The 72089-nt window shown below is 44.6% G+C and overlaps 1 protein-coding gene across 1 annotated transcript; it reads left to right on the forward strand.

Annotated features, from left to right (window-relative positions):
• Nucleotides 1–20127: 20127 nt before the first annotated feature.
• On the forward strand, nucleotides 20128–60264 carry LOC143923722 (uncharacterized). The gene is made up of 8 exons (XM_077447534.1): nucleotides 20128–20406; nucleotides 26626–26961; nucleotides 33142–33441; nucleotides 35690–35791; nucleotides 38689–38760; nucleotides 51945–52214; nucleotides 55561–55830; nucleotides 58402–60264. Exons 1-8 carry the CDS (start codon nucleotides 20331–20333, stop codon nucleotides 58638–58640), a joined length of 1665 nt encoding a protein of 554 aa, XP_077303660.1. The 5' UTR covers nucleotides 20128–20330; the 3' UTR covers nucleotides 58641–60264.
• Nucleotides 60265–72089: the final 11825 nt, after the last annotated feature.

The raw sequence follows: 72089 nt of genomic DNA on the forward strand, positions 1-72089 counted from the left end.
ATCCTTAGGCTTTTCACTGGGCTGCCACTCTCCCAACAGTCCAGAAAAGGTCTAAACCAGATCTGTAAAATACCTACCCATCCAGGCGGTCTCTCTGCTAGCATGTTACCAAAATTGTGCTTCAAAAACATCAGAGAGAAGAACACAACTGGGTTGACCATCCCTAGGCCACCCTTCCGCTTAGATAGGTAAGTCACATTCCGCTTCACAAGATTCAGCCTGTTCCCCCATAATAACTGGAAGAAAAAACTATAAATCCTGGTATAGCAGGACTCTGGCAAGATGCAAACAAAGCTGACATACAGAAAGGTAGGAATCAGGTAGGTCTTAATCAAGTCCACCTTTTCCCTCAAGGAGAGCCGCCACCCCTTCCAGCATTTCACCTTGACATCAGCATCATTCAGCCTGGCTTCCCAATTTGACTTACTGTAATCATCAGGGCCAAACTCGATGCCTAATACTTTGACTTTCTGCTGAGGCCTGGGGAAGTTGTCCGGAAGTGCAAAGCTCTCACCTCCCTCGCTCATCCAAAATACTTCACTCTTATCATGGTTGACCTTGGAGCCTGATGCCTCAGAATACTGCTCTATAACTGAGACAACCTCTTGCGCCTCCTCTGTCCCAGGGATAAAAACAGAAACGTCATCAGCATAGGCTACAACCCTCAAGGGCGGCTCACCAGTAATGCCCACCGTCACCCCGCACAACGGTCCGATATCTATCCTTCTGATGAAGGGGTCGATTGTGAAAACGTATAGCAAAGGGCTCAGTGGACACCCCTGGCGCACCCCCGATCCAACCCTGAAGGGCCGTCCAACCCAACCGTTAACAAGCATGAAGCTCTCTGCCTCTCTGTTTAAAGTCTTAAGCATTCCAATAAACCCACCCTCCAGGCCATACTTGTCAAGGAGAAGCCAGAGGTACTCATGATTGACACGATCAAAAGCCTTTGCCTGATCCAATGCCAGCAAATACTTTCTCCATCCTTCAGCCCTGCAATGTTCCAGAGCCTCCCGGACAGCTAACACCGCTGAAAAAGTGCTTCTGCCCTGGACCGAACAGTGCTGTTGACGAGAAAGAAGTCTGTCTGCTACTGACGACAATGCGCCAGAAAATTATCTTTGCCAGAATCTTTCTATCGACATTGAGAAGGCTAATGGGGCGCCAATTCTCAATCATCGAGGGATCCTTGCCTTTTGACAACAGAATCACAGCAGATTGTCTCATGGAGGGAGGGAGTGAACCCTCCTGCAGACAGCCATTAAATACCTCCACAAGATAAGGTACCAAGCTGGATTTGAAAGTCTTATAAAATTCAGCCGTCAATCCATCTGGCCCCAGGGTTTTCTTAATAGCCAGACCATCTATAGCTTTGACTACCTCTTCTGCTGTGATTTCCCCTGTCAAACTTGCCAGCGGAATATTATTTCTCAGACCTGGTTTAGAATCCAGAAAACTCGACATCCTTGCCCGATCGAGGTACTTCTCTCCCAGAAGATCTACATAAAAAGACCTTGAGACCTCCAGGATCCCTGACCTGGATTTTGTCAAATCTCCACCACTTGAGAAAAGGCGATCAAGTTTTCTCCGCAGCTGCTGGTAGGCAATGTACTTACCAAGCTTAACATTTAGTGGAAAATGCGATGAGCAGAAGATAGAATTTCTGGATTTAGAAATCTTTAAGAAAAATGATGGTCTTCATACGAAAACTTTCTTTAAAGAAACGGATAGAAATAGTTATATCCCCACTTTAAGTTGTCATCATCCTAAATGGAAAGCTAATATCCCAAAGGGACAACTCCTAAGAATAAGGAGGAATTGCAATTCAGTGGAGGATTTTTCTTCCCAAGCTGATAAGCTAGTTGCACAATTTGTAGAAAAGGGATATAAATATGAATCATTGGTTAAGATAAAAAATGAAGTTGGTAACACAGATAGGAATACCCTGATAAAGAAATCAGAGAAAGAGAAGCAAAAATTCGATCTGGCATTCATTACTGGATATAATACACAATACCACGTAGTAGAAAAAATAGAATAGAATACATACGAATAAGGGAGCATATTAACAACATCAGGAAGGGGTTCCCTAACCATAATATTTCCAGACATTTTGATCTATTTCACCAACGAGACCCCTCAAAACTGTTTTTTTATGGAATTGATTGTATAAAACAAAATTGGAGAGGAGGCAATATGACCACCCTTATATCACAGAACGAAACCAGCTGGATATATAGATTAAACACCTTAGCCCCAAAAGGGTTAAATATTGATATAGACCTTAATTGTTTTATAGCAAATCCATAAAAGGTAAAGATAATAAGGTATGGTCTTTTGAATTGGGGGTGATGTAAAAGGTTTCCTTGGGGATGGGCTCTTTGATGAGTCAAGACTTTGGAGGAGCTCTTTGATGAGTCAAGACTTCAGAAGAGCTGTTTTACAAGATAATATCTGGATGCGTGGGGAATAGTGCCCGTTTATCTCTGCTCTTTACCCTTATAAGTTGGATAAAACTAAAGCAATTGAAAAATATTGGTATTAAGGGAAACTGGTCAAAAAAGAAGTTCCTCTTTAGACGTTTTACATGTTAATATCTGAGGTTGACAGGGATTAGTTAATGAAGCCTAACGATGGTAGAAAGTAAGAAGGATACTGATAAAATTATGCTGCAAAAATAATGAGACATTATTAAGGTAAACTGGTCAAAAAAAGTTCCTCTTTAGAAGGTTTACATGGTAATATCTGAGGTTGATAGGGTTTAGTTAATGAAGCCTAATGATGGTAGAAAGCAAGAAGAATACTGATGAAATTATGCTGCAAAAATAACGAGACAATATACTTGTCTCGGATATGTATATAACCCACTCCTCATTTAGATTTATAAGGCAATATCTGATATGGAAAAATTCCTCATTGAGGTTTACAAAATAATAGCTGATATGGATAAATAGGAAAAAATACCCTTAATATTGTTAAAGGATCCAAAATAAGTCAGTGAGCTGTATATAAATAAATAATAAAAAAATGATTAAAATAGGCATGTTCTTGTTTTGCCCACTGGAAGTTTTACAGGATAATATCTGGCATGGACAACTGGAGTTCGTGGGAAGAGAAACTTGATGTGGGCAAAGAAGAATAATGCTTCTTAAACTTGGTAATGAGGTCAAATAACTCTATGAGTGTAACAAGATAGCTTGTAAAATAACTTGATTTCTAGTAAAATATGATGGAAATATGGGAATATCATAAAGTCAATAATAGTATGACAGAAGTGGCAATTAGCTTGACCTCGCTGAGCGTCCCCTTTCTCCTTACTAGGATAGGGATATAAATACTGTATCAATAGGGTACTGTATGTTTTTACAAACATATGGTTTTCTTCCTTAAAATCAGGTGTTTTTGTCTCTAGGAGGCAGGTAAATAAAGATTGGTCCGGCCGCTGTAATTTAATTACTAGAGAAGGAGGCGATAATAAAATCGTAACTCCACCCTGGCTGCCTATTGGTTAAAACCCAGGAGTGGGAGGAACGATTACCTTCAAAGATGACAGTGTGTGTATGCGTGGTATCGCTGCTGAGGACGTCTCTGACGAAACGCGTATAGCGCCATTACGCATACTACGTCACTTCCGGTGCGCCTGTTCCATTGGAGCGCAGCTGGAACGCACGCCGCTCGCTCAACGGATTGCTTTGTACTGGCGAACCGGTGGGGGTTTTTTATATTTGTCCTTTTTGCGTAAAGGATTTTAACCACTACAGATCCGCGCTATTGCCAAATGACGGCAACAGCGCGGACCTACATTTCCGGGACTACGTCTATTGACGTCGTCCCGGATACGAGCGGCCTGCGCGCCCCCTGAGGGGCGCGCGCGGCGCGCTCTGTGATCGGCGAGTCCGTGAGACTCGCCTGATCACCGATCCGTGCAAAGGGTCGATCCCGACCCCTTATCACGTGATCAGCTGTCAGCCAATGACAGCTGATCATGTGATAGAACGGAGCCGGTAATCGGCCATTATTCCTCCTCGCGCTGACAGCGCGAGGAGAAAAAAAAAAAGCCGATCACCGGCGGCCGTGATCGGGACATCAGTCCCGATCACGGCCATCAATACAAGGGACCACCTGCCACCTGCCAGTGCCCACCTGCCTCCCGCAGTGCCATCCTGTAAAATAAAACGCAAAAGTAAGTGCCCCCCGTCAGTGCCCCCCGTCAGTGCCCATAGTGCCCACAGTGCCACCCACAGTGCCACCCACAGTGCCACCCACAGTGCCACCCCACAGTGCCACCCCACAGTGCCACCCAATCTGCCTCAAAGGTGCTGCACCCCAGTGCCGCCCATCAGTGCCCAGCAGTGCCGCCCATCAGTGCCCAGCAGTGCCGCCCATCAGTGCCCAGCAGTGCCACCTATCAGAGCCACCTATCAGTGCCACCTATCAGTGCCCATCAGTCCCATCTATCTGTGGTACCTATCAGTGCCCATCCGTGCCACCCATCTGTGCCACCCATCCGTGCCATCTTATGTGCCCATCTTTGCCCATCAGTGCCGCCTTATCTGTGCCCATCGGTGCCGCCTTATCTGTGCCTATTAGTGCCGCCTTAACTATGCCTATCAGTGCCCACCAGTGCAGCCCATCAGTGCCCACCAATGCAGCCCATCAGTGCCCACCAATGCAGCCATCAGTGCCGCCTAATCAGCGCACTTCAATGAAGGAGAAAAATGACCCGTTTGCAAAATTTTATAACAAACTATTAAAACATGATTTTTTTTATTTTTTTTTTTTGCATCTTTTTTTGTTTGTTTAGCAAAAAATAAAACTCCGAGCTGTAACTAAATACCACCAAAAGAAAGCTCTATTTGTGGGAAAAAAATGATAAAAATTTCATTTGGGTACAGTGTTGTATGCCCGCGCAATTGTCATTCAAAGTGCATCAGCGCTGAAAGCTGAAAATTGGTCTGGGACTGAGGGGGGTTTAAGTGCCCAGTAAGCAAGTGGTTAAGGACACATTAAATCGAGTTGCAAATAGATTCAATCCATAGAGAGCCTATAGAGCCTGGGAAGTGGTTCCCTTAGGGACACAAAATATATGGAGGATATGACTATCTAGATCCCCACTTCTTAAGGAGGATAAATAGGCATTATAAGATTGACTATTTATAATTTAGTAGCTTTCAAAGTATTTTTTTCTATACATATTTGTTTTATTTAATTTTTGCATTTTTTTATATTTTTATATATTTTGCATTTTTATTTCTTTGTTTTTTGTTGTACATGTTTTTTGTACTTTGAAAAAATTCTTTGCAAAAGAAAAACTTTTTAACAAATGATATTTGCTGTAAAACTGCTGTGGTAAAATCTTTTCGCAGTTTGGAAGATTTTTTATATCTCTGCAATAAAGTATTGATTTTTAAATAGTGGTCACAAGCCTCCCACTATATATAAATACCAAAAATATTTTTTTCAGCTCTGGTAAGAGCATAACAGAATAACAGCTCTAACTTGTTCCCCTCCCCCTAATAACAAGTGTGCTGTACACCAGAAATACTACACCATGAGTGGATCTTTTTTCCTTTGAGGAACTACCACGGGACATAGGAGTCTTCTCTCTAACAACGAAAATATTTGTGGGGAGTCGTTTTGGAAGATACAGCGGACTGGTGGAATCCTCAACAAAGTGGGATACAGCTTACATGCGCATAACCCCTTAGGGGGTGAGTGGATTTGGTGAGTGGGGACCCTTGAGGGTGAATGAGCACGGAAGTCACGAATAAACAGTCATAATCACGAAAGTCACTCTTTTGTTTTCTGGAGCAGAAAAATTTGCACAGTTGTGGACATTTGATAAAAGAATCACTGTGGACTATATATATTTTCCTCTCAAAAAAACTTTTTTTACTTTTATGTTAATTTTTATTTTTATTTAGAATTTTATATATTTTTTTCTCTCAAAAAACTTTTTTCACTGTTATGTTTTTTTTTATTTAGAATTTTTTCACTGTTTAATCACTTTACATATATAATTTTTTTCTTCCACATATATAATCTCACATTACAACACTGCTAGTTTATGAGTCATTTAAGGAAGGTGTAGGATTGTGGTATATATATATATATATATATATATATATATATATATATATATATATATATATAATCTTTTCTGTATATTTATCACCTGGATATACTTTTTTCTGTATATATATTACTTGGAATATCTTATGTAGTTGGTTTTGTTTAATACTGGGAGTCTAGTTGGCATATTCCCTATACAAGGGGAAAAGTTTGTTTTATTTTTCCTTTAGCTTTTTTTCTTTTCTTTTTTTGCCACAGAGTTGTTTAGATTAAGAGTGAGGACGTTTTAGGTCACTCATGGAATTTAATATAGAACATTGAGAAAATTCAACCTCTGAATAAAACAGTGAGGAATTTCTCAGCCTATACACATTAGCTGAAAGCACTAAAACACTGGGTGTATCATAGGCCTTGGGGCCAGAGAGCGGTGATTAAAATAAGTTTAGCTTTAATTGTTTTATATTTTGAATGGAAATAATTTTGAGGTAGCGCCAGTAGCCCATATTAACTATTTACTTACCAAGCTGTTTCCTTTTTCCTATGGCCTTGAAAAACCCACTAATCCGGCTTTTGGCAAGCTCCCACCACTCCGACTTACTGCTGCAGAAATCCAGGACGGTTACCTGAGCCTGAAAAAAAGCCTCAAAGGATTGTCTTACCTCCTCATCATCCAGCAGAGCCGAATTCATCCTCCAAATACCCTTTCCTTTAGGTGGCATATCTGAAGCATTGAGAATAACAGACAGCAAAAGGTGATCAGAGAACTCCACCATACGACACTCAGGAGCCGAAAAAGGCAGAGTCCCCCTTAAAAAAAAAACACTATCTATCCTGCTCTTACAACTGCCTCGCTTAAACGTGTACCCCGTGCTGTCTGGGCAACCCTTAATATGCGCATCTTCCAGACCTGCTTCCCTGGCTATCGTATTGAGAAAGACGCTATCATATCTCAGACTGTCAGTGGAGCCTTTCCTGTCTTTGGGCCTAGTAACGGTGTTAAAATCACCTCCAAAGACAACTTGCCGAGATGTAAAAAGGAAAGGCTTAATCTTTGTAAAGAGGCATATCCTCTCCCAGTAGTGCAGCCACACCCTTTGCAGCTATAACAGCTTCATCTCTTCTGGGAAGGCCATCCACAAGGTTTAGGAGTGTGTCTATGGGAATGTTTGATCATTCTTCCCGAAGCGCATTTGTGAGGTCAGGTACTGATGTTGGAAGAGAAGGCCTGGCTCACGGTCTCTGCTCTAAATCACCCCAAAGGTGTTCTTTCGGGTTGAGGTCAGGACTCTGTGCAGGCCAGTCATGTTGGAACAGGAAGGGGCCATTCCCACAAAGTTGGGAGCATGAAATTGTCCAAACTGTCTTGGTGTGCTGATGCCTTAAGAGTTCCCTTCACTGGAACTAAGGGGCCAAGCCCAACCCCTGAAAAACAACCCCACACCATAATCTCCCCTCCACCAAAGGATTTGGACCAGTGCACAAAGCAAGGTCCATAAAGACATGGATGAACAGTTTTGGGGTGGAGGAAGTTAATTGGCCTGCACAGAGCCCTGACCTCAATCCGATAGAACACCTTTGGGATGAATCAGAGGAGAGACTGGCCTTTTCATCCAACATCAATGTCTGACCTCACAAATGGGCTTCTGGAAGACTGGTCAAACATTCCCATAGACACCCTCCTAAACCTTGTGGACAGCCTTCCCAGAAGAGTTGAAGCTGTTATAGCTGCAAAGGGTGGGCCAACTCAATATTGAACCCTACGGACTAAGACTGGGATGCCATCAACGTTCATGTGCGTGTAAATATAGTGTATATCCCTGTGCGTGTAAAAGGTAGGTGTTCCAATACTTTTGGTTATATAGTGTATATCAGTCTGTTACCACTCCTTGTAGCTTTTTCTTTCCTTCCTAATTTTTCTATGTTCAAACTATCTGAACCTGCTGTAACCCCTTTTCGGCAATTTGAATGCTTCTACAGATCACATTCCGTTGTATCGTACTTGTATGGTGCTGTATACGGTATACATATTTAATGACATTTTCATTTACACTACTGATGTTTCATTTATTATTTTAAATATGTGCTTTAGTTCCAGGAATTCCCATGAACCCTGTTCAAAGAAATGATGAATAAAATGACCCACCGCAAAATGATGAAGAGATGGAACACTTGAACCAAGAATAAATCAGTACACCCCAAAGGAGAGCCATAAGGCAACAAGACACAGCTCTATAAACATGGACAATGCAGACCAGATGATCAAAGTCCAGCAGCCAAGGAAGCCAAAACCACCACCACATCCTTATTGAGAGATAATCCATCCTCTAGATCCAGAGACAGACAAATGTCCAGACAGACAGGCAGACAATTGTTACCTTTTTTTCTTTATATATAGGATAACTGATCTTTCTATTGTATTTCTGGGTAATAAATGTGTTATTTGGCCACAAGATGGTGCTAGCTGGTATCATAAACTATAATTATTTGGTCACAAGATGGTGCTAGTCAGAGTAAAAAATTATAACTATGTGGAAACCCTATTTCAGCTAAGCATCGGGTGCAGGGGGATTTGCCTTCTGCGATCACTGTATAAATGCACCTTTGCGGGCTGTCGTTACATAGCCATGCCCCAGATGATGTCAGCATGTGACGAAACACGTAGGATGAAACCTGACGTGACTTCATCACGCATAGTAGCAGCCACTGGTTGGACCATCAGGATTTATTTATGCTGCAGCTTTATTTTAATGCATGGTACCAAGGATTTGCATTGTAAGTAAGATAATTCTTTTTAATAAAGATGTTTTCATTTATCTACTACACTATGAGGCTTGAGTTTCTTCTCTGTCTCCCTACTCTTTAACTGACATCTGTTTGCAGAGTGGAACTTTCTGTCTTTTGATCCCACAAGAACGTATGGTTACTCAATAAATAGAGTGCCATTCATCTCTAGTAAGGATCATGGGTTTTATACTCCCTGTCTCCACGGAATCCTTTTGCAAGCCGTGGAGTAGAATGTTGCGCTGCACACTGTTGTGAGTATCTTAAAGAACACATATCTGTGGACTTTGTATGCTCACTGAGATTGGTTACAGATTTCTTTCTGTATGACCTGCCTTTTTTTTTCTTATTTTTTTTTAATACAATGCTTTTTTTTTTCACCTTTTTCATACCCTGTGACCTATTTGCAATCACTCCAGCAATGACCCACCCAGGGTGGGTTTTTTGAAGGTGGAACAGTGGACCACGCCTGCATAAAGGGTGTTAAAACAACTACCGTATTTGCATTCTCGAATAAAAATCTATGTGACAGTTTGACAACACACAGTTGGGAGATATGGATTGAGCGTTGTCACCCTGTAACAGGACGTGCTTGAATAAGGACATTAATGGAAGGATCACCAGAGATTCAGAATTCTAAATATTAAAATTACTTTTAAAATATTTGGATTTGTTAATGATTATAACAAATAAATATAAACATTTAAAAAATCACAATCAGAACAATTGTCTTTCCTAGAGTTTTTTTTTTTTTTTAAACAAACAAATATTAAAAATGTATAAACAAAGCTAGGTTAAAGTTACATTTTGGTTTAGTTAATAATAAATAAATAATAAACAAACATAAATAAACATATACTGTACATATAAATAAAATAACGAAATAAAACACACACACACAAAAAAGTAAACAGCACTAACAAATTGTTATACAGTAGTTATATATGTTGCCAAAGTAAATAAAAACAAGAAACTCATACAATCACTATGTGATTATGCTAAAACCTATTATTTTTGTGTATTTTTTTGTTGAGTTTTTTTTGAAAAGGGAACGTGTACAAGCATGCAAAAGTGCAACAGCTACCATGTACAAAATACACTTGTAGGTAGGTGCAGTCTGTTTTCTGCACTGCACGAGGTGCTCAAACAAGTGGTACAGCAGCCTGTAGAGGAAGTCAAGGGAAACCTGGTTTCTTTGTGGTTTCCTGAGTCATGGAGCAGTGTTCCCGGTTGGCTACGCTGCATCCATGTTGCCCCTGGTAGCCATCTTGGGTCAGCAGAGTCATTATAATTCCCTGCCCCCAGGTTTTGGTGCACTTTTGCCAAGTGGGTAGAGTTGGGAAAGAGACCTGACAGGGAAAGTGATTAGTGGCAGGGAAAGGTTCCTGACAAGTAGGGACAGCAAGGGATTCTCTATCCTGGAGGAAGCCTCCCCTTTTTAGGACCGAACCGGCCAGGCTGAATTTTGCCCTCTGAACAGACCCTGATGGTGCATCTCTTTTTGCTGCATCTCTTCATTTAAACTGAACTGTGAGTGTTTCCCTAAAGCCCCGTACACACGAGCGGACTTTTCAACATCCAAAGTCCGACGGAATGATTCCGTCACACTATTCGATCGTGTGTGGGCTGCAACGGACTTTTGATTCGCAAAAGTCTGACAGACTTTAGAAAATGGAACATGCTTCAAATTTTTCCGACGGAACTCCGCCGGACCCAGTTCCTACCGAAAAATTCGCTCGTGTGTATGCTATTCCGACGGACTAAAACCGACGCTAGGGCAGCTATTGGCTACTGGCTATGAACTTCCTTATTCGAGTCCAGTCGTACGTCATCACGTTCGAATCCGTCGGAGTTTGGTGTGATTGTGTGTGGCCAAGTCCGCTCAGTCGAAAAGTCCGTCAGAACTCTGTCGGAACTCCGGCAGAACTCCTTCGGAAGTCTGTCGGACATAAGTCCTCTCGTGTGTACGGGGCTTAATCGGCACTCTGTAGTTTGGCATTCTCTTCATTACAAGCTCCAAGTTTTAGTGCAACCGTCTCTGTGTGTATACTGCCACTGCACCTTCCGACACACTAAAAAGGGGGGGGGGCGCCTCACGCCATTTTTTTTCATGTATTTTTCATTGCCCGCATGACATTTTTTACATTCAGCTATCAGTGGAGAAACCCGCTGACAGCTGACGAGTCATCGCTTTTTAAGGATGTGGCCACTGGCTTCCTGACCCGCTCCTTATCAACAAGCACTTCTTCACACAGAACTCGAATCGGTCAATCAATTTTCGGCTTCATGTACACTAGCCTACACTGGCAGCTCCTAAACTTGAGTTTAGGAGCTTTTCAGATTTTTTTTTTGCCAAAGCTCCTAAACTCAACTCCATAAAAGCCTATGTGTCCAAGTACACAAAGGCTTTTAGCAGAGTGTAAGCTGCCACGTTTTGGTGAGCTTCAACCACCCTCTCCTGAATGCGGAAGAATCACGTTCAGGATAGGAAACATTTGAACGCTGGCTGCGGTAAGACACAAAATGTGGTGGCGATTTTGCTGCGTTGTTCATTTTCCCACAGCCGCGGTAAATGTAGGCTAGTGTTCATGAAGCCTAAATCTGACCATTAGAGATGGGACGAACACCCCCCAATTTGGTTTGCGCCAGAACTCTTGAATATGACAAAAGTTCAGACCCAAACTGCAAACCCCATTAAAGTCTATGGAACCCAAACTTGCAAAAGTCCCCATTTTGAAGGCTTATATGCAAGTTATTGGCCATAAAAAGGGTATGGGGGCCCAGGTACTGCCCTGGGGGATATGTACCGATGCAAAATTTTTTTTTAGAATAGATTGTTTTTAAAGGAACAGTGACTTTAAAGATGCTTAAAGTTAAACATAAAAAATGAAAGAAAATCTTTAAATATAGTGCCTAGGGGTCCCCTTAGTCTGCCTGTAAAGTGGCACATCTATTTCTGTCATATCCCCAGCATCAGGCATGGAGGAGTCAGCGGAGTTATTTGAACACAGCATCAGCCACTTGCTCCTTGACGATTCACAGCCGTTACTCAATTAAGATGTTGGTTCTGACTCTGAGGTTGAGGAAAGCAGGAACATGAGCCTACAGAGAAGGGAGAACACTGGTACACAAATTGGCAGTCATGTTCCCCCAGCCACAGCATACTGCCAAGTTGTCTCCAATGGTAATGAGGATGGAGGAAATGATGATGATGAGGTCACTGACTTGACTTGGGTGCCGGATAGAGCAGAGGAGGAAAGTGAGGGTGAGGCACAACCCCAACGAGGCAGCCATCATGGAAGAGTAGAGAGCAGCCCCTCTATTCCATCACATTGTGGAGCTGTTGGGTGTTAATTGTGCCCATGAAACCTACACCAAAGACATTCTTCCAGATGAAATCAACACTCACAACACTAGGCACTTTTTAGAACTGTTTCTATTTGCAAACTTTGTCTCTAGCGCATCAAGCTTGACAAAAACACCAACCATTTGGGTACCACATACTTGACAAGGCTTTTAACCTCCCACCACTCAGCCAGTTGGCAAGAGCACCTAAAAGCCACACAAAAGGGGCATAAATCTGTTCCTCCTCCTTATCACCTCAGTCTGTCCCTGCTATACCACATGACCTCTCAGCAGCCTCCAATGACAGGGATGATGGTATAGCGCAGGGTGTCCCAGGTCCTTGCAGCACATCTGCCAGCAGCACACCACCAGCTGTAGACTATAGCTGGCAAATTTCTCTGCTCCATCTGCTGCAGAGACCACCCACATGCCCAGCGTCTAAATGCAAGCTTGTCAAAGCTGCTGGCTCTACAACTTCTGTCTTTCCGCCTGGTGGATTCTGCCCCCCTTCTGTGAATTTGCAAAATGTGCTGTACCACAATGACAGGCTCCCAGTCGCTATTTCTTTTCACGTAAGGCCATTCCATCTCTTTACCATCACGTGGAAGGCAATGTTGTGGCATCATTGGCCAAGGCAGTCAGCCGCAAAGTCCATGTTACTGCTGACACGTGGTCCAGCAAGCATGGGCAGTAACAATATATTTAGTTCACAGCACACTGGATAACTCTTCTTGCAACTTGGAAGGATGCAGGACAGGGCTCGGTGCTGCAGCTTGTTGTGCCCCCATGTCTCCATACAGTTGGTGAAGATGCCAGATTTGTCAGCTCTACCCTCCTCCATGCTCTCCTCTGCTGAATTGTCCTGTGAACCTCAAGCACCCCCTAAGTGTTCAAAGGGCTATTCAATGAGTCAGGCTAAAAGGTGCCATGCAGTGCTTCAGCTGGTGTGTCTAGGGCACAGGATCCACACCAGAGCAGGGATTCTTACAGCTCTGCAGGGACAAGCCCAGAGGTGGTTCATGCCACGCAATCTGGAGCCAGAATTTGTGGTGTGTGGTAATTGCACAAACCCCCTGTCTGCCCTTAGACAGGGAAAGTTGACACATGTGCCATGCATGGTACATGTCCTCAATTTGGTGGTGCAGTGTTTCCTAAATAGGTACCCAGGGTTGAAAGATCTACTAAAGCAGGCCAGGAGAGTGAGTAGCCATGTTAGGCAGTCATAACAGCCAGTGCTCAGCTGGCTGAAATTCAGCGGGAATTCCACCTGCCTGATTTGTGACATGCCCACCAGGTGGAAACCGACTTTGGCAATGCTGCAGTGACTATGCAACAACGACATGCTGAGGTCAGCTCAGCTTTTTTTCCCCATGTCAATTACTGCTCATAAAGGATGCATGCACTGTACTGTCACCATTTGAGAAGGCCACAAGGATAATGAGTTGTGACAATGCATGCATCAGTGACACAATCTTTGTTGTGTTCCTGCTGGAGCAGACTCTGCATGGCATTATCCACAGGGCACCCGAGGCAGAGCAGCGGGACGAAGAGGAGGACTTCCTTTCCTCTCAAGGCCCACTTTATGCAGACACCATTGTTCCTATGTCACAGAACACACAAGAGGAGAGAAAGGAGGAGGAGGAGGACGATTCTGGCAGTTTTGGAGGGATTGAAGCAGAGGAAGACATACATCAAACAGTAAGAGATGTTTTTCCATCCGCAGAACCCTTCGGAGTAGTAAGTGGCTGGAAGGAGGCAGTTCAAGATACTATAATCCTCAGTGACCCAGAGGAGTCTGCTTCTCATGCCCCCGCAAATTTACGGTACATGCTTCAAAGCCTGCAAAAGGACCCAATAATATGTGGCGTAAAGGAAAAGGATCACTATTGGTTGGCAACCCTCCTTGACCACCGTTATATTATTATTAGTGTTTTTGGGATGTGGAATCTCTGCAGGACTTCTAGGCTGCCTAGTGTTGTGGGTGTTGATTTCATCTGGAAGAATGTCTTTGGTGTAGGTTTCATGGGCACAATTAACACCCAAAGACCAATTTTTCTGCCCATGTTTGACAAGTGCATATCATTTCAAATTTTGACAGCAAGGCTAATTCTTACTTTCATCAAGAGTACCTCTATAGCAGGGCTCAAAATTTCAAATCCTGAGCTACTAGCCAGGCCTTAAGCCCTTGTACACACGGTCGGAGAATCCATCGGAATGTGTCCTATCGGACCGTGTTGTCGGATAATCTGACTGTATGTGGTATGCATTGGACTGATTCCGTCGGAATATCCGTCGGACCCAATTTTCCAACATGTTGGAAATATTTTCCGACCAACTGGTTTGATCGGACATACTCCGATCATGTGTAGAGAATTTTGATCGGACCAAGTGCCACGCATGCTCAGATAAAATTCCTACATCAAAGCTATTGGCTACTAGTCCCATCGTAATGAAATTACGTCATCACGTTCTGAATGATCGGATTTTTCGACAACTTAGTCCGACCGTGTGTATGCAACAGTTTCGGACAAGATCCGACAGGCAAAATCCGACGAACAAAATCCGACGGATTTGGTTGGCAGAATGTCCGACCGTGTGTACAGGGGCTAAGAGTTACTCGCCACCAGTTGCCCCACCCAACCCTTACCCTGCCCCGCTCCTAAACATGCCCTCATAAATTATCTCATGAAATTATGCTGTTAAATGATTTATATAGAGAATTAAGTTACAAAAATAAATTTTAACAACTTGATCAGTGCCCATTAATGCAGCCATCAGTGCAGCTTATCAGTGCCCATTAGTGTCGGCTCAATAGTGGCCATCAATACAGCCTCACCAGTGGCCATCAATGCAGCTGATCAGTGCCCAGCAATGCAGCCTATCAGTGCCCAGCAATGCAGCCTATCAGTGCCCAGCAATGCAGCCTATCAGTGCCCAGCAATGCAGCCTATCAGTGCCCAGCAATGCAGCCCTATCAGGGCCCAGGAATGCAGCCTATCAGTGCCCAGTGAAGGAAGCCCTATCAGTGCCCAGAAAGGCAGCCTATCAGTGCCCATCAATAGAGCCTATCAGTGCCCATCAATGCAGCCCTATCAGTGCCCAGTAAGCCAGCCCTATCAGTGCCCAGCAATGCAGCCTATCAGTGCCCAGCAATGCAGCCTATCAGTGCCCAGCAATGCAACCCTATCAGGGTCCAGCAATGCAGCCTATCAGTGCCCAGCAATGCAGCCCTATCAGGGCCCAGGAATGCAGCCTATCAGTGCCCAGCGAAGGAAGCCCTATCAGTGCCCAGAAAGGCAGCCTATCAGTGCCCATCAATAGAGCCTATCAGTGCCCATCAATGCAGCCCTATCAGTGCCCAGAAAGCCAGCCCTATCAGTGCCCAGCAATGCAGCCTATCAGTGCCCAGCAATGCAGCCTATCAGGGCCCAGCAATGCAGCCCTATCAGTGCCCAGCAATGCAGCCTATCAGTGCCCAGCGATGCAGCCCTATCAGTGCCCAGCAATGCAGCCCTATCAGTGCCCAGAAACCCAGCCCTATCAGTGGCCAGAAAGCCAGCCCTATCAGTGTCCAGCAAAGCCTATCAGTGCCCAGCAATACAGCCTATCAGTGCCCAGCAATGCAGCCTATCAGTGCCCAGAAAGGAAGCTCTATCAGTGCCCAGCAATGCAGCCTATAAGTGCCCAGCAATGCAGCCTATCAGTGCTCAGCAATGCAGCACTATCAGTGCCCAGCAATGCAGCACTATCAGTGCAGCACTATCAGTGCCCAGCAATGCAGCACTATCAGTGCCCAGAGCAATGCAGCCTATCAGTGCCCAGCACTGCAGCTTCAATGCATTGTATTTTGAGGCATTGGTATGATAGCTTGGGGGGGAGGGGGGTGGAACTGAACTCATAAGTATGATTCAGACCTATGCATCCAATTAACCCCCCCACCTTTACTCCCAGCACGCATCTTGTTCAATTCCAAATTCAACACCTCCATGTGCTGATTTCAATAACAGAACACTGACATACTGTACTGTTACCTTTCTCCTGCAGTCAGGGGGTCAGACATTGTCTAAACACAGTGGGCGGACCAAAAGGGTTTGAGCCTGCCCACTTGATGACATGCACCGCCCCACTCCTTAGATGTGCAGCAGGAGGAAGGTGGAGAGGGGTGGTCCCAGGCAGCGGACTGCTCTATCTGAAATGCTCATCTCTGCAAGCCTATGAGAGGGGCATGGATGAGCGGCACTGGCTAAGTGGATAAACATTCCCAGGACAGCACAGCCCTGACCATACTCGGACTCCTCATAATTTCACTCTCCAAATGCGAGCAGGCAAGTTGAAATTTTGAGGGCTGTCTATAGGGTTAGGATGTAAAAGCGCAACCGACACCCGAAGAACAATTTTTTCGCACCCGTTACCGAAGTCGAAATCCAAAGTCTGTGGTAGAGACACCAGAATTGATCCAAAAAATATCTACTCTTGTTCCCCGTGCACTACAATGTGGCCTCATCATACAGACTAGCTCATCACGCCGTTGCTTACAAAATAAAGAAAGCTTGCTGGAATTTTTTATTTTTTGGGCTTTATAAATAGTGATGGACGAACTTCCGACGGGACATTTTGCGAACGGACCCCATTGACTTTAATGCCAGGCGAACCTTAAAAACCTCCAGGTCATATTTTCAGCCACAAAATACTTACTAGCTGTGCACACATAGTCCCACAACATGGACACTGACATAACAAAAGTATTAAGTGAATCTGGGATAGACAACGACAAGCGTTATTTTTTTATCTGTGAAATTTTGACAATTCAGGAGCGCATGAAGCCTGTGGAGGAGAGGCAAGGTCAGGGCAGGCTATGAAGGGGGTGCAGGAGATGATCAGTGCCACAGTCAGGGCAGCACAGTCCTGTGCCAGTGTCCCAGTGTGCCAACCTGTGCTTGAGCCCCTCCGTCTGCCCGGCCCTTACCCCCACTTATGCAGGTCTCCAGGTGCCAATCCAGTGCTGATCCTCAGCCATGGTGCTGGCACTGCCTGCTGATTGGCTTCTCCGCTGCTATCTCCCTCACTGTCTGAAACCAGCACCGCGATAGAGACTGAGCACTGACACCAGCACCGTGATATAGAGCACTGACACCAGCACCAAGATAGAGAGCACTGACACCAGCACCGTGATAGAGACTGAGCACTGACACCAGCACTGAGATAGAGAGCACTGACACTAGCACCAAGATAGAGAGCACTGACACCAGCACCGAGACAGAGAGCACTGACACCAGCACCGAGATAGAGAACACTGACACCAGCACCGAGATAGAGAGCACTGACACCGGCATCGAGATAGAGAGCACTGACACCGGCATCGAGATAGAGAGCACTGACACCGGCATCGAGATAGAGAGCATTGACACTGGCACCGTGATAGAGAGCACTGACACCAGCACCGAGATAGAGAGCACTGACACCAGCACTGATACCAGCAACTCGCTGCAGGACCCAAAAATATGACCTCAACCTCTTCAAACAGGAGGGTTTAGGCATATAGTACGGTGTGCTTTTTTTGTGCAAGGGAGACAGCTGCAGAATCGGTCAGCAGTGCACTCAGCAGCAGTGCACCAGAATATACTTTGTATATTTGAAAGAAAGTATATTCTAAGATTATTACAACCCTATATACTATATGGGTTTACTTCCTCTTTCATTCCCTGCAAAGGCAAAGCATAATGAACTACTATGCATCCCATAGTAGCCCATTATGTGTCACTTAGCGAAATCACCGCTGTCCCCTGTAGTCTGGAGCATCCATCTTCTCGGTGGGGTCTCGCAGCTCCGCCGCTGTCATTCGGCGAAGCCGCGATAACATCACTCCCGCGCATGCGCACGGGAGCCGACACGCGCGGCATCTTCGTCATTGAGGAAGCCGTGCTCAGTGCGCCTGCACACCACTGTCTACGGAGCATGCGCCGTAGACAGTGGTGCATGTCTTCCGGCAAATATCTCCTAAACCGTATAGGTTTAGGAGATATTTCTTGGACTTACAGGTAAGCCTTAATCTAGGCTTACCTGTAGGTCAAAGTGGTTTGTAAGGGTTTACAACCACTTTAAAAGGACCTTTGTGGACCTAGTAGCTAGTGATTTGCAGACTGTCCCTGCTCCAAACACCAAAGGCCGCGTACACACGGGCGGACTGTTCGCCCAACTAAGTTCGTCAAACAATCCGACAAACAGTCCGTTCAAAATTTGCATGAACGGACTTGACCACACACGATGAACGAACAGTCCGCTGAAAGCGTGCGCGATGACGTGAACGGCACGTACGACGGGACTAGAAAAACGACGTCCTATACACTGCAATGCAAACTTCGGCCGTGTAAATCCGTTCTGAGCATGCGCGATACTTAGTTCGTCCAACTTGCCTACACACGAGCGGACTGTCCGCTGAAACCAAGTTTGGACAGACAAAACCAAGTTTGGACGGACTGTCTTACGGAAATTCCGAAAAACTTTGTTCGTCAGACTGTCCGCTGAAACTGTCCGCTGAAGCCCACACACGAGCGGATTGTCCGCTGAAACACTGTTCAGCGGACTAAGTTGGGCGAACAGTCCGCCCGTGTGTGTACGCGGCCAAGCTGTCCCTCAGTCCCTACACTGATAAAAGACAGCTGCAGAATCGGTCAGCACTCAGCAGTACAGCAGTGAGCAGTGCACCATAATATACTTTATATATTTGAAAGAAAGTATATTATACGTGTACAACCCTATATACTGTACACCTATACCAGTCCTTAAAAAGACTTTTGTGGACCTAATAGTAATAGCTAGTGATTAAACTGTCTGTTCCTGCTCCACACAGCATCCTGTCCCTACACTGACAAAAGACAGAATGTTAATTAGAAAAGGTGTCTCACACAGAGTGGTGCTGTGGATACATAAAAGTATAGTAAGTGCCACGTCCAGATATAATTTTTTTACAAAAAAGACAAAAGATCGGGCTTCTGGACTTTTTAGGCACCATATAATATATGGTGCCTAAAAAGGCCAGAAGCCCCATCTTTTGTGTTTTTTGTAAAAGACAGAATGTAAAATGGCCGCCAGATCAGGTCTATTTATAAGGTAGGGGATATGTCCAATTGTCCATGTGCTGAAATGTCTCAATTGGCTATCCTGTACCCCATGATGGATGTGTCATCATGGGTCAAAGTTCTTCACAATGTAAACGTATATATCCGGCGCGCGAACAGCGCCAGAAGTACGCCAGTTTGGCGAATCGCGAACGAGCAAAATTTGCCGCAAAACGATCGCCGGGCGAACTGCAAGGCCATCCCTATTTCTAAATGAAATTATTGCTGCAGCAGCTTCTATACACACTATAGATGTGCCACTTTACAGGTGGACTAAGGGGACCCCTCAGGCACTATATTGAAAGAAATGTTTAATTTTTATACTTTCACTTTAAGCATCAATAAATCACTGCTCATTTAAAAATTACGTTTTTTACAATTTTTTTTTTTCATTGATACATGTCGCCCAGGGCAGTACTCGGATCCCCATAACCATTGTATGCCCAAATACTTGCATATAAACCTTCAAAATGGGCACTTTTGATTTTTCACGTTCGGTCCCATAGACTTCAATGAGGTTTTGTTGTTCGGTTATGAACTTTCCCGATGTTAGAAAGTTCTGGTGCGATGCGAACAGGGTAGAGGATTTTTTTCTGGTTGAATAACCAAAAATATGCCAAAATAATGATGGTCTGCTTTTTATATGAATATTATAAATACAGACATGTGATTCTCGGTCATTGATTGTAATTGTAATGTATATTACATATTGATAAGTAAGTGTTTAGTATGGAATGGATGGGACGCAGCTATTTATAGACAGTCACAGGAACCAACATTCCAGCCGGGAATGTCACTGGCACTAAGCTCAGTGCAGCGGAGCTGGGGGAAGGAGGAGGAGGAAAGCGAAAGTGAAAGCAACTCCTTTCCTTCTTTTTTAGGGATAGCAAACACAAATTTTTTACAAGCTGTTTTTACTTGTGTTTTAATATAGATTTGCATTTCTAATTTTGTAAAACAGCCGTGCACAGCTGAGTCAGCGAAGGATAAAGAGACGAAAGGCGTGACAATGACATGAAAATCTCCACCCTCCTAGGCAAAGAAATGTCTCCTCTGGGATTATTATTGCTGCTTTTCTTGCAGCACACAGGTACGTTTTATTTGTTTACATTTCTTGTAACATATAAGACAATCAATAACACAGCAGTGGCAGACGGAGGTAGGTGCCCCACCCTCACACAAAGGGAGGGGGAGAGATCAGCAGATTTAGGCACCATGCACACTGGAGCTCATAAACTGCAGTTTATTGGAGTTTGGGCTTTTTTTTTTTTTTTAAACCCATAAACTCCACTCTATGTTAGCCTATGTGTCAATGCACACATGGACGTTTTTTTTAGCTTCAATGAGAAGTGGAGTTTATTGGCTTTTTTCTGAACGCCAGAAATTCGCATTCAAAGTGCCGTTTTTCACCGCCAAAAAATGACAAACGCACAGAAAACTCATAAACACACGTTAATTAGTGTTCGGCATTCTATTTTTTCAATTAATTGTGGGAGTTTGGAATGCACTGTGGGATCTTTGGAGTGTCCTCTGTGTATTTTTATTGAAAACGCCCATAAACGCTAGTATAAAATGCTGTTAAAAGCAAGTTTTTCAACCAGCGTTTTCTGCCAGCAATCTGGCATCCAGAAACCATGTTTTTAAAGGGACATAGAAAAAAAAACACAAAAAAATGCATGCACAAACACATTAATAACGAGAGTTTAAAAACACAAAACTTACTGCAAAACTTTCCTGAAAACCGCACCGACTGCATAGATGTGAACCTAGACTTAAAGTCTTGTACAAGAAAACAATTACCTGTCCAGTGGGACCCCAGATTCTGCAAAGGTTAACTGATTGTTATTGTTTTTTTTTTTTTCTAACATCCTTGAGAATAAAATGGCGGTCGCTGTAATACTTTCTGTCACACAGTATTTGCGCAGCGGTTTTACAAGCGCACTTTTTTTGGAAAAAAATACACTTTTTTAAATTAAAAAATAAGACAACAATAAAGTTAGCCCAATTTTTTTTTATACTGTGAAAGATAATGTTACGCCGAGTAAATTGATACCCAACATGTCACTCTTCAAAATTGCACCGCTCCTGGAATGGCGACAAACTTTCACCCTTAAAAATCTCTGTAGGCGATGTTTAAATTTACAGGTTGCCAGTTTTGAGCTACAGAGGGGGTCTAGGGCTAGAATTATTGCTCTCTCTCTACCGATCGTGGTGATACCTCACATGTGTGGTTTGAACACCATTTTCATATGCGGGCGCTACTCACGTATGAGTTCACTTCTGCACGCAAGCTCGGTGGGACGGGGAACTTTAAAAAAAAAATGTATCTTATTTATTTTACTTTTTATTTCTTATTTTGACATTGAGTGTGTCACTTTTGTTCCTATTGCAAGGAATATCAACATCCCTTGTAATAGAAAAAAAGCATGACAGGTCCTCTTAAAGATCAAAAAAGACCTCAGATCTCATATTTACACTAAAATGCAATAAAAAAATAAAAAAATTCTCCTTTAAGAGCATTTAATATTTTCACAATTTTTTCCAAGGCGGGGTTGCCCTCTTTATAATCAGTATATACTGCAATAAATAATCTGTGACATGTGCGCACACTGCGTATTAATTTGACTAAAGTCCATTGCATGTTGTAAATAGTTTGACTTTGATCCTCCAGTATGTTGTGAATGGTTAGTCTGAATTAACACCTATGCAATTTTAGTGCTTTTTGCAGATTTGCATATTTGCACTACAGTCCATTTAGTCCTATGGAACATGTTCTGTAGTCAGAGGCGGACTGACAACTCATGGGGCCCCCGAGCAGATTATGGGGCCCCCAGACAATCATAGATTGTTTCTATTGGCTGAGAAGGTACTGGAGAGGTGGGGCAGTATAAATTTAGACCAAAATGATGTCATTAAGGGACATTTCAGAGACAGATGTAAAAAAAACACAGATTTTTACATACTGTCCCTGGTTTTACTGAGGCTGGCAACCCTGATGGGGACCCCTAGTGACCCGGGGCCCTCGGGCAGTGCCCGAGTTGCCAAACGGTCAGTCCGCCCCTGTCTGTAGTGCAAATCTGCAAAATGCAAGAAGCACTAAAAATGCATAGGTGTGAATCCAGCCTGAGGCCCCATGCACACACTGGACATTTGTATAGCTGCTCCTGGGGGCATCTGTCATTTTCTTTTTCTGCCTCTAAACTCCCCTCCATGTTATCCTATGTGTCCATTCACACACAGAAGTTTAGCAGCATTTAGTGGCAGGAGAGTTTAAAGGCAGAAAAAAAAATCAAACAAAAAAAAAACACTACCAGTGCGTCCAGGAGCAGCAGAGTTTTGGCAGAAAAAAAAACACTCGACGCTCCTAAACTCTTCTAAACACACCTAAACACCATGGGGACCCCTAGTGACCTCAAATTCTGGCCAATGAAATAAATAAACACCCAAGCACCAAACTCTGCTAAACTGGTTTGAAAAAAAACGCAGCTTAGGTGAGTTTTTATTGCTGATTTCCTCCTGTCTGGGGAAACAACCTTTTTTTTTTTTTTTTTTACAATAAACCAGTGTGCATGAGGCCCTAAAATCATAGAAAACATTACACTAGGGATGGGTGAATCTGCCCAGGTTTGATTTATCAAAGAACCATTAAGTAAAAACAGCGGGCGCCCCGGCCTAGTGCATTATCCTTAAAACATAACTTTATTTAATCACTTGACGATCGTATACTGTATATAAAACAACAATATTTGTTATTGCCACACTAATCCTCCGCTTGGCCAATCAGGAAGAGGGTCTTGAGACCAGTCACCAGATTGGCTGAAAGGACAGGCGATCCTATTTGACGCCTGGGAGAAGGAGGGAGGAGACGCACGGCAGAAGCCGCCGTGATGCAAAAGTGGAGAGGAGACAGGAGCCGCTGCGTGCCGCTCAAAGGAGCGCTGCCTGCCCACAACCTAAATGGGGTAAGTGTTGGATGGATGACTGACTGACCCACCGACCGACTGACTGTGGGGGATGCTGCTCGATAGGGAGGAGCGGGTGGTTGTTTGCCTCCCCCCTCAAAAAAAAAAAAAAACACTTGCAAATGGGCAGATCCTGTTGGGTTTCCTTCCACCATGGGTTCAGCAGTTCTTGTTTGAAATACGGCAAACCTAAACTAGGCAAATCCCATTGAGGCTTGTACTGCTGCTACATTCTGGCCATTTGTAAAGCTACGCAACAAACTACTGCAAAGAAAGGCATGGTAAGCTAGGCACTGCTATGGGAGACATGTACCAAAGCAGAATATACTGTACAGTAGGGAGATACTATTTGAGCTTTGGCTTTGAGGGCAATACTGAAGATACACAGATTTTATGAATGTATTGAAGAAATTGAATTACTGTAACAATGCACACATCATTTAACAGGCAAATGAACAGATTCTAGGATACTGTACTAGGTAAATGAACACTGACCTATAAGCTGGAAGGAAAATTGATTCAACTAAGTTATAACCGTTGCTACAGGGTTAATGTATTAGCGTCAACTAATTAAAAGTATAAAGGTCCTTGTGTGCACACTATTCATACCCCCCACTAGCAGGTGGGCATATACGTTACTGCTAAAGGAGTACCCCTGAAGGTGTCTGAGAGTAACTGGTGCCTAACTGTCCACGTTGGGCTGCTTACATTGGGGCCTTTCTGTGGGTGGTGCAAGTGTAGCTTCCCTTTTAACCACTTACAGACTGCCCACCGCAGTTTTACGTCGGCTGTTTGAAGGAGGATATTGTTGTTATGGCAGCAGCTAGCTGCCATAACCCCGTTATCCCATTCTTCAGCGGGTGGTCTGCTACAAGATAAAAGCAGTCTCTGCGGCGGATTCACCGCCAGATCACTTTTATCAGTGCCGAGAGAGGGCTGCCCCCCCCCCACCTGCCGCGATCTGGCGCCCTCCGCCTCTTACCGCAGCCGTCAGCAGTGGTGGAGGCGATCAGGTCCGGTCACTAGCTGATTATGGAGACGAGTGAGGGGAAAATGGCCCCCACCCGTCTCCTTACAATTGCTGGGGAGAGGCGACGTCAAAATTTATTTCTGCCCACAGCTCTTAAAGGCCCTTTTTTTTTTTTTATGATTTTTTTTTAAATTACATTTTTTTTTTCTTTATTGCATTTTTGTCTAAATATGAGATCTGAGTTCTTTTTGACCCCCAAATCTCGTATTTAAGAGGTCCTGTCATGCTTTTTTCTATTACAAGGGATGTTTGCATTCTTTGTAATAGAAATAAAAGTGACAATATATATGTATATATATGTATATATATATATATATGTATATGTATATATATATATATATATATATATATATATATATATATATATATATATATATATGTATATGTATATATATATATATATATATGTATATATATATATATATATATGTATATGTATATATATATATATATATATATATATATATATATATATATATATATATATATATATATATATATATATATATATATATATTTTTTTTTTTTTTTTTTTTTTTTTTTTAAACAGTGTAAAAATAAAAAATAAAAGGTAAAATATTTAATAAAAAACTAAATATTTTTAAGCGTGCCCCGTCCCGATGAGCTTACGTGCAGAAGCGAATGCATACATGAGTAGCGCCCACATATGAAAATGGTGTTCAAATCACACATGTGAGGTTTCGCCGTGATCGTTAGAGTGAGAGCAATAATTCTAGCCATAGACCTCCTCTGTAACTTAAAGCATGCAACCTTTAGAATTCTTTAAACATCGCCTATGGAGATTTTTAAGGGTAAAAGTTTGTCGCCATTCCACGAGCGGGCGCAATTTTGAAGAGTGACATGTTGGGTATCAATTTACTCGGCGTAACATTATCCATTATCTTTCACAATATAACAAAAAAAAATGGGCTAACGTTACTGGTGTCTTATTTTTTAATTAAAAAATGTATTTTTTCCAAAATAAGTGCGCTTGTAAGACCACTGCTCAAATACGGTGTGAAAAAAAGTATTGAAACGACCGCAATTTTATTCTCTAGGGTGTTAGAAAAAAAATGTATAATGTTTGGGGGTTCTAAGTAATTTTCTAGCAAAAAAAACCTGTTTTTAACTTGTAAACACAAAAATCTCAGAAAGAGGCTCGGCCATTAAGTGGTTAAGGGTGTACAGCAGATGGCTATTGGGCTGCTAAAGAAGGGGGAGTCTCTCCTGCATTAACTGTGTCAGTGTTGACATAAGTATGGATATTCAGTTCACCCTTTCCAGTACAGGCATCCGATCCAGATCACTTGGTGGACTGCAGTCCTCTTAAGTCAGGTCCTACAAGGCTCTGTGCAATTCCCTGCTCATTCTACCCTGACCCCCTTCCCCCCCGGCAGAGGCAGTCAGCCAGTTAGCAACAAGTGGCAGAGACTCACTATGTGGCTGCATGGATTCATAGGAAATGTAGTCTTAAAGGGGCACTGTACAATACAACTGGATGGCTGCAGAACTAGAGCACCCACAATCCCTGCACACGAGGAGTAGAGAGCAGGATCAGGGGCGGACTGACCACTCATGGGGCCCCTGGGCAATAGGAGATTATGGGGCCCCCTGGGCAATAGGAGATTATGGGCCCCACAGGCAATCAGAGATTATGGGGCCACACAGTATACACATATAGTATACAATCACACAGTATGCACATACATGTAAACACAGTATACACAGACATGTTTCTATTGGCTGAGAAGGTACTGGAGAGTTGGGGCAGCTATAATCTCAGGATTTTTAGACCAAAAGGATGTCGGTAAGGGACATTTCAGAGACAGATGTAAAAAAAACACAGATTTTTACATACTGTCCCTGGTTTTACTGAGGCTGGCAACCCTGATGGGGCCCCCTAGTGGCCCGGGGCCCTCGGGCATTACCCGAGTAGCCAAATGGTCAGTCCGCCCCTGAGCAGGATGCTTATTGTAGGCATTTAGAGAGAGCACAGGGTCATTTGGCAGCTTGGACCTGGAGTGAGCAGACCTGCTGCAGAGTCTGTCAAAGCCTTTGAAATAATGAGCCCTTGAGAGCACCTATAGAGTCGGAGCCACAAAGGGGTCACTTGCTGTGCCTGAGGACCAGAGTTGAGAGACCCTCTGCTGTAAATGCCTACACCAGAGTTGGGACTGGTGAGCCTTGTAAAACCTGACAAAATCACATAGTAAACAAGTGAGAAATAAAGGTTAGCCTGCCACAACTATACTTTTTTACTGTACACATAAATAATTTATAGTAAATTCCTTGCTTTAATTACATCTATTGTATATAGGATTTGCAGGTGCTGCTCTGGGGTACGTACTTTTCACTCATTCAGCTAGAATGGGATCAAATACAACTATTCCCTGCAAGTTTGATGTCAATGCTGTGCCACCAGCACAAAGAACATTCTCAGTAATATGGCACTTTCAAGGAAAGGAAATCTTCAAGTATCCAAACAACCCAGGGGTCCTTAATTCCAGACTATCAATAGATCAAGATAGAATAAAAGATGGAACCGCTGATTTGTACATGTCTGGTGTATCGATATCGGATGGTGGACTTTACAAGTGTTCTATGACTGAAATCCCAGGCGAGAAGGAGAAAGAGATCAGACTGGATGTCTATGGTAAGTCCCCCCATCAGAATCTCCCCCTTTTATCAGAGTCCCCCTATCACCTCAGCTCTTCCCTTTAAATTAGAAGCCCCACATCACAGCAAAGTCATCACTTTCACAACGCCCCCCCCCCCCCCATTTTCACATCAGAACCCCTGCAATAGCATCAGAAACCCTCCTATCACATAAAAGTCGCCTTGTGTTGGGTAAAATCTTTACAAAATGTTGCCCTCATGCCCTAGTTTGTAGTGCTCTGGCCTAGAACACAGCATTAGTCTACAGTTTTGTATGCAGAGTCATCGTTTCTGAATTGTTGGATTAAATTCCAAATAAACCATTAACCTAGCTTGATCAAGAACACACTCCCAGCCTGCTAACTGAATCATTAAGGATCAGCAGAAAACTATGAAGGTTATTCCTTGTGTGTTTCAAGGGAATTGCTTTAAGGCAGAATTTCTCAACCAGTCTGGCCCGTTGTTATAACCTAAATTATTATTATTATTATTCAGGATTTATATAGCGCCAACAGTTTGCGCAACGCTTTACAATATGAGGGCAGACAGTACACTTGCAATACAAATCAATACAGGAGGGACTAGAGGGCCCTGCTCGTTAGAGCTTACAATCTAGAAATAACCTTAGCCATCTTTCTGCAGGATGTGTTGTTATTGTTGGCAATAACCACTAACAAAAAAATTCCAGATGGTAATTGACTTTACATTCATAAATTCGATTTTTTACTCACCGCAAAATCATTTTCTTGCAGTACATTTAGAGACACAGGATTCTGAGACAATAGGGTTATGCGGGCGCCCACAGGAGGATCTGGACTCTGGCAAACAAAAAAATAGTAACCAGCCAGTTATAACCCACTAACTCCCAGCATGCCCCTGTTTTGAGCGTAAGACTATATTCTATAAAACTATAGAAATTCTATGTTCTTCAATAAACTCCAAAAAAATTATTTTACAGTGAATACTAAAATCCAATTTTCTTTCTCAAACATTGAGGGACACAAGATTCAGAGGCAATTAGGAAATCTTAAAGCACTCTGTTTGATGTGCTGCCAGTCCCTCAATTAAAGTGCTAGCTTAGAGAATGCAAGAATAGAAGACTAGTTGGCAGCCCTGAACATTTGGGAAACAGTTGCCTATTGCCAAGAAAACACAAGAGGCACTCATAGATCCAGTAGAATATTCCTTGGCAGGAAAGGGTGGCACCCAATCCCTATGACCAGAGGAGATTAAAAGGAATGATCTTTTTTTTATACAGGACAGGCAGGAAAGGTAGAAGGAGAGAGAGAGAACATTTTTAGGAATATATATAGTTAGGCTTTCTTCCACATTAAGGTGTAGAAAGGTGCAGTCTTTACTCCCAACTGCAGGTGGCACTTGACTGAAGCAGCAATGCAAAAAGAGAAGGAAATGTGAGGAACTGGTTCCTCTCTGACTTCCGGCATTCACAAGGAGACAGCTGTTTTACTGGACGCTGGTGTCACATCACATTCTGCTAACCCTCACATTTTCCTATAGAAGTGACGTTCCACTGAGAAATTATGTACTGCGCATGCGTAACTTACCCATATGTTTTCGAAAAGTTTTTACGACAATACGGAGCAGACACCACTTTGCAACAGGGCTTCGCTCGGCATAATTATATTGTCCACTTGGATGGTGGGGCTTGAACCTGGACTTAGGGGTGGAGCCACATATTGTTTTGTCGTAAAAGGGTTGGAACGCATATGGCGGCGTCACGCATGGGCACTCCAGCGGGTAGCCAAATGTAATGGGTTGCCATGTGTGGCGATACACTGGCACCACACATGACTTCAGCGGCCATCTTGGGTCAGAGTCTATTCAGGACTCCAGCTCCTGGGTTTGGCATACATTTTGCGAGTGGTTAGTGTAGCTACAGATGCCCCGTCTGGCAGGGACAGTGCATACAGATAGGGAAAGATTCCAGAGGAGTAGGGACAGTGCAGGGACTATGTCTACCTTGCTTCAGGAATCCTGCCTTTTTTGGGTGTGGACTGGCCAGGCCAGATTCTGCTCCTTATAGAAAAAACTGTTTGGATAATCAGGGGGACGCCGTCTGTAAAAGTAGTCACCGGAGAGGGGAGTGTAACAGTAATTATTGTATTAACACTTCACCTGCCCGGGGACAAGGGGTCTTATGCCTATAGCCCAAATGAAATGATTATTAGGGCTATTAGGGCAAGTTCCTCTGAATCAGACCAAGGCTATGAAAAAAAAAACAGGGAATGGGGAGAAAGTGGGAAAGGAACCACGAGGGGCTAGGAGAAGGATTATTCAAAGAGGAACACGTAAATAATGCAAAAATATTAAATAAAATTCTTTATTAGCAAAAATAAAAATTCCACCCACAATAAAAATAGTTAAATACCACAATACCTCCACCACATAGTTAAAAATAGTGATAACGTTATCATATGGCAAGTGATCAAAATGAACAGCACCCCTCAAGCATACAGACACTCACCTACTATAGCCAGCTAATAATGTCTGAAGAGAATAAGTGCAAGTAATTAACTATTACAAATTTGCCACGCATGCTCAGATCAAATTCCTACATCAAAGCTATTGGCTACTAGCCTGAACGTAGTCCCATCGTAACGAAATTACTTCATCACGTTCTGAATGATCGGATTTCTCAACAACTTAGTCCGACCGTGTGTATGCAACAGTTTCGGACAAGATCCGACGGACAAAATCTGATGGATTTGGTTGGCAGAATGTCCGACCGTGTGTACAGGGGCTAAGGGTCCCATTCAGGTTTCTAGGTGTCCATCGGGATCTCTGAGCCTAGAGCAGGTTCAATCACCGGAGTTTAAGAATGAACTCATCCATGGAGGATACTGGCTGTTAAGCTGCAGTCATTCATGAGAATCAGTGCGGCCGTCTGTATTCATCTTAGATCGGCTGTTCCCAGGGCAGGAATTGTTGGAAGTGAGAGGGCTACAAGGTGGGCACTGTGAAGACAGGGGCGTCTAGTTGACGCATTTCTTTTGGCAGGCGAATTTCATCAGAGCTTTCATTCATCAGACTTGCCAACCCCTCGCTTCCCACTATTCCTGCCCTGGGAACAGCCGATCTAAGATGAATACGGACGGCCGCACTGATTCTCATGAATGACTGCAGCTTAACAGCCAATATCCTCCACGGATGAGTTAATTCTTAAACTCCAGTGATAGAACCTGCTCTGGGCTCAGAGATTCTGATGGACACCTAGAAACCTGAATGGGACCATTAAGCTCACACACACCTGGAGATCAGCGTACTGCTGATGTGGACTAAGCTTCTGCTTTGAGATCACACGGGCTTCGATTCCAGTGCTGCACATCCAGTGTTTGTGTCTCTGCCTGTGAGCTAAGCAGTCTGAATCCGGGGAACCCGTTGACTATCCCTGCATGGACCAGTAAGCCTTTAATGTTGATACTGTCTGGATATACCTAGTCAGTATATCAAGGGGATATCGGTTTGCGAATGTTAACCATACCATTTATCTATATACTCGGAAGTGAGTATACAAGCCAGTCAATGAAGTGAATTGCCACTGACGCCCATTCATACGGACTTGGGTAAGAATTGTTTTGGTGTTCCTCTTTGAAGAATCCTTCTCCTAGCCCCTCGGGGTTTCTTTACCATTTTCTCCCTGTTCCCTGGTTTTGTTCACAGATTCTGCTCCTTGTTGCAGATGCTGTCAGCTAGTGATGAACGAACTTCCGATGGGATGTTTCGCGAACGAGAACCGAACGAGAACAGCGAAAGCGGGCAAAAGTTCACGAACTGCAAAGTTCGTGGCGGACCCCATTGACTTTAATGGCAGGCGAACCTTAAAAACCTACAGGTCATATTTTCAGCCACAAAATACTTACTAGCTGTGCACACATAGTCCCACAACATGGACACTGACATACCAGAAGTATTAAGTGAATCTGGAATCGACAACGACAAGCATTCTTTTTTTATCTGTGAAATTTTGACAATTCAGGAGTGCATGAAGGCCATGGAGAAGAGGCAAGGTCAGGCCAGGCTATGAAGGGGGTGCAGGAGATGATCAGTGCCACAGTCAGAGAGCACTGACGCCAGCACCAAGATAGAGAGCACTGGCACCAGCACCGTGATAGAGAGCACAGACACAAGCACCGTGATAGAGAGCACTGACACCAGCACCGAGATAGAGAACACTGACACCAGCACCGAGATAGAGAGCACAGAGATAGAGAGCACTGACACCAGCACCGTGATAGAGAGCACTGACACCAGCACAGAGATAGAGAGCACTGACACAAGCACCGTGATAGAGAGCACTGACACCAGCACCGAGATAGAGAGCACTGACACCAGCACCGAGATAGAGAGCACTGACACCAGCACCGAGATAGAGAGCACTGACACCAGCACCGAGATAGAGAGCACTGACACCAGCACCGTGATAGAGAGCACTGACACCAGCACCGTGATAGAGAGCACTGACACCAGCACCGTGATAGAGAGCACTGACACCAGCATCGGGAGAGCACTGACACCAGCACCGAGATAGAGAGCACTGACATCAGCAGCAAGATCTTGTGGGCACCCATGTGACATCGCTAGACACGTCATCATCGACGTCACCTTCCCCACCGCTATAATTACAGATCTCGGAGTAGGCAGCAACACCAGGGACCAACTTCCTCCTTGGACTGATCTGGGTACTGTCGTCAGACTGCTGAGTGGCGGTTGTTGCTACCTCCTCTTCTTGATCCAATGCCAAGAGTGGCTGCGCATCGGCAATGTCTTGTAATGGATCAGAAAATAATTCCTGTGACTCAAGCGGAGGGTATATGGTGGTGGTGTTGGTGGTACTGTCTTTGGGGTTGCACACAGCAGAGAGTGAAGAACAGGGTGCAGATCGAGCGGATGAGGAGGGTGCAGAAGAGTGAGGCTGAGTGAGTCACTCAACTAAGTCTGGTGTGTCCTTTGACTTAAGCAATTTCCCACTTTGGCTCAAGCCTGTTGCTCCTTCCCTACCCCTACCACCCCTGCGGAAGGGCCTGCCTCTTCCTCTGCCTGTCATTTTTTAAATGATCCTGTGACAAAAGTCTCTAGAGAAGTGTAGTATGTATGTGGAAGAAGGTATATAACACCCCGCTTCAATCAGTCATTTTGGGGGGCCACTGGTCTATCACACCAGTTAAAATACTTTTTTTTTTATTCCATTTGTCACTCTTTGTAGTATCGCTGCAGAACCACTCAGCAGTCACAATGCTGCACAGTGGAAATGCACTATACTATGCTTTCTATATGTGCAAGTATTTTATACGTGTATTACACCCCTATACCAGTTCTTAAAAGGACCTTTGTGGACCTAATAGTAGCTAGCTAGTAGCTAGCGAATTGCAGACTGTCCCTGCTCCAAAAACCAAACTGTCCCTCCCTACACTGAGAAAAGACAGCTGCAGAATCGGTCAGCAGCACTGCATGCAGTGCACTATAATATGCTTTCTATATTTGAAAGAAAGTATTTTATACGTGTACAACCCTATATACTGTACACCTATACCAGTCCTTAAAAGGACCTTTGTGGACCTAGTAGCTAGTGATTTGCAGACTGTCCCTCAGTCCCTACACTGATAAAAGACAGCTGCAGAATCGGTCAGCACTCAGCTCAGCAGTCAAGTATAATAGGCTTTCTATATTTGAAAGAAAGTATATTATACATGTACAACCCTATATACTGTACACCTATACCAGTCCTTAAAAGGACTTTGTGGATCTAATAGTAATAGCTAGAAATTAAACTGACTGTCCCTGCTCCACACAGCGTCCTGTCCCTACACTAACAAAAGACAGCTGCAGAATCGGTCAGCAGTGCACTCAGCAATCAGCAGCACAGCAGTCAGCAGCAGTGCACCAGAACCGTAAGTGGCTCCGGGTGATATGCCTACCTGCCGAGCCTAACTGGGTTGTGTTGAACCTTTCTACATTATATTGCTATTGCCTTACTTGAACTCTGTGTGTTCACTGTCCACCACACCACGCTGCACCTAACTCACAAAGGTAGTCCATGAACTACAGAAATCAGAAAGTCTCAACTTTCAAAACCATTCTTTAAAAGCTGGAAAAACTCGACTTTGAGCAAACTTTTATACTCTAAGCTTGTTTTGATCTAATATGGCTTTTCTTACAGCCCCTCCAAGGATCACCATAACAGGTAAAAACATTAATATATCTAAAGAGAATGTCCTGACCTGCGCCATTTCTGGATTCTACCCGGTGGACATCGACATTAAATGGCTTCGGGATGGAATAATACTGAACAATGTTACATTGGAGAAACCTCAAAGAGACCCAGATGGGATGTACAGTATGAGGAGCTCAGTGACAATAATACCCACTGAGAAGGACAGGAAGCGGACCTTCTCCTGCAGAATCCAACACGAGTCTCTTCCTACACCTCTCCAGGAGGACTTCAAGCTGCTGTATGGAGGTAATATTATTATTTATTCCAAGCCTGGAATTTACCTACAAGAACCTAATCACTACCACTTCTAACACACTAGAGAGTACTACAGCACATTTTCTATGCCGTTTTTCATGTGTTTGGAAACACACAGATGTGAATGGCGCCTCATTGTTCTTGTGAAAACGCACCAATTTCACTTTCAGGCCCCATTCACACCTAGAGTAGTAGGAGGGCAGGTTTTTTGGCTAGTTTTCTCAGTGACACAAATAGGGCAGCCCATTGATTTCAATGGCAAAGTAGCTAGTGGGGACTCTCTTCCACATTTTTTATTGCATTTGTCACCTGTTTTTTTCATGTGGCAAAATGTGGGTTTGCTTCTGTATTTGGTGTGCCATTAACAATTAATGGCACTGAAAGTGCAACGAGGTAATTATTGTTGTATAAATGTGGCCATACACTATACCAGTGATTCTCAACTAGGGTTCCTCCAGAGGTTGCTAGGGGTTCCTTCAGCATTGGGCCATTTCTGCCTCTCGGATAAGTTCCCACCAACACCATTGATCTTTTTAGATATCTGTATTGAGGTAATTCTTCCCAATGACCACAAGTGTAAGGAGCATTCTTCCCACTGACCATCACACTAATATATTATGAGTTGTAGATTTCTAATTTTTAGCAGGGGTTCCCTGAGACCAGAGAACTATTTCAAGGGTTCCTCTGTGTTGAAAATGTTGAGAAAGGCTACACTATACAATCTAATTGTATAATCTCTGCACAATCTCCTTTAGATTTACCAACAACTATATAATAGGAGGAGACACCATCAATCCAATAACTCTGTATCCAATCAGGCAGGCTCTTGCACTACATCAGGGATGTCCCGTGGGCTGCATGTGGCTCCAGGGAGTTAAGCACGCAGCCGGAGCTCGTCTGAAAGGACTCTGGGGAAGCCAAGCAAATACATACATGGGGGGAATGCCGGGGGTGCTGTGAAGACTTAGTTGATGGGTGAAGGTGTGCTAATGCGGTCAGCTGGTAAATTCCTTCCTGTGTCTTACTGGCTGGTCTGTCTGTGTCTGTATACCAGGAAGGTTCTGAAGTGGTCTGCAAAATATAGCCATTGATGAGGTGAGGCCTTGTTTTCAAAATCAAAGAAAACTTGTATGTTTGTGCAATCGGGGTTCATCATCATCATTGCTTGCCGATGCCAACCAGCCGGTGTCATTATACGGTGGCAGGTCGGCTTGTAGCTGTACGTCGGTCCCTTTAAGCGGGATAGCGCGCGCGCGCTGCACAGCTTGGGTGCCGGTGCCCGTGACTAAAGGTCACGACGACTGCCGGAAATGAGCGAGCACGAGAGGCAGAACAGGGACGTGTGTGTGTAAAAACACACATTCCTGTTCTGAGAGGAGATGCAGATCATGAGTTCCTACAAGCTGGGAACCAGGATATGTCATCTCCTATAGTCAGTCTCCTCCCCCTACAGTTAGAACACAAATGAGGTAACACCGTTAACCCCTTGATCGCCCCCTAGTGTTAACCCCTTCCCTGGCAGTGACATTTACACAGTAATCAGTGTATTTTTATAGCACTAATCGCTGTATCAATGCCAATGGTCCCAAAAATTGGTGAAAAGTGTCCGATATGTTGCAGTCCCGATAAAAAATTGCAGATCGCCACCATTACTAGTAGAAAATAAATAATAAAAAATCCATAAATCTATCCCCTATTTTGTAGATGCTATAACTTTTGCGCAAACCAATCAATATACACCTTTTGCAATTTTTTTATTACCAAAAATATGAAGAATACATTTCGGCCTAAACTGAGGGAAAAAAATGGGGCTATTATAGAAAAAAGTACAAAATATTGTATTTTTTTCAAAATTATTTTTTTGTTTATAGCGCAAAAAATAAAAACCGCAGAGGTGATCAAATACCACCAAACAAAATCTCTATTTGTGGGAAAAAAAGGACGTCAATTTTGTTTGGGTACAACGTCGCACGACCGTGCAATTGTCAGTTGAAGCAGTGCCGAATCGCAAAAAATGCTCTGGTCATAGAGCAGCCAATTCTTCTGGGGCTGAAGTGGTTAATAATCTATTGGTACATAGGGGAGCTGGATTTTAGAAGAAAAAAAAAAAGTTGAATTTATCCTTTTAAAAGTCAAGAAGTATGACAATTTAAATTCCTAACAAATGCTGTTTAAAGGCAATCATTTTAACACATAACTTGTGGTCCGGTATATTGATATTTGTACTTTATCTTTACAGATACAACAAGCTCTACACTCATCATCATTATTCCTGTGGTTGCCGGTGTTGTGATACTTATAATAATAACAGTTGTTGCAATATTATGTGTCAAGAGAAAAGGTAGGAAAGTGTTTATTTCTCACATAAGAAAAATCACAATCCGTTTTAGTTAAAGGGCTAGTTCACCTTTTAAAAAAAATGAAAAAATGAACTAGCCTCATTTTACTTTTTTTATGACAGGCAAATTCATTCATTTATAGCTGATGATTCGTATAGGATTTGACATAGCAATGTATTAAAGTGTTACTAAACCCAGTAATATGAAAATAGTTCATCCTCCCCCCCTCCCGTGCCCACAGCTTCTTTTTACATTAAAATACTGCCACTATATACCTTTTTGGCTGATCTGTATACTGCGGTCACATGATAAACTGCAGGGTCTGCCTGAGTGCTGAGTGTTCAGGTAGGAGGAGATTTTCACTATAGCGTATGTCCTCATGTTGTTATGGGAGGCGGATCATCTATCCATCAAGATGTGACATCCCACCCACTGTGTTCTTTGTTAGTTACTGGGCATGGAGGAGGAGGAGGAGGGAGGGACTGGGCTGCCATTTAGGATCTGTATACACGCCCAAATGTGTGATGTCATACCATGTGACCTGGCTAGTTTTGATAAACAAGGTAATGTTATCTCCAGCAATAGAGACCAAACTGAGCATGTGCAGCAGGACTACCCTCCCTGTGTCTTATGTGGCCTTGCCAAGAGAGACCCTGCAGGAGGATCTGTCCATACAGGATCAAAGAGCCTTTTTACACAATAGACGGGATTAATCCCTTAAGTGCCACAGTGAGTATAACAAAAATGCTGTTCTGCATATACAGACAGATTTTACTGTTGTGGGTTAAGTAACCCTTTAAATATGTAATAATTTCGAACCCTAATTTTAATCCTATAATGGACATAGTCAAAAGTGTAGATCCCCAGAAATTAATATCAATATTCTATAATATGCTTCATATTCCCTCATCCACTAAAATAGCTTACAATATAAAATCAAGGTGGGAGGGAGACCTAGGAATCCTGGAAGAGGAGGAATGGAGTGAAGCATTGGACACATGCCAAGCTGTCTCACCCAATCTGAAAGACTGACCCAAACATACAACATACGTCCTACACGTCCTACACTGCGCATACCTCACACCTATAAGAATAGTGAAATTCACCCAGGGACAACCCTCCACGTGTCTATTATGTAGTCGAGAAACAGGCACATTCTACCACCTGTGGTCCTGCCCCTATATACAGGGCTTCTGGAAACAAGTGGTAGATTTTCTTCATGGCAATATGGGATCTCCGCTGACCCTAGACCCCAAACCATGCCTACTGGGTATTTTCCCAGACACTGAGACTGACAAATACACCAAAACTTTTATGCAGGAGACCCTATTTTCTGCCCGGAAAAATATTGCTAAACTCTGGATGAGACAAGTTCCCTCTAGATTATCTGACTGGAAAACTGACGTTAATAGCACATTGCCCTATAAAAAAATGCGTCTACATTAATAGAGGGTGCTCTGCAAAATATAGCAAAGTCTGGGACCATTGGCTGAATTCAACTGACGTGTGTAGCACTGCAGAGCATGTCTCCTTCTCTAACGTACCACCCTATTGGACTTATACCATACAGCTCATTCTCTTCAAGTCTGTATAATAGCAAATGATATATTGATACCACAAAAGATCTACTGTATTGCTACGTTGTAACAGTTTTTATAATTGACCAGAGACTTCTGGCTATCACCTACATGAGTAGTATGTATAATAATTTTGCTGAACAAAAGACATAATGTTTGTGCACTGGAAAATAATACAATTATTTTTTGGGGGGAAATAAAAAAGTTTTTTAATAAAAAAAATAAAATAGTAATTTATGAATATAGAAAATAATCAACAGTTGTTTTGCCTATAAATACCCAAGTAACTGATTGGGGCAGGCTTGACAAAGAGGTGCAACCTCAAAACATGTTGCCACTCCCACATTTGATGCATGATCCTGTCAGAAGTTCACACAGCAGCGGGGAATGCTGCTTTGGTCTTCCCATACATAGTGAGTTCCAGCCGGTGTCTTGTCGAATACTGTCCCCCGTCGTATAGTGTCTGCCCTGTCCTGTGCTTGCGCAGTACAGAGATCAAGGAGATGCCTAAGCGAGGCGAGGACCCAGGGGACCCCCCACCCTATGTGAATGAGTATAGGGTACATTGTACCCCTACCCATTCACCTTGAAACACAGGTTTTTCATAGTAATTTATTAGGCAGTCTCTTCCGACTTCAGGGGTCTCTTCCTTCTTCTCCTTGCTCTCCGCCCTCTTCTCCGTGCTCTCTGTCCTCTTTTGCCAGGCTATCTTCTGCTCTTTGGGTCACTCTTTTTTATTTTGGCGGGGGTTCCCCTTCATCCCCAGCACACAAGTCGCACCGCATGTCGGAACATGATGATCTGACTTCTGGTGCGACTTCTATTCCAATCAATGTGCTCCCATAGCGAACCATTGATTTTGAATAGAGGCAGAAAAACGCCGAATGAGGCTTAACACCCTTCTTACAGCGTTAACCCTCATTTAACACCTTTTACCGGTGTCTGATGTTTCCAGTACTACTCCTGAACGCAATTTTATGGCCCATAAACTCCAATGCTGATAAACGTCCAATAACATCCATGTGTGAATGGACACATAGGATAACATAGAGTGGAGTTTATGGGCTTTTAAAAAAAAAACGCCCAAACTCCAAAAAACTGCCATTTATAAGCTCCAGTGTGCATGGAGCCTAAATGTATTTGTTTACAGTTTTTTTTTTTTTTTTTATTATTGAAGGTAGGCTTTAACCAATTTGCAATATATAATATAACACAAAAACGTAATTTGCATTTGGTCTGGATTGCTTATAATCAAAAGAAAAAAAAAAAGATAATTTGCTAAGTTAACCTGTTTTTCTTTTTTTTTTTTTTTAATACAAAAGGTAAAAATAATCAAAATAAAGTAAAAAATCAAGACCCTCAAGAGGAAAAATTAATGTCAAGTAACCAACAAGGTAATGTTATGCACATTTGTTTTTTAATTTTTTTCTTTACTTAATACCTTTTGCTATATAACAATATGCAGTGAATGTCATTGTTAAGCCGCGTACACACGGGCGGACTGTATGGCCAACTTAGTCCGTCAGACAATCCGACGGACAGTCCGTCATACTTTCGAATGAACGGACTTGACCACACACGGCACTTTTTGAGCGGACTAATACGGCGTACTAAGTCCGCCGTACTATCCGCCCTACTTTTGAAATGAACGGACTCGCCCACACACGCGGAGGAAAATCCGCTCATTTCGAGCGCGTCTCCAGGTAGGCGGGGCCCGCGAAGGAGACGTCGCTGGCCCCACCGCCTGGTATGGACTTAAAGGGGAACCCCAACGCCGAATCGGCGTGGGGGTTCCCCCCAAGTCCACAACAGACCCTTGTCCGAGCACGCTACCCGGCCGGGCAGGAAAGGGGGGCGAGCGAGCGCCCCCCCCCCCGATCCGTACCAGGCCGCGTGCCCTCAACATGGGGGGGGTGCCTTGGGGAAGGGGGGGCCGCGCGGCCCCCCCCACCCCAAAGCACCTTGTCCCCATGTTGATGAGGACAAGGGCCTCTTCCCGACAACCCTGGCCGTTGGTTGTCGGGGTCTGCGGGCGGGGGGCTTATCGGAAGAGATCGTCGTGTCAACATCTCCTGGAGAAGGAGAAGAAGAAGAAGAAGAATGGGCGGCGGCGATGGCGACAGAAGACCGGGCCACCGCCTGTAAAAGAGCTATAAGAAGGCGCGGTGGCCCGGCAGAAGAACCGAAGAGGGGGACAAGACCCCCGAAGTCGGGAGAAGAGGCCGGCGGCAAGGAAGAAAGCCGGACTCCTCCGCTAGCAAAAGAGCTACAAGAAGATAGCGGAGGAGTCCGGCGAGAAGACCCCCGAAGACGGAAGACCCCCGGAGCTGTGCAATAAAGTATTTTATCTCGTGTGTTGTGTTTTTTTTGTACTTTTATTTTACAGGTGAATGGGTAGGGGTATATTGTACCCCATACTCATTCAAATAGGGTGGGGGGCCTGTATCGGGGGGCCCCCTTATTAAAGGGGGCTCCCGGATTCCGATAAGCCCCCCGCCCGCAGACCCCGACAACCAACGGCCAGGGTTGTCGGGAAGAGGCCCTTGTCCTCATCAACATGGGGACAAGGTGCTTTGGGGTGGGGGGGCCGCGCGGCCCCCCCTTCCCCAAGGCACCCCCCCATGTTGAGGGCACGTGGCCTGGTACGGCTCAGGAGGGGGGCGCTCGCTCGCCCCCTTTCCTGGCCGGCCGGGTAGCGTGCTCGGACAAGGGTCTGTTGTGGACTTGGGGGGACCCCCACACCGATTTTTTTCGGCGTTGGGGTTCCCCTTTAAGTCCATACCAGGCGGCGGGGCCAGCAACGTCTCCTTCGCGGGCCCCGCCTACCTGGAGACCCGCTCGAAATTAGCGGACTTTTCTCCGGGCGGGAAAAGTCCACTCATTTCAAAAGTACGGCGGACTGGTATACACACGGGCGGATTGTCCGCCGAAATGCGAGTACGACGGACAGTATTTCAAACATTCCGAAATACTTAGTCCGCCAGACTGCACGCTGAAAAAGTCCGCTGAAGCCCACACACGAGCGGACTGTCCGCTGAAATGTGTTTCGCGGACTAAGTAGGCCATACAGTCCGCCCGTGTATACGCGGCTTTAGGCCCAAAGCACACTGGGCATTTAGCCCCGCTGCAAGGATCAACGGTGTTTGGCTGCGGGCAGAAGACACGGGTGTTCTTGGGCTCATACTGCCTTAAATGTTTGTACTGCTAGGTGCACCATCAGCAAGACAGGTGCAGTTAGTTTTGTTCCGAATCTAAATTCGGACAAATTTTCATTATTCAGAAATTCAGAATGGAGTAAAACAGAACAGATTAGAATAGAATTTAAAATAATAGACTATAATAGAATAGAAAATAAAATAATATAATAAAATATAATAGAAAATAAGGGAATAGAATATAAAAGAATAGAGTGAAACAGAATAAATAAAAGAAAGTTCTGGTGTCACCAGTGACACACCTCCATCCCTAATAGTACAATAAAAACAAAGGTATCGCCCTTTGGGACTTTATATGGGGTGGGCACAATAGGCTGATGAAATTGACAAATATAAATACAATAAAAACATTTATTGCAGAAATAATCACGCATAAAACAAAGGCAAAGCTGATACAATTTGTACATGGTTAAAGATCGCAATGCATTAGAAATACATGAGTATATATAACATGTAAAACATCCAGCGTATTTTGCAAGATGTGACTCACTCTTCAGGGGTGGATGCATGTAGGATATATCTGGAAATGAATGACAAAAAATGTAATATAACACATAAATAAATGATGGACAAACGGTAAGCGGGGCCTTACAGAAATTTTATATATATATATATATACTTCCCACCCGGCCAATGTACATATACGGCCGGGTGGGAGCCGCCTCTTTCTGAATGGATGTTCAGGTACGTCCTTCAGAAGGAGGGGGATCACGCGTGCGTGTGCCTGCGCAGCGACGCAATCCCGGTGCGCTCGTGTCACCCGGACACGGCACATCTCAGATCGGCAGGAGGGCTCTGTGATTGGCCCTCCTGATCACATGATGGCCGTGTCCAATCACAGCCGTCATGTGATCTAAACAAACAGCCGGTTGCTAGGCAATCGGCTCTCCTCTCCTCTCCTCAGGAGAGCAGATCGCTGCAGCCGGCTGGTGATCAGTGAGTATGAGCTGTTTTTACAGCTTTTTACTCACTGATCACCAGTCTAGTGTAAACCTACAGTGTAAACACACATGTCCCCAAAACACACATGTCCTCAAATAATAAAAAGACATGTCCCCAAATAAAAAAACACATGTCCCCCACATATGTCCCACTAAAATCACATGTCCCAATGATTATTTGCACACATATGTACGTGATCATTTGCGTACATATGTCCGTGATCACACAAACCAATTATTATACACTTAAAGCGGGAGTTCCGCCGTTTTTTTTTTTTTAAAGCCAACAGCTACAAATACTGCAGCTGCTGACTTTTAAAGTAAGGACACTTACCCGCCCAGCGCGCCCGCGATGTCGGCACCCGAAGCCGATCTCTCGATCGTCTCTCGGGTGCTGCCGCCGCCATCTTGGGTATGGGAATCAGGAAGTGGAGCCTTGCGGCTTCATTTCCCGGTTCCCTACCGCGTATGCGCGAGTCGCGCTGTGCAATAAGGATGGTCCCCGCTGTCTCTGAGATCCGTGTGTTTCTGCGGAAAGGGGCGTACATTCTGCAGATATCTATGCCGGAAGTGGGTGCAGATACCTGTACTGTACAGGTACCTGCACCTCCCTCCCCCCTGAAAGATGCCAATTGTGGCGCCGAAGGTGGGGAGGGTTCCAATGAGCGGAAGCTCCACTTTAGGGTGGAGCTCCGCTTTAACAGATATTTTTTTTACCAAAAACATGTAGCAGAATAAATTTTGGCTTAAATTTACAACAAAATTAGATTTTATTGGACTTCTTTTAAAATAGAAAAAAGAAAATATTGTTTTTTTTTCCAAATTTCCGCTTTTTTTGCGCTTATATCGCAAAAAATAAAAACCGAAGTCATGAATAAATACCACCAAAATAAAGCTCTATTTGTGCGAACAAAATGATAAAAATCAGTGTAGATGACTCTTTCAACAATTAGCTACAAGCTTTTTACATCTATGCTAGCATTATGGGTGAAAAACGTCCAGATTGGTGTTGCTGGATGTTTCAACACGTTAAAATTATCCTTGAAGCGTTTAAGAATTTTTCAGGATTGGCATGGTTCTGTTACATTGAATCTTTGTGATATAATATACCATATTTATCGGCGTATTAAAACGCAATTTTTTTCCCCCTTAAAATCAGGGGAAAATCACGGGTGCTTATTGTGAGCGGAGGAGCGAGCCGCTGAGATCATAGTTCAGTGTACTCGGCTAGACTCGGCTCCGCTCACCTTCACGCCCAGTCCTGCCCTATGATGAACATAACACAGGGAATGGGCGTGACTGTGAGCGGAGCCAAGTCTAGCCGAGCACACTCGGCTATGATCTCGGCGGCTCTCGGCTCCGTTCACAGTCACGCCCAGTCCGCCATTGGACCTGTGTTATGTCCATCATAGGGCAGGACTGCGAGAGGAGCCGAGAGCCACGGAGAATGGCTCAGATACACAGGATATCCGATCTCGGCGGCACCATTTTTAAACTGGAAAGCTGCAATGACACTGGAGCAAGGCTACACTGAAAAGTCTGCAAATTACCACTGCAAAGGCTGCATTGATGGGCATTTAAATATAAGTTTTTTTCCTAAACTTGGGGTGCTTGTTATACGCCGATAAGTACAGTAATCTTATAATATAATTATAATATATATTATAATCTATAATATATAATCTTTCCTCCTGTCCCTTCTGTATTGAACTGTACTGTAATTGTACTGGCCCCCTCTACATTATAAAGCGCTGCGTAAACTGTTGGCACTATATAACTTGTGTATTATAATAATAATATAATAAATATCCATTTTTAAAAAAAAAAACATATCAGTTTAGGCCGATGTGTATTCTTCTACATAGTTTTTGGGTAATAAAAATTGCAATATCACTTTCCCCAGCCTGTATGGCTAGGGCAAAAGCTGATGGAAGGTGATCTGCATTCCATCAGCTTCAATGGAGGGCAGATGCACACAATTTTAACCACTTTCCTCGGGTTGACGTCAGGACTTGAAGTGGCAATATCTGAATTAGTGATGAGCCAAACACACCCCTGGTTCGCTTCGCACCAGAACTTGCGAACGGACCAAAAATTTGCGTGAACTTTAGAACCCTATTAAAGTCTATGGGACTCGAATGTTCGAAATCTAAAGTGCTAATTTTAAAGGCTAATATGCAAACTATTGTCCTAAAAAGGGTTTGGGGACCTGGGTCCTGCCCCAGGGGACATGTATCAATGCAAATAAAAGTTTTAAAAACGTACGTTTCTTTCGGGAGCACTGATTTTAATGACGCTTAAAGTGAATAAAAAAGTGAAATATTCATTTAAACATCGTGCCTGGGGGGTGTCTATAGTATGCCTGTGAAGTGCCACATGTTTCCCGTGTTTAGAACATTCCCTGCACAAAATGACAATTCTAACAGAAAAAAAGTCATTTAAAACTGCTTGCGGTTTTAAAGTGGAAGTAAACCCATCGATTTAAACAGTTTCAAAAACGGCATGCCGGGAATGCTAACTGCACATTGGTTGTGCTCTCAACCAAACTGTCAAACTACCCAATGGCTGGTGTTGTAACGGATCACATGTGCAGCACCGTGGCAGCTGAAGATTAAACAGAGGCAAAGATGGCAGCTTCCGTGGATGAAAATGATAGGGGAGTTTACTTCCACTTTAATGTAATGTCTGCTTCAGGCAATATGGATGAAAATCACTGAGAAAAATGGCATGGTTAGCCCCCCTGCCCATTACCAGCCCCTTTGGTTCTTCTACGGATATTAAGGCGAACCCCGTACCCAAATAAAAAAAAGGAAAGGCATGGCCCCCAGGACCTATATCCTCAGAACAGTAGTATAGAGGCGGTGCAAACAAGACAGGAACTGTGTAGGTTTGTTGTGTTAAGTAGAATCTGTTTGTAATTTTGAACTGGTACATTTGTAAAGTGTAGCTCCAGTCAAAAAAATCTATTTTTAAGCTTTTTGGAAAACATAGGGAAGGATTATTACCCCAGTATAATTTTTTTGTCCGTCCGTCTTTTTTCATCTCACTTCCTGTTGTCTCCTTCCGTTTGCAAGTAGGAGATGTTTGTAAGTTGGATGTTTGAAAGTAGGGGCCTGCCCTACATGCTCTGCAGAAATCGGGGGCCTAAAGTATTGGTGTTGCCACAAGTTAACACTGTAAGCCCTCAAAGTGACTCTTGGTGGGCGCTGGAGCGCCCTGCTGTGAACTATTATATCAAGAATTGTAATTACATGCCATTGTTGAACAGTGGTAGAAAAATTGGGCCTTTTGGTGGTGTGGTGGTGCTGGTGCTACAACACTGTAAGTCCTCACAGTTACTCTCGGTCGGCGCTGGAAAGGGCCCTGCTGTGAAATATTATATCAAGAATTGTAATTACATGCACCTGTTAAACGGGGCTGAAAAATTGGGCCTTAGGCACTGGTGCCACAACACTGCAACCACTCACAAATATTCTAGTTGAGCGCAGCAAGGAACCCTCTTGCAAAATATTGCATCAAAAATTGTAATTACATGCCCCTGTTAAACAGGGGCTGAAAAATTGGGCCTTAGGCACTGGTGCTGGTGCCACGACACTACAACCCCTCACAGATACTATAGTTTGAGTGCAGGAATGAGCATGCAGCAAAGTATTGCACCAAAAATTGTAATTACATGCCCCTGTTAAACAGGGGCTGAAAAATTGTAATTACATGCCCCTGTTAAACAGGGGCTGAAAAATTGGGCCTTTGCCACTGGTGGCAGCACCCAGAACCAAAAATGTTCTTCCAAGCTATCAGCAGGATCATTGAGGAGGAAGAGGATAGTCAGTCAGCATCAGCATAGGCAGTCCTGAAGGGATGTGACATTTAAAAAAAAAAAATATTCGGTTACATCAGCTTCAGGTGCTTGGTAGCTGGTGGTGATCCAAGACTGATTCATCTTTATGAAGGTCAGTCAATCAACCGAGTCGGTGGACAGGCACACCCTGTGATCGGTTACAAAACCTCCAGCAGCACTGAATGTGCGTTCCGAAAGAACGCTAGATGCAGGACAGGCCAGTAGCTCAATTGCATACTGTGCAAGCTCTGGCCAGTGATCCATCCTCAAGACCCAGTAAGCCAGAGGATTTTCGGTGGGAAAGGTGTCCAAGTCTGACCTTGCCCCTAGGTATTCCTGCACCATGTAAATCAGATGCTAGCGATGGTTGCTGGAACTGATCATACCTTGGGGCTGTGGACTAAAAAATTGTCTGAACGCATCGGTCAGACAGCCACCTTCTCCGCCGCTCCTTCTGTGACTGACCGAAGCCTCAGCAACATGTTGTCCAGGACCAGGAATTTGTAACCTCCCAGTCTCTGGGAACGCGTTGCACAGACCTTTCTGCAAGGCCTCCCGAAGATGTCTCATCCTCTGCTCCCTCTGCGATGGCAAGATAAGGTCTTCCACTGAATACGGGGATCCTCCTGCAGGCTTTGCAGGATCAGGGAGGCCATGCAGCGTAGGTTAGCTGAGGCATTCGGTCCAGAGTTCTCTGGGTCACTAAGGATGACATGATCCGCAGCCACCTCCTCCCAGCCACGTACAAGTCCACGGGTTTCTTGGGACTGTAAATCATCCCTAAAAGACTGCTGCTGATGCTGAGTGCCAGGCTTCACCTCCATCCTGATACAATCCTCCTCCTCCTCCTCTTCCTGTGTGATCGGCAGGCCAGCAGGAACACTGTCTGGATAAAGGGGGCCTTAAGAGACAAGGAAGTCCTCCTCTTCCTGCCTCTGTTCTGCCTCAAGTGCCCTGTCCATTATTCCACGCAGCGTGTGCTCCAACAGGTGGACAAGAGGTACAGTGTCATTGATGCATGCACTGTCACTGCTCACCATCCTCGTGGCCTCCTCAAATGGTGACAGGACAGTGCATGCATCCCTGATCATGGCCCACTGGCATGGGGAAAAAATGAGCTCCCCTGACCGTGTCCTGGTGCCGTAGTCGCACAGGTACTTATTGATGGCCCTCTTCTGCGTGTGCAGCTGCTGCAGCATGGCCAACGTTGAGTTCCACCTGGTGGGCATGTCACAGATTAGGAGGTTCTTAGGCAGGTTCAATTCCTTTTGGAGCTCAGCCAGTCGAGCACTGGCATTATATGACCAGGGGAAATGCACACAGACTTTCCTGGCATGCCTCAGGACATCCTGTAAGCCCGGGTACCTGCCCAAGAACCACTGCACCACCAAGTTAAGGATGTGAGCCACACAGGGCACATGGGTCAGTTGTCCCTGTCAGAGGGCGGAGAGGAGGTTGGTGCCATTGTCGCAAACCACCATTCATGGTTTAAGCTGGCATGGCGTCAACCACCTTTCAGCCTGCCCCTGCAGAGCTGACAAAATATCTGCCCCAGTGTGGCTCCTGTCCCCCCAACTACACCAGCGCAAGCACGGCATCTTTTTGCCTGTGTACTTGCGTAGCTCCTTGAATGCCTACGGAGAACCGCTGGTCCAAAGGCAAAGCACAGGAAGAGGCCATGGAGGAAGAAGAAGATGAGGGGGTAGAGGAGAGAGGTGTGTCACAACCATTAGTATCATTTTGGAGGTGTGGTGGTGGAACAACCTCCAACGCTACTGCACCTTGTCCTGCATCCTTCCCAGATGCCAGAAGAGTGACCCAATGGGCCGTGAAAGATAGGTAACGTCTCTGTCCATGCCTGCTGGACCATGAGTCAGCGGTAATATGCACCTTACCGCTGACCATCCTGTCCAGTGAGGCATGGACATTGCCTTCCACATGCCGGTAGAGAGCCAGAATCGCTTCCGTGAGAAAAAGTGGCGTTTGGGAACCTGCCACTGAGGAACCGCACATTGAACAAACTCACAGAAAGGGGCTGAGTCTACCAACTGAAAAGGCAGCAGTTGAAGTGCTAGCAATTTAGCCAAGCTAGCATTCAACCGCTAGGCATGTGGACGGCTGGGAGTGAACTTCTTTCTATGGTCCAGCAGCTTGGGCAGGGAAATTTGCCTGGTACAATCGGACGTCGGTGTACTGCTAGCAGAGTGCCCGCAAGTACTTCTAATTCTACACCTTCATTCCTCTCAGTGCAGGTTTCAGAGAGTGGGGTTTGAGATCCCAGCTGATGAGGAGCAAGGAGAGGTCCGCTTTGTTCTTTGGTGTGGGTCTTTAAGGTACGCTTGCCAACAAACTGCATGACAGGTCAACATATGTCTAGTCAAGCATGTGGTGCCCAAGCGGCTGATGTTTTGGCCACAGAAGATACGCTTGAGACATATGTTGCAAATGTGGTATGATCTGATGCACTCGTCTCAAAAAAGACCCACACCAAAGAACTTTTGGAATAAGGCACAAAAGTTGCGGTGTGATTCAGTCGGTGTGCTGCCCTTAAGCTGGCCCCTGGAGGACATCCAGCCTCATTGGAGATGTGCCTCCTCCTCCTCTCTCCTATCAGGCACCCATGTGGAGTCAGTGACCTCATCATCCCCTCCCTCCTCATCACTGGAGCAAACCTGGCAGTATGCTGCAGCTGGTAGAACATGACTGCCAGATTGCTGTCCTTCTTGGGCATCCCCTCTCTCTGGGCTCACGTTACTGCCTTCCTCTAGCTGGGTATCATCATCAGAGACTTCAAAACGCTGGGCATCCTCCTGGAGCATGTACCCAACACTGTGCTCAAACAGTTCGGGGGACTCCTCAGGAGGACATGGTGGGTCAAGGGAAGGAATGACTGATACCATTAATATGAGGGAAGAGGCCGCGTTGGCAGTTGCTTTGCCAGTACCCTGAGCCTGGGTGAGAGAAGATGAGGAGGATGAGGAGGGCTTGGCCATCCACTCTACCAAGTCTTCAGCATGTTGCGTCTCAACACGTCCAGCTGCCGAAAATTAGGACAAGGCCATGTGCTGATGACGATGCACCGTGTCCACGACCAGCACTGTTGCCTGTAGACACAGAGCCTTCTTGCCCTCTTTTATTGGCTCGTGACTGCCTCTCCTTGTTGGTCTTCCAGACACACTAATGGCCTGCAGGGAGATGAGAACACCAGCAATTGGGGTAGCTTTAGGTGCACACTGAGCAGATGACACAGTACACTGACTATAATTACTGCAGCTGCCTGCCTGTGGTATAGGATCGGAAGAACACCACCAATTGGGGTAGCTTTAGGTGCACACTGTGCAGATGACACAGTTCACTGACTGTAATTACTGCAGCTGCCTGCCTGTGGTATAGGATCTGAAGGACATCAGCAATTGGGGTAGCTTCAAGTGTACACTGTGCAGGTGGTACAATACACTGACTAACTGCTGTGGCTGCCTGTGGTATACAACCAGAACAACACCAGCAATTGGGGTAGCTTCAGGTGTACACTTTGCAGGGGGCAAAATACACTGACTGTAACTACTGCAGCTTCCTGTGGTATAGGATCAGAACAACACCAGCAATTGGGGTAGCTTTAGGTGTACACTATGCAGGGGGCACAATACACCGTCTGTAACTGCTGCAGCTGCCTGTGGTATAGGACCAGAACAACACAAGCAATTGGGGTAGCTTCAGGCGTACACTGTGCAGGTGGCACAATACACTGACTGTAACTGCTGCAGCTGCCTGTGGTATAGGACCAGAACAACACCAGAAATTGGGGTAGCTTCAGGTTTACACTGTGAAGGGGGCACAATACACCAACTGTAATTGCAATAGCTTCAGAGGAAATAAACACACTGTCTCTCCGTCTATCTCTATGAGCCGTAACACACTACGCAAGGCCGTCGCGCAGGCAGCCTTATATAGTGTGGGGCGTGTACTAAACCCCCTGAGCCCTAATTGACCTCCTGCCTGTGGCCAATTATGGCCCCCTTTGCTGACGGAGCTGTGATTTGCCAAGCATGCGGGTCATAGTGCATTCTTGGCCAATCATCAGCCAGCAATGCACTGCGATAGCGCAGTGCATTATGAGCCATGAGCGCCATTCGAATTTGGCACGAATGGCCCATAATGTTCTGGTTTCGCCGAACGGGCAAACCGCAGGTGTTCGAGTCGAACATGGGTTCTACTCGAACACTCAGCTCATCCCTAATCTGGATGATATAAAGTGCAGTGCTGAAGAATACAAAGGAGTGGATAATATATACAACAAGCAATATATATATATCATATAAATTATAACAACAGTGCCAAATGCGAAGATAAACAAAGATGGTTACAAAGTCCATAAAACAACAACAAAAAGACCAAAGGTGAAGAAATGGGGATTCTGGTGTAATCACAGTGATCTGAAGTAACAGTACTATCAGCCGTGCATCAAACACCAATATGTGACAATCCACCACCAAAGGGGATAATGTGCTTACTGGAGCACGTGGACTCGGATACCAGAGCACTGAAGTTCAGAAAGCAGCTTTAAGGGTCTCCAATCATAGCCTCACGACCAGACCATAGTTCACAATGTTGAATCATGCATTGCATTGGACCATAAAAACAAAAAAAGCCTCCACATAGTGTAAAACTGTATTTGTAGATTTTATTTAAAAGTTAGAACACTTACATCATATCCAAGATAAAAGAATCCAAAATCCAGCAAGAAATAGTGTATGGAATGCAATGGCCTATACAGCGTGAAAACCCGACGCGGTTCGTCATCAAAGACATCATCTGTAAAGAGGGCCTATCATACCCTATTACCAGAGATGTTTACATTCCTGGTAATAGGAATAAAAATGATGAAATTTTTTTTTTTAAATAAAGGGAAAGTGAGAAAAAATATATATGAAAATAAAATAACAATACATTTTTTTTTAAATGCACCCCTGTCTCCCTATGCTCGCACGCAGAAGCCATCGCATACATGCATAGGTTGCACCCACATATGTAAATGGGATTCAAACCACACATGTGAAGTATCGCTGCGATCAGTAGACTGAGAGCAATAAGTCTAGCACTAGCCCTCCTCTGTAACTCTAAACTGGTGACCTGTAAAAATATTTAAAGTGTAACCTATGGAGATTTTTAAGTATCAAAGTTTGGCACCATTCCACGTGTGTGCGCAATTTTAAATCGTGTAAATGTTGTGTTTTTTCTTTTTTTTTAAATGCACAAATACTGTGTGACATAAAAAATTGCAATAACCGCCATTTTTCCCCTAGGGTCTCTGCTAAAAAAAATTATATATATATATATATATATATATATATATATATATATATATATATATATATATTTATATATATATATATATAATAATGTTTGGGGGTTCTGAGTAATTTTCTAGCAAAACATTATGATTTTACATGTAGGAGATAAGTGTCAGAATTGGCTTGGGAGCCAAGTAGTTAAGGTTTGACATGTTGAGTATCTATTTACTCAGCGCAACCTCATCTTTTCTATTTTACCAAAACATTGGGTAATTCAATGTGTTTGTTTGCCCTAAAATTAAGTTTAGTATATTTTTTTACTGAAATTTTGCATTTCCAAAATCGCTGTGCTAATATTGTGTCACATTGGATTTGTAAAATTGAAACTACCACTATTTTATGCGCTAGATAGAGTGTCTGCTTTAAGAAAGTATATGATGTTTTATATGATTTTTTTTACGCAATCTTCAGGATTAAAATGTATTTTTTAAACGTGTGCAAAACATGCCGAAAAGGTTAAAGACCAGGTTCATTTTAAAACAGTGTTCAAATGTAGCCACCACCAGAATGCCAATATTTATCTCACATTGTCTCCCTGCTGCACAATCAAGACATTGAGAAAAAGATGTCAGCACTGGTGAGGGAACACGAGGAGGTAGGTATATGCAGGCTTTATTTCTGCTTTAAAGCAAAACTCTAGTCAACCAAGTGCACAATTGAAATATATAAAAGTTTACTGTTTATTAATACATGCCAATTTGTACTTTATAGTGGCATTCCACCCAAAAGTGGATCTTCCGCTCATTTGTCTCCTCTCCACCTCCGGTGCCACAATTGGCAACTTTCAGGGGGGAGGGGAGACAGGACACTTCCAGGAGTCCGGGCCCTGGCACGTGACATCACTGCGGGGCTCCCTTCTCCTCTCCCTGTCGCCAGGCCAGTAAGAGAGAGGAGCGGGCCTCCTGCATGCGCAATAGGGTTCCCGATGTGAAGCCGTAAGGCATGGTGGCGGCATGCACCTGAAAGCTGATGGAAACATCAGCTGCAGTGCCGCACATCGCTGGACTCCAGGACAGGTAAGTGTCCAATTATTAAAAACCAGCAGCTGCAGTATGTGTAGCTGCTGGCTTTTAATTTTTTTTTTTGGGGGGGGGGGGGAACACCGCTTTAAACACTCTTTCTGAAGAGGGATCAGAGTAACTGTTCAGAAACGCATTGAATATAGTGTTTAGCGAAAGCATGAGGAAACGTGTTTTGAATCTATATATGCATCACATGTCTGCTCTCTTTCAGCCCACAGACTGGCTGTGATTGGCAATCGTGTCCCAGAAAGACAGCAAAGCTGCTCAGAGCAGTCTGGGAATTGGCAGGCTCCTGTGTACAGCGCAGTTATTCCAGCATCAGTCCACCCGACATCAGCTACTGGTCTGAAGCCAGTGACAGCAGCCCCGCATAGTAGCTCAAACATTCCCAGCCCACAAGGTACAAAGGATATCAGACTGAGCTTAGACATGCAGACCAAAGACTCAGACAGAGGACAAGCAGCACAGCAGCATAAGATTGGTAAATATCTCATACAGAAAGCATATTAACTGCCTGTTATGATTGTTTCTCTCTGTTAGGCCGCGTACACACGCGCGGACTGTTTGCCCAACCTTGTTCGTCAAACAGTTTCGGCAAACAGTCCGCTCAAAATTTGCATGAGCGGACTTGCCCACACACGAGCGGACTGTTTGACGAACAAGGTTGGGCAAACAGTTCGCTCAACTTTTGAAATGAACGGACTCGCCCACGTAAGGAGGAGGCAAATCCGCCCATTTCGAGCGCGTGTACAGGTAGGCGGGGCCCGCGAAGGAGACGTCGCGGGCTCCGCCGCCTGGAATGGGCTTAAAGGGGAACCCCAACGCCGAAAAAAATCGGCGTGGGGGTTCCCCCCAAGTCCACACCAGACCCTTGTCCGAGCACGCTACCCGGCCGGCCAGGAAAGGGGGGCGAGCGAGCGCGCCCCCCCTCCTGAGCCGTACCAGGCCGCGTGCCCTCAACATGGGGGGTGCCTTGGGGAAGGGGGGGCCGCGCGGCCCCCCCACCCCAAAGCACCTTGTCCCCATGTTGATGAGGACAAGGGCCTCTTCCCGACAACCCTGGCCGTTGGTTGTCGGGGTCTGCGGGCGGGGGGCTTATCGGAATCCGGGAGCCCCCTTTAAGAAGGGGGCCCCCGGATACCGGCCCCCCACCCTATGTGAATGAGTATGGGGTACAATGTACCCCTACCCATTCACCTGTGAAATAAAGTACAAAAAAAAACACAACACATGGAAAAAGTATTTTATTGCACAGCTCCGGGGGTCTTCCGTCTTCGGGGGTCTTCTCGCCGGACTCCTCCGCTATCTTCGTGTAGCTCTTTTACTAGCGGAGGAGCCCGGCTTTCTTCCTCCCCGCCGCCGGCCTCTTCTCCCGACTTCGGGGGTCTTCTCGCCGGACTCCTCCGCTATGTGTGTGTAGCTCTTTTACTAGCGGAGGAGTCCGGCTTTCTTCCTCCCCGCCGCCGGCCTCTTCTCCCGACTTCGGGGGTCTTGTCCCCCTCTTCGGTTCTTCTGCCAGGCCACCGCGCCTTCTTGTAGCTCTTTTACAGGCGGTGGCCCGGTCTTCTGTCGCCGCTGTCGTCGTCGCCGCCGCCGCCGCCTTCCGTTCTTGTTCTTCTTCTTGTTCTTCTTCTTCTTCTCCTGGAGATGTTGACTCGACGAGCTCTCCGGCCGGAATGCCAGGGACACGCTCCGCTGCCACTTATATAGTGACAATGGGGCGGTGTCACATGGTATATGTCACATGGGTTGGTCACATGGGTTGATGTCACATGGGGACTATGACATCGTAAGGGGGCGGGGTCACCATGTGACCAACCCATGTGACATATACCATGTGACACCGCCCCATTGTCACTATATAAGTGACCGCACAGCGCGGCTCTGGCATTCCGGCCGGAGAGATCGTCGAGTCAACATCTCCAGGAGAAGAAGAAGAACAAGAACGGAAGGCGGCGGCGGCGGCGACGACGACAGCGGCGACAGAAGACCGGGCCACCGCCTGTAAAAGAGCTACAAGAAGGCGCGGTGGCCCGGCAGAAGAACCGAAGGCGGCGACAGAAGAACGGAAGACGGCGACAGAAGACCGGGCCACCGGACCAGGCGCGGTGGCCCGGCAGAAGAACCGAAGAGGGGGACAAGACCCCCGAAGTCGGGAGAAGAGGCCGGCGGCGGGGAGGAAGAAAGCCGGACTCCTCCGCTAGTAAAAGAGCTACACACACATAGCGGAGGAGTCCGGCGAGAAGACCCCCGAAGACGGAAGACCCCCGGAGCTGTGCAATAAAATACTTTTTCCATGTGTTGTGTTTTTTTTTGTACTTTATTTCACAGGTGAATGGGTAGGGGTACATTGTACCCCATACTCATTCACATAGGGTGGGGGGCCGGTATCCGGGGGCCCCCTTCTTAAAGGGGGCTCCCGGATTCCGATAAGCCCCCCGCCCGCAGACCCCGACAACCAACGGCCAGGGTTGTCGGGAAGAGGCCCTTGTCCTCATCAACATGGGGACAAGGTGCTTTGGGGTGGGGGGGCCGCGCGGCCCCCCCTTCCCCAAGGCACCCCCCATGTTGAGGGCACGCGGCCTGGTACGGCTCAGGAGGGGGGGCGCGCTCGCTCGCCCCCCTTTCCTGGCCGGCCGGGTAGCGTGCTCGGACAAGGGTCTGGTGTGGACTTGGGGGGAACCCCCACGCCGATTTTTTTCGGCGTTGGGGTTCCCCTTTAAGCCCATTCCAGGCGGCGGAGCCCGCGACGTCTCCTTCGTGGGCCCCGCCTACCTGTACACGCGCTCGAAATGGGCGGACTTTCCGAGCGGGAACAGTCCGCTCATTTCGAAAGTACAGCGGACAGGCCCACACACGGGCGGACTGTTCGCTCAAACACAGTTTCAGCGGACAGTTTTTCGGAATTTCCGAAAGACTTTGTCCGTCCAACTGTCCGCTGAAACTGTCCGCTGAAAGCCCACACACGAGCGGACTGTCCGCCCAAACACTGTTCAGCGGACAAGGTTGGGCGAACAGTCCGCCCGTGTGTACGCGGCCTAACTTATAAATGTCGCTACTCTTAGAAGTGCTCCCCTCGTTGGTCCCATTAAAGGGTTACGCCCAGGGCTTTTTTTCAGATAGAACTTGGTGGAACGCCACCAGCTCTGGCTCAGGCCCTCTGCTTACTTCTCACCACTATGACTTGTAAACACAGAAGTTCAGCTTCTGTGTTTACAAGTTGCCGCTTGTCTCCCAAGGGCTTCCAGAGATCTGATCTCATGAGCAGCTCCCACTGAGTGCAGGATGGGGACAAGGGAGGTGCAGGTGCCTGTGGGTGCAATGTGGACACCGAAACCCCGCTGGATGATCTCCCTGCAAGTGAGAGAGACAGATCCACCTACAGTTTTCGGGGATGTACTAGAATTGGCTGGGTGCTTCAGCTTAATACAGAAAAACAATTAAGACAAGTGGAAGATGGTGGAGCTTTTAATGAGAGAGGAAGAAGATAGAGGCAGAGGCCAGATTCCCATTAATATTCAGATCAGCAACTTCTGGTCTCTGCCCACTAACTTCTAGAAGTTTCCATGAAACCTCCAGAACCAAGGGGAGGTGATAGTGGCCTGGTCTACAGAGCCACCCAATATGACCTGAATCTGAACCCTGACCCAATTAACAGACTCACGCAACTACCATGAGTTAAATAAATGCCATTGTGTACTTCAATTACTCTTTCTGAAGAGGGATCAGAGTAACTGCTCAGAAACGTGTTGAATATAGTGTTTAGCGAAAGCATGAGGAAACGTGTTTTGAATCTATATATGCATCACATTTCTGCTCTCTTTCAGCCCACAGACCGACTGAGATTAACAATCGTGTCCCAGAAAGACAGCAAAGCTGCTCAAAGCAATCTGGGAATTGGCAGGCTCCTGTGTACAGCTCAGTTCTTCCATCATCAGTCCAACCGACCTCAGATACTGGTCTGAAGCCAGTGACAGCAGCCACCCATAGTAACTCGAACACTCCCAGCCCACAAGGTACAAAGGACCTCAGACTGAGTTTAGACATGCAGACCAAAGACTCAGACAGAGGACAAGCAGAACAGCAGCATAAGATTGGTAAATATCTCATACAAAAAGAATATTAACTGCCTGTTATGATTGTTTCTCTCTGTTACTTATAAATGTCGCTACTCTTAAAAGTGCTCCCCCATTGGTCTCATTAAAGGGTTATGCCCAGGGCTTTTTCTCAGCTGGAACACCACCAGCTCTGGCTCAGGCCCTCTGCTTAGTTCTCACCACTATGACTCGTAAACACAGAAGTCCGGCTTCTGTGTTTACAAGTTGCAGCTTGTCTCCCAAGGGCTCCCACATATCTGATCTCCTGAGCAGCTCCCACTGAGTGCAGGATGGGGACAAGGGTGGTGCAAGTGCCTGGGGGTGCAATGTGGACACCGAAACCCCACTGGATGATCTCCCTGCAAGTGAGAGAGACAGATCCACCTACAGTTTTCGGGGAAGTACTAGAACTGGCTGGGTGCTTCAGCTTAATACAGAAACACAATTAAGACAAGTGGAAGATGGTGGAGCTTTTAATGAGGAATGAAGAAGATAGGGGCAGTGGCCAGATTCCCATTAATATTTAGATCAGCACCTGGTCTCTGCCCACTAACTTCTAGAAGTTTCCATGAAACCCCCAGAACCAAGGGGAGGCGATAGTGACCTGGTCTACAGAGCCACCCGATCTGACCTAAATCTGAACCCTGACATAATTAACAGACTCATGCAACTACCATGAGTCAAATAAATGCCATTCTGTACTTCAATAAAGACCGACTGAGGTTAACAATCATGTCCCAAAAAGACAGGAAAGCTGCTTAGAGCGATCTGGGAATTGGCAGGCTCCTGTGTACAGCGCAGTTCTTCCAGCATCAGTCCACCCGACATCAGCTACTGGTCTGAAGCCAGTGACATCAGCCCCGCATAGTAACTCAAACATTCCCAGCCCACAAAGTACAAAGGACCTCAGACTGAGCTTAGACATGCAGACCAAAGACTCAGACAGAGGACAAGCACCACAACAGCATAAGATTGGCAAATATCTCGTACAGAAAGCATATTAACTGCCTGTTATGATTTATGATGAGGTTTTTCTCTGTTACTTATAAATGTTGCTACTCTTAGAAGTGCTCCCCCTGTTGGTCCCATTAAAGGGTTACACCCAGGGCTTTTTTTCAGCTGGAACTTGGTGGAACTCAGTTTCACCACCTCTGGCTCAGGTCCTCTGCTTCCTGTTCACCCCTGTCACTTGTAAAAACAAAAGTTTGGCTTCTGTGTTAAAAAGTGACAGCTTGTCCCCCAATGGCTCCCAGAGATCTGATCTCCTGAGCAGCTCCCTCTGAGTGCAGGATGGAGACAAAGGAGGTGCAGGTGCTGACACCTGATGTGGGGTTGTTTTTCAGGGGTTAGGCTTGGCCCCTTAGTTCCAGTGAAGGGAACTCTTATGCCGCATACACACAACCGGACTTTCTGTCAGAAAAGGTCAGATGGAATCATTTCATCGGATATTCCAATCGTGTGTGGGCTTCATCTGACTTTTTTCTTCAAAAATTCTGACGGACCTAGAAATAGAACCTGTTTTAAATCTTTCCGACGGAATCAATTCCTATCGGGAAAACCGTTCGTCTGTATGCTGGTCCGACGGACCGAAACGACGCAAGGGCAGCTATTGGCTATTGGACTTTTCTAGTCCCATCATACGTCATCGCGTTCTAAATGAACAGACTTTGGTGTGATCGTGTGTAGGCAAGTCCGTTTCAGTGGAACTCCATCAGAAAGACTGTCAGAGTTTATTTTGACAGAAAGTCCGGTCGTGTGTACGTGGCATAAAGGCGTTATCATACCAAGACATTTTGGACAATTTCATGCTCCCAACTTTGTGGGAACAGTTTGGGGATGGCCCCTTCCTGTTGAAACATGACTGCGCACCAGTGCACAAGGCAAGGTCCATAGAGATATGGATGAGTGCGTTTGGGGTGGAGGAGCATTGACTGGCCTGCACAGAGTCCTGAACTCAAACCAATAAAACACCTTTGGGATGAATTGGAGAGGAGACAGGGAGCCAGACCTTCTTGTCCAACATCAGTGCCTGACCTCACAAATGCGCTTCTGGTCAAACATTCCCATAGACACACTCCTAAACCTTGTGGACAGCCTTCCCAGAAGAGTTGAAGCTGTTATAGCTGCAAAGGGTGGACTAACGCAATATTGAACCCTACGGACTAAGACTGGGATGCCATTAAAGTTAATTTGCGTGTAAAGGCAGGTGTCCCAATACTTTTGACAATATAGTGTAACTGTATTAGCTCTGCTTATCTACTATATTTATTATCTGGAAAAAACATGAATTTAGCCTACAAAGCTTTCATAAGTAAATGTATAGCGTGTAACAATTGAATAATGAACATCTAGATCTTGCTAAGCATGGTCATGACTATTTTTTATCAGGTTAAATCATAGCTAAAAGCTCATATTAAAAATAAACTGAATGAGCTGTGTGGCAGTAGCACTGATGTTTGGAAAACATTAGCAGTTCACTGAGTTGCTCATTAAATGTATTTTCATGCTTTTAATTATGTTATTGGACCATTTTGATCTCTACTATCTTATTGTTGTTTCCATTATCTGCAGGAAATCGAGGCGGTGTGAATTCAGCTAAAAGTGCAGCTGAAGATCGGACCAGAGAAATAAGGAGTCCTGGATATAAAAAGACCACTTCCGAGGCCGTGTCCCCGGGACCCCGAGATACAAGACTATTCATAAATAAAGAGACAGAACCTTCTAATCAAGAAAACAATGATGATAAAAGGGTTAGGGTAGCCGAACTAGTAAAACAAATAGAAGCAAAGGAAAAAAAAATGAAACCTTAAGGGCCGGTTCACACAGCGAGGCGCGGCGAGGCGTCTCCGACTTGCCTCGCCGCGACCTGCTGGGGATCTCAGCGGCGACTTGCAGAGGACTTCTGTATAGAAGTCAATGCAAGTCGCCCCCGAAGTCGCCCAGAAGTAGTACAGGAACCTTTTTTCTGAGTCGGAGCGACTCGAGTCGCTCCTCTCAGAACGGTTCCATAGTACTGAACGGGGGCGACTTGCGGGAGCGAGGCGAGGCGAGCCGTGTCGCCTCGCATCGCATCGCTGTGTGAACCGGCCCTAAATATTGCTTTCGCGTCACCCAAATAGGGATGATACAATCTGCCCGGGTTCGATCCACTGGAAAATGTGAAATTCTGTGAACCAGATCCTAGCCTAGCAGCAAATCCCACTATGGGGGGGGACGAAACTTGTTTGAAAATTCTGACTGGTTTTAGGCCTAATAGGCAAGCTGTTGTCAAAAACAGACTCGCGATGGGGCGCTGGTACCAATGCAAAACACTCTTAACCCTTTACTGCCACCGCTATACATATTACGGCAGTGGAAGGATGTATCAGGATGTAAAGAGGCTCGATAACCAGCAGCTTGATTACGTGTTGTAGAGTCAGCTTCTGGCTCTACATTAGAAATAAAGTAATTCCAGGAAAATTTGGAGATGTTATTTTTAGGGCTGTTGCTGATTAAAATTTTCGTGTTCGATTTATCGATTTTCTTTAAAATCGATTAATCGACTCATTTCGATTAATTAACGCAATACAGATCCAACTACTTTTAGCTGATCTCAGTGGTAAATGTGGTATACACTATATATAATCACACGACACTAGTTCGTTTCCACAATCCATGACTTAACTTCACAATTCACACAAATACGTTTTAAATTAAAACTGTAGCACTGACGTAAGTAATTTTTTTCCACAGTAGTGTGACAATCCCTCCACCTCCGGTCTAACTAATCACTCTCACCTTATGGCATGGACCCCTGTGCAAACAGGTGGTCATGCAAGCAGGTACCAAAAGGGTTAACACGGACCATAAACTTCTCTCACGTCTCATTAGATCTCAGCAAGGCCGCCAGGTCATGGGTAGAAAGAAAAGATCGAAGTGCTCACCGCTTAAGTATAAGATGTAATTGTTGTGTTCAAACACAAACTACTCACATAAAGATGATAAAAACACAGCATGTAAAGCCGACAATCGTGTTAGTTCCGTGGGGCAGCAGCGGGTGACGTCATGCGTAGCTCCTCCCCCGTACGAGTTACGTTCAATCAGAACTTCAGCGTCACCGGACTCCTCCCCCCCTTCCCTTCGTTAGCAGATGGAGGCACTTGGGGAAGGGGGGAGGAGTCCAATGACGTAGATGTCCGTGATGTCACTGGATCTCAGACGGAACTCTTTTGATCAATCAAAAGCATTTTGATCGATCAAAAAAATGAATCGAGGAATTAATATTTAATTTCCCCAGCCCTAGTTATTTTACAGTAAATTAGTTTGAGAGTATGTTTGAGGAACATAGAGATTTGATAAGCAGTTAATGCGTTTATATGAGACATAATCATTTTAGCCAATGGGTGCTCTGCTTTCAGAAAATACATCATGTTTAGGATTTTTAAGTGCGTTTTTTGCACTTTAGCATATGTGCATATGTGTAAAAAAAAAAAAAAGTCACCGGCAGCAAAAGGATTCGATGACATGCTTGCACATGGTCTTAAAGCCTCAGGAACTGTATACACTGGTAGAACATAATTGATTCATTGGATTACACTATAAGGCTGGGTTCACACTGCTGCGGGGGGAGATCTGGATGTGATTCGCACCGCAAATCACATCCGATCTCCGTAGCGATGCGAGTTCAGCCATACAGATAGTATGGCTGAATTCGCATCGCTCCCGCAGCAAACTCGCACGGGACCCTTTTTTTGGTCCGCAACAGAATCGGATCGCATGGGGGTTCACACCATGCGATCCGATTCCTGTGCGAGTCGGCAGATCGCACTGCGATATGCCGACGGATCTGGGGGTGTCATTAACATATCATTGACACTCCCAGCCGTCCGCATAGGGCAGTGTGAACTGCCGGTGGGAGTAATGCGATGCGGGAAAACGCAGCGGATTCGCGGCGTTCCCGCGGCGTTCCCGCATCGCAGCGGTGTGAACCCGGCCTAAGAGTTTTTTGTAGGTAGTTTTAGCAGCAACACTTTTTTTATCAAGCAACAAAAGGCTTGCTTTGTCTGGCAGATCGAAAATCAGGCAGTAATTCACCAAGGCTGTCCCTGTTAATAAGAGTATTAGCTGTAATGTACTAGAGATGGAGTACAGCCAGGTGTTTTACTACATGTATTAAACTGGACATTAACCTTAACAATGATCTTCTCTTATTTGCTTCCTCTTAATCTGCTAAAAGTATACAATTAAAATCATTTTTAATTACATCTGTATATCAGAACTGTACTGTGCACAAGTCCTTATTTTATTGGTAGCACTGACAATTTACATACAGTCCCTGCCCTCAAGGAGCTTACAGTGTAAAGCCTCGTACACACGATTGGATTTTCGGCAGACAAAGGGTCAGGCTTTTGTCAGAAGGGCGTGTGCCAGGAACTTGTATTGCATACTAATGGCACACAATTGTCGGCCAACAAACACGAACGTAGTGATGTACTACGAGGAATTTCAGCTCTTGAGCGGCACCCTATGGGCACCTTCTGCTGATTCCGAGCATGCGTGTTTGTACTTTCAACTTTTGTGTGACGGACTTGTGTACAGACGATAGGAAAATCTGACAACAGACTGCTGTCCTCTGAAAATTTACTAGCCTGCCATCCAACATTTGTTTTGCGGAAATTTGGACAACAATTGTCTGATGGAGCGTACTAACGGTCGGATTTTAGGCCAATAATCTGTCATCACACAATTCCCTGCCAAAAATCCGATCGTGTGTATGAGGCTTAAGGGCTCTAAAGCCTAGTATGACAACAGCCGGTTCAATAAAAAGTGGCAGACATTCGGCCCGTGTGTGTGGCAGTCATTTGGCCAGCTTCTGCCAGTTGAGTATACTGGAAAAAACAAGCAGCCGACTTGCTCCTGATCAGCACTCCTAGCCAATGACCTGAGAGTTCTGACGCAGGGCTGTCCCCCTGTCAGGACACAAAAGAACAGCAGGGGAGATCGTTAGTACAGCAGCTCCAAACGGAGCTGCAACCTGCTGGGTTGAACAAAAACAAAACAAAAAAGGAGTGGTCTGTACCAGGCTTAAAGCAGAGTTTCGCTTAAAAGAAAACCAAATTAAAAGTCAGCAGCTACAAATACCCAGGGTCCAGCGATGTGGTGGAACGATACCCCGTTCATCTCCCCTCCTCTCTGCGGCGGCGCCGGCATTGTTACTGTGGGAGCATTGTGTGAGCCGTGTGGTGCGCTGTGACTGGCTGGGCAATCATCTGGGACCTGTGGCGTTTCCCAGATGAATGCCAAGAGGAAGGGGGAAGAGGTGAACTTGCTTCCAGCGCCGCGGTGCGCCAGGAGGAAGTGGAAACTGGAACCCTCTAAAAAGAGGGTTTCCACTCCCCCACCCCAAAAAAATGACATGCCAAATGTGGCATGTCAGGGGGTCACCTTTCCTTAAAGCTGAAGTTCCATTTTTGGGTGAAACTCCGCTTTAACTAACGTTTATGCATATACTAGCCAATTAACCTACCATCATGTCTTTGGCATGCAAGAGGAACCTCACACAAGTGAGGAGAACATGCAAACTTCAGGGAGCTATTGTCATGGTTGGGATTTAAACCAATGACCCTAGTGCTGCTAGGCAGAAGTGCTAACCACCACCAGTGTACTCATCTTGGGACTTATGAATTATTAACCATTTTGTCATGGAAATGGCAGAGTTGGTGGGTCTAAGTAGTTTGGCAAAAGAAAACTGGGCAAGGCTAATGGCATTCAGTCCACAGAGATGCTGTGTGTCATCAGCCCACAACAGACCTTGGGAGCTGAGTTTGGGGCACATGAACAGGTTTGTTTCTGTACTTGCAGAGTCTTTAAATGGATAAAAGATGGAAACATGTGCGTGCAATGCAGATATACCACATATGTTTTATTTATTTTACCTGATAAATACTTTACGATACCTCAGTTAATAAAGCACTTTCTTTTGGTCAGCAGCAACTTGTGGGCAGGTTGTATTTAGGTAGGTATTGCGCCATGCTGGACAGGAGGGTAGGAGTTAATGTTCTCATGGCTCTTTGGTGGGATTCATGGGTCCGATCCACTGCAACTGTAGGTATAAATTGGGTCAGTGGGCTGGGTCCGAGACGCTTATAGCATGGTAATAAAGTGGTTAAAGAATCGAGGTTTGCCCTGAAGAGACCAACTTCTGGAACTTACCTCTGTTAGATGTCACAACTACAGGTATGCTGGGACAGCACATAGCCTGGTTAGGATTAGAGACTTGGGAGTTGGGAGAATAGCCTGGTCAAAGTTCTGTTGGGCTGTTTTATCTGCTTTTGTAATTTTGCACTGTATTCAGTAAAGCATTGAAACATTTAAATTTTACCTGGTCTGAAGTTACTCAAAGGCATGTAATGCAAGTAACCGCCACAATTACACACTTATGTCCCATACACACAATAGGATTTTCCGTCAGAAAATGTTCTATGGGAGCTTGTTGTCAGAAATTCTGACCGTGTGTAGGCTCCATCGGACGTTTTCCATCGGAATTTCCATCACACAAAATTTGAGAACTGGTAAATTCCGGTCGTGTGTACACAATTCTGATGCACAAAGTTCCACGCATGCTCGGAATCAAGCAGAAGAGCAGCACTGGTTATTGAACTTAATTTTTCTTGGCTTGTTGTACATGTTGTACGTCACCACGTTCTTGACGTTCGGAATTTCCGACAAGATTTGTGTGACCGTGTTGTTGTCGGAAAATCCTATTGTGTGTACAGGGCATTAGTCTACAGCCATGGGACACTAGCACATGGGGTATGAAGAGTTAACATACTAAAGTCATTTTTATTATTAAGTTACACACAGGGGCGGCCCTGTCCATTAAGGGCGCATGGACACCGCCCCCCCTCATTCATCGATCGCCGCCTCCCCCTATTCATCCGTCCAGCCCCTTGCAGGATGCCAGATGCATGAATTACAATGGGGGGTGTTTTTTTGAAGCACCAGATTAGAGCCATCGGCCAACAAACACAAATGTAGTGACGTACTACGTGGTTTTTCAGCTCTTTGGGCTCCTTCTGCTAATTTCATGTTAGTAGAAGTTTGAGTGTTGATGCGTGCTTTTCATTTTTCGCTTTTCATTTTGCGCTTTTCCCTTTGCGCTTTTCAGTTAGTTTCTGAACGGTCATTTGTCAGCCAGCCATGTTGCGGAATCGGAGGAGATAACGTGTTATTTATTATTGGCCTTGGAGTTATTGCTGTGACCCAAGTCCAGTTCAGGAACAGGAGGAGGAGGATTTCTTAGACCAACAATTGGTTGCTTTATTAATTGTGACCAATTATGTCATATGCCTTTGCTGCGGGAGCATCAGGAGAATAATACAGATGTTTTTCGGAATTATCTCCGGATGACGGACCCCTGCTTTCACCAACTCTTGGCCTTGTTGACCCCCTATATTAAGAAGCATGACACATGCATGAGGCTTTTATTAACTTTTTTAGTTGAATAATGATTTGATTTGATATATTTTCTATATTTTTGGATGCATAGAATGCACTTTTTGGTTGAGTTCTATTGGCAGATAGCATGTCTAATTTTATTTGTTTTCTTTTTTTAATGCACAATAAAAAAAAATTGGTGAATAAGGGTCCGTTCACACAGGGGCAACACGACTTTGAGCGAGACTTTGGGAGGCAACTTGGACACGACTTGAGTATGAATCACAGCACGACTTGAGGCAACTTACAAGGCAACTTGAAGTTGCTTCCAGGAGAGGAGACTTTACCAGTGGCCAATCACATAATAATCAGCTCTGTGGGAGGGAGGGGTTTGCCTAGAAAACTATTTTTACTTCCTGGAAAGTTGCTTCAGTTAAGACAGGGGATCAGACTTGGAGGCAACTTCTATTGAAATCAATGGGTACAAGTTGCCTAGAAGTCGGATTGAAGTAGTACAGGAACCTTTTCTGAAGTCGGAGCGACTTCAGTAGTGTACATTAAGACAGCTCTCATTCACTTACATTGATTTTTAAATGTTGCGCGACTTGAGGCAACTTGGGACGACTTCAAGTCGGATACAAAGTTGCTCCTGTGTGAATGGACTCTAAGGGCCGGTGCACACAGCGATGCGCGGCGAGGCGTCTCCGACTTGCCTCGCCGCGACTTGCACGGACCTCAGCGGCGACTTGCAGAGGACTTCTGTATAGAAGTCAATGCAAGTCGCCCCCGAAGTCGCCCCAAAGTAGTACAGGAACCTTTTTTCTGAGTCGGAGCGACTCGAGTCGCTCCTCTCAGAACGGTTCCATAGTACTGAATGGGGGGCGACTTGCGGGAGCGAGGCGAGGCGAGCCGTGTCGCCTCGCCTCGCGTCGCAGTGTGAACCGGCCCTAATACTTGGCTACGTGTTTTACTTCAAATGACAGTTTTGGAGTAGGCGGTTACATTTTTAAAAATACAACGTAAATTTAACATTGATCTTAAAAACTACGGGATAGCAGTGTTGTGGTAACCAAAAATTTAAATAACAAGCATAATAATATTTTAATAACTAGGAAAAAAAGGCTTACAAAATTGGTTTGCCATAACTCCATCAGTATCACCAGCAAAGCAGCTTCATTATTATCCCATTAAAAAAGAAGAGAATGTGCGCTGCATTTCACGATTTCATAATTTGCCGCGTCGCGAATGTTTATTCTCCATTACGAACGCTAGTTTACAAGACTGACCGCTTCTGGCTCATCCTTGCTTCCGAGCATGCGTGTTTGTACTTTGGACTTTTGTATGACGGACTTGTGTACACGCGTTTTGGAAAAACCGACAACACATATTTGTCCGGGGAAAATTTTAAAGCCTGCCACCCAACATTTGTCAATTCGACAACAATTGTACGATGGAGCGTACAGACAGTCGGATTTTCCGCCAACAGCCTGTCATCACACATTTCCTGTCAGAAAATCCGATTGTCTTTACACAAAGGCCCTATCAACATTAAATAAAAACCAATATACCCCTAAAGTATTGGAAACCCCAAAATATAACCCCATGAAACAAATACTATTTTTTTTTAAAGAAAAAAAAATGCTATGGCTAAGACAGTAGCTAAAAGTGACTGTAGTCCTTAACCAAAAGCTAAAATTAAAACCAAAAAAACCCTAAATAGAAAAACTAAAACATAGCTAGTAAAAGAGAATCAAAGCAGTTTGCTATCAAACCCTATTCTCTTCTTTTTTTTTTTTTTTTTATTCTTTATTTATCTCAAGTTTTTTATATATTTTTTTCCCAACAAAGAGTATATAAAACATTTTACAAAAAAGAGAAAAAGAAAAACCTTATTGCACATAAATACAAACATTTCTTGATTTCTTTATAAATTATACCTATACCATCCAAACGTTAAATACCCCTCTGCCTTCACCCCCCCTCTTTCCTTGCAGATTGCTCATGGGTGCCGTAGTTGTATCCATTATTTCTGACTGGGTATTAGTTTCTCTTTTTTCTTTTCCCCCTTTTCTTTCTTTTCTTTTCCTTTCCCTTATATTTATTGTGTAATTTCCTCTACATATCTCCAAGAGTTTTTAAATTCTTCCCACGGAGTCCATTTATCTAAGCCTCCCTCTTCTACTGTTAGATCTTCGTCCCCATCCTTGTAGTATTCTATTTTTTGTATTTCATTTACATGAAAAATCCATTCCGATATTTTAGGACTTTTGGTCTCTCTCCATTTTTTTGGGATTACATTTTTGGCGGTATCTAGAAGAATGGGAATTAACGAGGTTTTGTATTGCTTTATGGGTTCATCTGTCCCATGAAATAGAATCGTCCAAGGATCTTCTCTTATTTCCTTTTTAGTTACAATCTTTATTATCTCTATGATCTTCCTCAAATATTTTTTGATAATAGGGCAGTCCCACCAAATATGGGCCATAGTCCCAATTTTTTTACACCCGCGCCAGCAATCCGCAGATTGCGCTACCACAAATTTGGCCGTTTTGTCAGGAGTAGCGTACCACCTTGATAAACATTTGTAATTTGTCTCTATCAGCTTATTATCTACCAACCCGGTGTGAATTAATTTGAATATCTTCTTGCGAATTTGAGTGCTACATTGTGACCCCAAGTCCTTTTGCCACTTTTCGATGTATGGCGGGTCCTCCCGCTCGTCTCCCTCTGAGAGAATCTTATATATTCGAGTTATATTTTTCTTCGATTTTTCTCTCAGGCATAACCGCTCTAGAGGTCTCAAATCCTCTTCACTTTCGAATTGGCTGAGGTAAATTTGAGATAAAGTGACTTAACTGGAGGAACCGCCATACATCGATCTTCATAAGTTCAGTGTCTACGCTCAGTGCTTGAAATGAAATTATTCTGCCATTAACTAATATGTCTTTTAATTGTGCGTTTCCTTTTATTATCCAGTTACCCCCTACTTCCTGTTTTCCCGGTGTAAAATAATCGTTTTCCTTGAGAAAAATCAAAGGTGAATTATACCCCCAGTTATTTTGTGAGTGTGTGCGGTCCCATATCTTAAATGCTAAACGTGTTATCTCGTGTGCATTGGGTCCTATTGTCCTATACTGTGGAGGATTCCATATTATGCGTCCTAAAAGTGCTTGACTCATTACCTTTTCTAAACTCACCCATCTCTTTTCATTTACCTCTTTCGCCCATTCCACTACTTGTGACAAAACTACTGCGTTGCAGTATCTTTTTAGATCCGGGACTGCCAGTCCCCCTTGTCTTTTCCCCCTGCTTAACACCGCTAAAGTAATTCTCGGCTTTTTAAATTGCCATATATATTTAGAGATTATATTTTTCAGTGTTCTAAAGTAGGCCTGAGAGAGCGGGATGGGCAACATTTGAAACTTATATATAATCTTTGGGACCAGAAACATTTTGACTGCGTTAATCCGTCCTAACCAGGAGAGGGGACATGTTGAGATTTTTTTTATTTCTCTTTTAATTTCATCCAGTAATGGGATATAATTATTCATATATATTTTCCTGATCTTATCCGTAAGGTAAATTCCCAAATATTTAATTTCCTTACGCCAGGGGAAGCGGAATTCTGCCTGGAGTTTCTCCTCTTCCTGGATGCTGATATTAACATTCAAGACCTCGGACTTGCTGAGGTTTATTTTCAAATTCGATATTTTGTCGAATTTTTCCAATGTCCTCAGCAAGTTCGGAATCGTAATCCTAGGATTGGTAATGAAAAAGAGCACATCGTCCGCATAAGCTGCGAATTTGTGTTCGTCCCTTCCCATCTCAATCCCCTTTATATCCTGGTTGTTTCGGATAACGGTCAGTAATGGCTCCAAAGATAAAGCAAAAAGGAGCGGGGACAACGGGCACCCCTGTCTGGTGCCGTTTCCCATTTGAAATTGAGCGGAGGATTCTCCATTAATCTTTACCGAGGCCTGCGGATGATTATAAAGTACCTGGATCCATTGGATCATTCTCGGTCCCATACCCATTACTTCTAACGTTTCTATCATGAGTCCCCAGTCTACCCTGTCAAATGCTTTCTCCGCATCTATAGACAGGAATAGACCTGGGGTCCCACTATTTTTTAGGGCCTGGAGGAGGAGCAATGCCCTTACTCCATTATCCCTCCCTTGTCTTTCGGGTATAAACCCGACCTGATCTGGGTGCACTAGTTCATTCATCTTTTCCTTCAATCTAGATGCCAATATTTTAGCGAAATAGCTTTGTATCAGCATTCAATAATGCTATCGGCCTATAACTGGAGCAGAGCAAGTGATCCTTTCCCTCCTTTGGTAATACCGTGATGGAGGCCTGTAAAGCCTCTGCCTTCATTTCGTATTTTGTACCTAATCCGTTCATGTATTTACATAATCTGGGGACTAATATCTCCTTAAATTTTTTATAGTAGAAAGTCGTATACCCGTCAGGTCCCGGACTTTTACCCGATGCCGTCTCCTTTAACGCTTTATGGATTTCCTCTTCTGTAATAGGTCTATCTATATTATATCTGTCACTTTCTTGTAAGTGCGGTAGTTTAGAATCGTACAAAAATTCTTTAATAAATTCCTCATCCCCTTTACCTCGCCCCCCTTTTTGGCCTACATTATACAGTGCTTCGTAATATTGCCTGAATACCTCCGCAATTTCCTTGGTAGTGTGGACCATCTTCCCATTCTTGTCCTGAATTTTATCAATAAAGTTTGTCTCCCTCTTCCCTTTTAGCTGTCTCGCTAAATTTTTACCTGTTTTATTTTTCCCATAGTATCTCTCTCTGGCTCTTCCCTCATATGCCCTCCTTGCTTCCTGATCCATCAAGTCCTTAAGTTCCTCTCTCATGTTGATCAGTAGATGATAGGATTCCTGCTTTTGACCCTTATGTTTTTTATGCTCTTGCTCTAATCTATAAACTTCTTTTATCAGATTCTCCCTTTTCTCTATTCTATCTTTTTTCTTTTTTGCTCCTATGGAGATGAGGATACCCCTGATGTATGCTTTATGTCCTTCCCATAGGGAGGCACCCGAAATTTCCCCTATATCATTCATCGAGAAGTAGAATTCTATTTCTTTCCGAATTATCTCTACAGTTTCTTTATCCTGTAAAAAATTTTCATTTAATCTCCATGTAAAAGGTTTTCTATGAATTCCGGGTATCCTCATCTTCATTATCACTGGGGAGTGATCTGACAGAGACACTATTCCTATCCTTGTTTCAGAGACTTCTTCTAACAGCCTGTGATCCACCAATATGTAGTCCAGCCTGGAGTGCGTCCCGTGCACGGGGGAGAAAAAAGTATAATCTTTTATTTTTTCATGTTGGATCCTCCAAGCATCCATCATTTGGTGTTGTTTCAGGCGATGCTTAATTATTTTCAGAGTCCTCTCATTCGTCCCCCTTGCACGGGACGTGCTATCCATGGCCGGATCCATACAAAAATTTAAATCCCCTGCCAGAATTACATCTCCTGATTTAAAGTCGGCTAGTCTCCGTAATATTTGTTTCAAGTATCCTACTGGATTTTTATTTGGACAATATACATTTGCAAGCGTAAACACCCTGTTTCCTAGTTCTCCCTTAAGGAACAAATATCGGCCCTCAGGATCAGTCAGCCTATCGAGCAATGTGAATCTTGTATGTTTCTCAAATCCAATCGCCACTCCCTTCGCCCTCCTTATTGGGGAGTCCCCATAGAACCAGAACGGAAACCTATCTGAATATAAATTGATATTCGTATCCTGGGTTAGATGGGTCTCCTGCAAGAATACCACTTCTGCACTGTATTGCTGCAGTTCCTTTAAGACTTTGTACCTTTTATTAGGAGAATTTAATCCTTTTACATTGTATGACAAAAATTTTACCTCAGTCATCCTAGATTGTCTGATGGCATATTTATTCTGTATCTTTTTACCCTACCCATAGTTTTCCCTTTTCTTTATTTCCCCCTTCTGCAAGGCTTTTCTTTTCCCACCTATCCCCCCTCCCCCCCACCCCTCCCCCCCCCTTCCCTCCCTCTGGCCCAATCCTGGCCTTTACTTGTCATTGGGGGGCACAGCTCCCCTCTGCAAGCAATACCTACTAGGGTGTAACTCCAACTGCGACCCTCCACTTCTGTATCCCTTCTCCCCCCACCCCTTGGGAGAAGGATTCCCCCTATACAAACAAGGAGTGGTGGAGCCCGGATCAGCCCATCCAATCCTTCCTCCTGTCAATCCCCCCCCGCCCCTCTCTCCCCGGGATCTCCCTCCCCCCCCCCTCCCCAACCCGAAAAAAAAAAAAAAGAAAGGAAGAAAAATTCAGACCAGAACCGAAGCAAAAAAGAAACAACTATCATCCTCCACCCCCTCCCTTATTGAATAGAGTCCCTTCACATTAAGTTTCACGTGGATCTCGAGGGATCTTGGGAGGTGAAATTCCCAGTTTATTACAAAAATCTTCTAGTTCATCTAGGAACTTTAGCTTGATAGTCCTTCCCTCTCTCTGGACTAACAGGGCTGTCGGAAACCCCCATTTGTACTTTATGTTTGCGCTTCTCAACTGTTCCAATAGGGGTTTTAGTTGTCTTCTCCGTGCCAGGGTCCCTGCAGAGAGATCTGTAAAAACTTGCAGTATTGTACCCTCATATTGTATTGGAGACGGTCCTCTCAGTCTGCTCCATATCTTGGCTTTATCCTCATAGAGGTGAAATTTTATAATCACATCTCTTGGTACCTCTTCCCTTAGTCCTGGAGGTTTCCTCACTCTGTGTGCTCGATCAATCTTTAATTCTTCTCCTTCCGCTCTTCCTAGTAAAGGGTTAAATATATTTGCCATTTTTGCTTCTAGATCTTCTCCCTGTTGTTCTGGCAGGGCTCTGATCCTAAGATTTTGACGTCGGCTCTGGTTCTCCTGTTCCTCCATTCTATATATGATATCCCTGTGAGCCTCTTGCATCCTTCTAGATTGCAATTGTAAGTCAAATATTTCCTGAGCCTGTTTAACCGTTAGTTCCTCTGTTTCTTCTATCCTCCTTAACAGGTGTCCCATGTCCGCCCTTACGGTTGAAATCTCCGCCTTGATTGTATGTTCCAATCTCGTGAACATTTCCTGAATTTCTCCTTTTGTTGGTATTTGGGAAATATCCCTCTGCTCTTTCTTTTGCCATCCAAATCCAAATCCAACTCCTCTCCGGAAGTGTCTCCCTGTGACCCAGCTAATTTTTCTGCCTCCTTCCTCTTCTCTCATGTGCCCAGCTGTTTTTTTTCTATGCCAGGACTTTTTTGGCTGGTTTCTTTAAGGTACTTCTGGATCGTACTTGTATTTAAACTCTCTCTTGGGGTTTTGGGATCATTAGCTTTTGGGTTTCTTCCCCTCATATTGTCCCTCTTTATCTTTCTCCTCCCCAGGATTCCCCTTTCACTTAGTGGTCACTGTATAAGTATCGGGAAATGTCTGAGACCTTTTTCTTTTTTTTCAGGGGCCTCTTCACTGATGGTCTGCCGTTGGAGCCCTCTAACCACAATAGGGGAGGCCACCTGTACTTCTCCGTGTCCTTGAATATAACCCTTATGTGTCCATGCCTTGGCTATAGAGGCCAGGAATATGTCAAAAAAAAAAAAAAAGAGAGAAAAAACAAAGCAAAAAGCTTTTACCTTTGTCACACTGATGTATTCCCCTAATAGTGAGATATAGAGAAAATGAAAAAAAAAAGGACCAGAGGTGCTATCTTCTCTTACAGGAAATTCCTCAGCACTATTTTTGATACCTTCGGTTTCACCTTCAATAAGGAGACACAGGTGCGACACATAGTCAATATCATCCTCTG

The sequence above is a fragment of the Lithobates pipiens genome, unplaced genomic scaffold (genome assembly GCF_037356315.1).
Source record: "Lithobates pipiens isolate NorthernLeopardFrog02 unplaced genomic scaffold, aLitPip1_a1.2 Scaffold_22, whole genome shotgun sequence".
Lineage (NCBI taxonomy): Eukaryota > Metazoa > Chordata > Amphibia > Anura > Ranidae > Lithobates > Lithobates pipiens.

Bases quoted from the DNA above. Each gene is read 5' to 3' on its own strand.
- LOC143923722 (XM_077447534.1), top strand. From the start codon at position 20,331: ATGAAAATCTCCACCCTCCTAGGCAAAGAAATGTCTCCTCTGGGATTA. The intron at 35,792-38,688 runs GTAGGAAAGTGT...TTAATACAAAAG, and splicing joins ATTATGTGTCAAGAGAAAAG to GTAAAAATAATCAAAATAAA. The intron at 55,831-58,401 runs GTAAATATCTCA...CATTATCTGCAG, and splicing joins AGAACAGCAGCATAAGATTG to GAAATCGAGGCGGTGTGAAT.